The 68714-nt window shown below is 35.3% G+C and overlaps 5 protein-coding genes across 8 annotated transcripts; 1 reads left to right on the forward strand and 4 right to left on the reverse strand.

Moving 5' to 3' along the window:
• Nucleotides 1–8040: 8040 nt before the first annotated feature.
• On the reverse strand, nt 8041–19724 carry LOC132283626 (probable E3 ubiquitin-protein ligase RHB1A). Of its 3 annotated transcripts, none has more exons than XM_059785612.1 (5): nt 19548–19724; nt 17301–17432; nt 9093–9516; nt 8820–8929; nt 8041–8711 (listed from the first exon to the last, which is right to left on the reverse strand). In XM_059785612.1, exons 2-5 carry the CDS (start codon nt 17367–17369, stop codon nt 8676–8678), a joined length of 639 nt encoding a protein of 212 aa, XP_059641595.1. In that variant the 5' UTR covers nt 17370–17432; nt 19548–19724; the 3' UTR covers nt 8041–8675. The 3 variants fall into 3 exon arrangements, with proteins under 3 accessions (XP_059641595.1, XP_059641594.1, XP_059641596.1); XM_059785611.1 differs by having other exon boundaries at nt 19602–19723; XM_059785613.1 differs by lacking the exon at nt 19548–19724 and adding an exon at nt 18949–19087.
• A 2997-nt stretch (nt 19725–22721) lies between these two features.
• LOC132283710 (serine/arginine-rich splicing factor SR45a-like) lies at nt 22722–27832 on the reverse strand. Of its 2 annotated transcripts, none has more exons than XM_059785711.1 (7): nt 27704–27832; nt 26476–26502; nt 26278–26361; nt 25993–26104; nt 24725–24874; nt 23800–23863; nt 22722–23074 (listed from the first exon to the last, which is right to left on the reverse strand). In XM_059785711.1, the coding sequence occupies exons 2-7, from the start codon at nt 26496–26498 to the stop codon at nt 22884–22886; spliced, it is 624 nt and encodes a 207-aa protein (XP_059641694.1). In that variant the 5' UTR covers nt 26499–26502; nt 27704–27832; the 3' UTR covers nt 22722–22883. The 2 variants fall into 2 exon arrangements, with proteins under 2 accessions (XP_059641694.1, XP_059641695.1); XM_059785712.1 differs by having other exon boundaries at nt 26476–26498; nt 27704–27805.
• A 2029-nt stretch (nt 27833–29861) lies between these two features.
• LOC132280770 (beta-adaptin-like protein B) lies at nt 29862–39686 on the reverse strand. Its single transcript, XM_059782506.1, has 15 exons — nt 39520–39686; nt 37367–37564; nt 35544–35657; nt 35126–35376; nt 34036–34171; nt 33715–33894; nt 33508–33600; nt 33212–33423; nt 33009–33072; nt 32740–32919; nt 32395–32487; nt 31528–31946; nt 31047–31236; nt 30766–30969; nt 29862–30416 (listed from the first exon to the last, which is right to left on the reverse strand). Exons 1-15 carry the CDS (start codon nt 39604–39606, stop codon nt 30114–30116), a joined length of 2724 nt encoding a protein of 907 aa, XP_059638489.1. The 5' UTR covers nt 39607–39686; the 3' UTR covers nt 29862–30113.
• A 795-nt stretch (nt 39687–40481) lies between these two features.
• On the forward strand, nt 40482–51406 carry LOC132282427 (general transcription and DNA repair factor IIH helicase subunit XPB1). Its single transcript, XM_059784100.1, has 20 exons — nt 40482–40658; nt 40790–40833; nt 40930–41005; nt 41111–41273; nt 41369–41591; nt 41700–41756; nt 42364–42507; nt 45912–45992; nt 46101–46188; nt 47522–47859; nt 47955–48030; nt 48119–48312; nt 48529–48692; nt 48837–48909; nt 49342–49455; nt 49999–50079; nt 50301–50360; nt 50553–50636; nt 50712–50854; nt 50997–51406. The coding sequence occupies exons 1-20, from the start codon at nt 40649–40651 to the stop codon at nt 51082–51084; spliced, it is 2301 nt and encodes a 766-aa protein (XP_059640083.1). The 5' UTR covers nt 40482–40648; the 3' UTR covers nt 51085–51406.
• A 4878-nt stretch (nt 51407–56284) lies between these two features.
• LOC132281562 (zinc finger protein CO3) lies at nt 56285–57833 on the reverse strand. The gene is made up of 4 exons (XM_059783256.1): nt 57257–57833; nt 56797–56973; nt 56523–56651; nt 56285–56398 (listed from the first exon to the last, which is right to left on the reverse strand). Exons 1-4 carry the CDS (start codon nt 57803–57805, stop codon nt 56285–56287), a joined length of 969 nt encoding a protein of 322 aa, XP_059639239.1. The 5' UTR covers nt 57806–57833.
• Nucleotides 57834–68714: the final 10881 nt, after the last annotated feature.

Genomic DNA, 68714 nt, shown 5'->3' on the forward strand with positions numbered 1-68714 from the left:
TATACTTTGAGTTTAGTTTGGATTTTTTTTTTTTTCTCTTGTAATTTTTAAGAATTATTTTGCAATGTCTTTGAATCTTTAAGTTTACATGTTGATAATTGTTGAGGCTGAAATTCGCGCAATCCGATACGATACAGTTTTCCTGCAAGGAAAAGAGGAGAAGATCGATGAACCTTGACGGAATCGGTGTGGTGCCTGCCAAGAGCTCTCCGACGATCAAATTAGTCACGGAAGTCTAAAAAGAAGGCATGGATTAATAATAGTTTTTACGTCGTCCCTTCTTTAATAGCTTGGTGGCCTATTTATGACTATCGATTGGAATCAAAATCGTTCTGCCGATGTCGATGGTTGATCTTATCTTCCGTTTGTGCGAAATCATATGAGATTTGTTGCCAGATTTGTCGGGGATATGATTTAATCCTTTTGACCTCCTCCAGTTATAATATGATTATTCTTACCTGTTGAACCACGTCAGATTTGATTTCATTATCCTTGATAATGAAATCTAATCACTCTTATCGAAGGTATGGTAGGTTTATATTTTTCCCTATCAGTTGCCCCCCATTCCCAAGCTTGCACGTCTAGTTTTGGGAATGTAATAAATAATAATAATATTTTTTATTTTTTTTTCAACCCCTATGAACAGTACCCGCGGGCACTATTCACATAAATAGTAACTCAGGATTTTTTTTCAACCCCTGTGAACAGTACCCGCGGGTACTATTCCTGTGGGCACTATTCACGTGAATAGTAACTCAGGAATTTTTTTTTTTTTTTTTTACCCGAGGGAACAATACTTTTCCTTTGATAAGGGAATAAATTGTATGAATTTCACTCCTTAATAAGGGAATTGAACTTTACGAGTTTTACCCAACTCGTCCATTTAGTAAAGGAATTGAACTTTACGAATTTTACTCAGCTCACCTCTTTAATAAATGATTTTTATTTACTATCCCTTATTGTGAGGGGATATTAATTACGGGATTCATCCAACCCGGGTCCTTGTAGTACAGGACATTCATTTATTATCCCTTATATTACGGGGATATGGATGACGGGATTCATTCAGCCCGGGTCCTGATAATGCAGGATATTTATCCCCTATAGTCCAGGGATATGGATGACGGAATTCATTCAGCCCGGGTCCTTGTAATACAGGACACTCACTTACTATTCCCTTATAGTACGGGGATACGGATTACGGGATTCACTCAGCCCGGGTCCTTGTAATACAGGACACTCATTTACTATCCCTTATAGTACGGGGATACTGCACGTATAAACTAAAAGGAATTTTATTAAAGATCATCATTGCCTCAAGGCTTATTAAAAACAAAATAACACATGATAGAGTTACCCTCCATTTAAAATGATTAACCAATATGCCCCCAGTCTTTATTGTGAATGACTTGATAAGGCTAATTCCAGCCGTGAGACAATTTCTAGTCGGTATACTCATCTGAGTCATTCTCATGATATGTGCTATCACTCTGGCTAAAGAACGATTTTTTATATTTGGTATTATTTTCATCCCTGGCGAGAGGGGCTGGCCTCTTCTTGTCCTCTCCTTCCTTCCGTGCACTCATGGTGTCTTCAGCGTTGATGTGTTTTTGCGCTCTGACCAGCAACTCTATCATACTAGTGGGAGGTTCTTTTGATAAGGAAAACAAGAATCTAGAGGTTTGGAGTCCTCCTATGAAAGCGGTCAAAGCTACCTTGTCGTCCACCTCTTCTACCTACAACATCTCTGCGTTGAATCGGGTGATGTATTCCCGAATCGACTCTTCCTTTTGTTGCTCTACAGTAAACAAGTAGGTAGCCGGCCTCCTATGCCTCTGACCTGCAATGAAATGGCTCATAAACTGCTTACTCAATTCTTCGAAGGTGTTGATGGTTCCTGGCTTCAACTTGTTGAACTAAACTCTCGCTGATCCCTTAAGTGTAATGGAAAAAGCTCGACACATGATTTCATCTGACATAGCGTGTAAATGCATAAGAGCTTGAAAAGTTTCCAGGTGATCGAGGGAATCTTTGGTCCCATCGAAGCTTTCAAACGAGGGCATCCTGAACTTGCTTGGTAGTGGACATTTCATAACGGCGGGGCTGAAAGGCAGGTTGGTCCTTTGTACCCGGTCATCTACGGCGGCAAGACCTTTCTTTTTCATAGCCTGCATTACATCTTCCATTTTCCCCTTGAGATCCTTAATCTGCAAGTCGAGATGGGTAACTTTCTTTGTCTTTTCCTTAAGACAGAAGGCTATGCTTTCAGGAGGTCAGGAACTCCGTGGGAGAGATGGGTGAATCACCTCTCTATGTCGGGTTCCCACCTGGCTTTGTTCCACTTCAGTCTCATTTTGGGGGGGATGATTATCCTTCTCTTCAAGATTCCCATTACCTCCGTTTGGACTTGAGAGATCTTGTCCTGGAAAGTTTTGTTGAACCGGTGGAACAAGGTGTTGCAAGAGCGTTGCATTTTGCTGGATCAACTGGTTTATACCCTGACTCAGAGTTTGAACCTGCAGTTCCAACACTGCAAGCCGTGCCTGGTCGTTTGGGACGTCCAGGTTTTCACCCGACTCTACCCTTTGACCAGATCCCTGCGACAGTGTTTCTTCGATAACCATACCGGACTGCAAACGTATATACCCAACGAGTAATTAATTGATTCAAAGGAATCGTCGATCCCACAAACGGCGTCAACTGTTGAGGCTAAAATTCGCGCAGTCCGATACGATACCGTTTTCCTGCAAGGAAGAGAGGAGAAGATCAATGAACCTTGACGGCACCGGTATGGTGCCTGCAAAGAGCTATCTGACGATCAAATTAGTCACGGAGGTCTAAAAAGAAGACAGGGATTAATAATAGTTTTTACGTCGTCCCTTCTTTAATGGCTTGGTAGCCTATTTATGGCTGTCGATTGGAATCAAAATCGTTCCGCCGATATCGATGGTTTATCTTATCTTCCGCTTGTGCGAAATCATAGGAGATTTGTTGTCAGATTTGTCGAGGATATGATTTAATCCTTTTGACCTCCTCCAGTTATAATAGGATTATTCTTACCTATTGAACCACGTCAGATTTGATTTCATTATCCTTGATAATGAAATCTAATCAATCTTATCAAAGGTAGGGTAGGTTTATATTTTTCCCTCTCAATAATAAAAACCCTAACTGCTTTGACAATAAAATTACAAAAATAGTGATTTTATTATAAAAGATTATATATAAAAATAATTTGGTAGATAGAATCTTAGTTTATGATTTTATTGGTATATTTTAGGACGAAATGCAGAAAACCCAATGTAATATAAGTTATGTGCACAATGCATTCCTCCTTTTTGAAAAGGTATATTTCAATCCATAAAATTCAAAAAAATATACAACTAAGCCTCTCTAACCACTTTGTGGTCAAAATTGACATAAAGTAAATTTAAAAATCCAAATTTGCCCTTTTCTCATATCACCGAGATCAAAGAATATGTTTTTTTTTATTTTTGTCCTTTTTTTTTTAAATTTATTTTTAGTATGAATCATATTAAATGGAAACATTTATTTCTTTAGGTCAAAGATATGAAACATATTAAATGTAAATATTTATTTTTCTAGGTCACATATTATATGAATAATATACAATTTTGCTTTTAGTATGAATCATATTAAATGTAAATATGTATTTCTTTAGATCTGAAATTATATGAATACTATACATATATAATTTCATATTTTATGTAATGCTTTCAAATTATTTGTTTATTCTTCTTAATAAATTTTGGTAAGGAATTTATAATTTTTCAATTATATATACATATAAAATCATTTACTTTTACTTTTTCAAATATGTTCTTCAATTTTTGTTTTTTGGTCTATGATGAAACAAAATTATATATATATAATATAGCTCTGTTTTTTTTCATAAAAAAACTGGTCCCCACTACTGTTTCACACTACTTTGATTAATAGAAAAAAAAAAAAAAAAAAAAAAAAAAAAATTATGTAAACTTTTTCTAAACATAATTCATAAAAAAACTGATCCCTTCACTTATCAATCTCATCAACAACTCTCACTACTTGGAGTCTGGACGCGATCTGTGCAGCCATGGATTATTGCCACAGAGAGAAGGATATTGCTTACAGTAAAATGATCAATTAGCCCTTAAATTAAAAGACATAGGAGTATTTTTAAGGGTTTATTTGTCACAAAAATGTTAGCTTTGTGGATGAGTTTGAGAATTGTCTAAAATGGTAATTTCACATTGCTTAATTTTTTAAAATATTATTTAATTTTATTGGCAAGAGAATATTATAATCTTTTTATTCGAAAAGAAGGTATTTGCATCAAATTGATAATATAGGGCGATTTTATACCACACATGGACCTTTTTGTACTATATGGATAGTAAAAAGGGTTTTTTGCACTTAATCTTATATTTTGATATAGAATTGTTGTTATGTTTTTATTGAAATAAATTATATATTTACTTCTCCAATTAGATTTCTATTTATTGAATTCTATTATTTTCTACTACTATATTATTATTAGTGGTATTGCTCCTCTAATTAAATTTTATTTTATTGAATTATATAAATAAAATTTTAATATTATATACTTATTTCTCTAATTAGATTTCTTTTTATCAAATTTCAATAATTCAGTTTTTAAATATTATATATTTTTGTCTCTAATTAAATTTCATTCTAATATATTATTATTAGTATTATTAGTATTACTTTTATTTAAATAAAATAATATAAAATATAAAAATGACTTACATTCTTAATAGTAATTATAGATTATATATATTGCTATAAATAGATTAATCTTATTTAATTCGGTCACGACCCGCCAGAGCCTTAAGTGGTCCCTAAAGCCCCAGTGCCCCACCAACAGAAGGCCTCAAAAAATTTTGTTACACCCCTTAACTTTTATTTTCTTATATTATTAGACACACAAGCTTCAAAAAATTTATTCCCTTTGTTACCTTTCAAATTTTATTTCGTTATATTATTATACCCCCAATAGTAGAAACCCCAAATTTATTTATTTTCTTATATTATTTTTTCCATAAAATTTTTACTTTTTTTAAATTATAGATTTATTTTTTTCACATGTACAAATTCACTTTATTCATTTAGAGACTAGAATCTTTACCATTCACTTTGGGAAGTAGAGAAGATACTATTAAGACACAATACCTTCGGTAATTATAGAGTTTATATTTATTGGAATGGTTATATTATATATTTAAAAAAACCTTTATAAAACTTGAATACAATAATGTAATTAATATCTTCGCATCTCAAAAAGCAAGTAGAATGATTTAAATAAATATAATTAACTATTATTTGATGTTAATATATTACATATTAAAACACTACTATTTTATTTTTTTTTTACTAAGATCTCAAATTATATCAAGCCATCCCTAGAGCCAACTGAAGCCACTCAACCATCCAATTTACCTATTAAAATCAAATATATAAAACAATTAGAAAGCCCAAGCCCATCACATCGTTTTGTCATTAAAACAATGATAATAATGAAAAATCATAATCTTAGGTGTTGTATGATAAAACTGAAAATTAAGTATTGAAAATTTTAAAAATTGAATTTTAAGTACTGAAGTCTTTAAGCGGTAATAAAAAAATAAATATTTTTTGATTTTTGATTTTTTAATTTTCAGTGATAAGTGATATCCCCGTCATTTAAAATTTTACCCTATTTTTAATAATTCTTACCGTTTTAAGTGATATTCAAATTGCGTTATCAAATACACTTAATTGAATAAACGCTTACTTCGTTCAGAATTAAGTACAGAATTGAGTTTTTAAACAACACTTTAGTATTAAAATAACATCTTTTTAGGATTTTTATAGTTACATTGACAATCCTCTTCTAAAAAATTATCTTGACATTCCTTTATTTTTTATTTTATAATTTTTTTATGTCGGTTTGTAATAGTTTCCTTTCATTATCTATTAACAAGCTTTAATTTGTCCGTTTATTTATTTATTATTATCGAAGGGTCTTTGGTCTAATGGTAAAATAAATGAACATCCACCATTGGCATCCGTTTGATATACAATTCGGCACCCCTGAAAAAATATAATAATAAAAAAATTAAAATAGAACGTAAAAGAGATTAAGTAATGGTAAAAAAAAAAGAAAAAAAAAAAGCGCTATGATACATCAACATTGGTTGAAATACAAAACCCCTCAAAAAAATAAAAGGTAAAAGAGATTAAAGAAAGGTAAACTGATTTTTATTAAAAAAATAAATAAATAAATAAAAAGATCTATGATACATCAACAGACTCTCATATGTAATATATATATATATATAATTATTATTATACAGAAAGTTAATTATAACTACTGCTTGCCATTTTATCAAACATGAAGCAAAAAAAAAAAAAAAAAATAGGTGGAGTTTAATTTTACATATTAAAGCAAGAGTGCCTTTTTGTTCTCTTTTAAAGAATAGAATAATACAAGTAACAAAGAATGGGAATGCAAGCCCTTTTCCTCCTTGTCTTCATCCACTTTCGAGAGAACAAATCAGCGACTTATGAGCAAAAGGCATCGCTTCTTTCAACCTTTTTCTTTTCCTTTTCCTTTTATTGAATTACGAACGAAACGTTTTGTACTTTTTTGTTATCTCGCAACAAAATTAAATAAATAAACCAAACATGTCCAAAAACATTAATCTTTCCTCCTCCTTTTATTAGTATTATTATTATTATTATTATATTTTTCATTTCCTTCCCAAACGGGGATGGATTAAGGCTATATTTAAAATAATATTATTATTATTATTATATAATTATGAAAGGCTTGAGAAGATGATCCTTCAAGGGGAAAAAAAAAAAAGAGAAAAATTAAAAGAACCAAAAACAGCACTAGAGTTTCTTATTTAATGGCGATCCATATTAATTAAAAATAAAAAATAAAAACATTTAAGCTTTAGAATGGAGAGACAACCATAAGCTTTGATAGCTCAGTCACATTACATGGATTAGTTTGGAGCTAAATTTTTTGTCCAAGTTCTTCAGTTTGCACTTCCTAAGAGTATTCAATTGAAGAAATTGTTGTTTATCAATTAGGTTCAATTTGAAGAATGAATTTCGATTTAATTTAAAGTTGAGACATTTGCTTGCATGAAGTGTTATTTGACCGGGACCACGTATTCCTAGACATTTTCTACCTACGGCCAATGAAAAAATGACACAAATCAAAAATAAAAATAAAAATAACTTATTTGATTAGATGTCCACCGGACCATAAAATAATTTCTCATTCATTTGATCCAACTCCCATAGGCCATAGCTGATTTTCCAATACATTTGTAAATTCAAACACCCACTCTTTTCCAGACCATCAATCCGACCATGGTGGTATATATAGATTTGAAATGAAGGTATATGAGATTTGAATAAAATGATGGATTATTAAAGTTATTTGAGGAATATAAATGTTAGGACAGAAGTTTGAGATCCAAAAAGTTGGTATGGATTTTAAATAATAATATATTTTATATCTTAATATGAAATCCACACAAATAAGACTATCAAAAATTTAAAAATCCAAGTTAAAACTACACGCCAAGGCCTTATGGCTCAATGGTATTTTCTTTACATCTAAAAATGGATGGTGAGTGTTCGAGTCTCAAAATGAGCAAAATGGTTGACCGAAAAAAACAATATTCAAACCACACCCCCTTAAATAATTAAATTTAAATACATTCATTTTTTTAATTCCTATCCCTCAATCCAAATGGAGCCTTATTCTACAATTTAACCATATGGAACACCATTTGAGAATAAACAACAAAAAATTTGGTCACAATTTTTTCACATACAAAAAGCACAAATATATTTGATACACATTCATCACACTAATGCTGGTTGTGCTAGGAAAAGCAACAATTGATAACAAGATTAGGTTAGCAAACACAAATGTGAAACACCGAACTACAGGATCATGTACATCTATGATCCACCTACCTGTAAAGTTTATTGAAGTTCAGATGTTAAAACCGGCAATTTTATACACATGAATCAATCATAACACTTTAAATTTACAGAATTGGTTCGGAGGCAAGATTGTCACAGGAACCGAACTATCACACATCCAAAACTACACACATAAAAAAAGGATCTAACTTGCAGATTCAAAGAAAAGTTACAAGCACACAGGCAGAGAGAGAGAGAGAGAGAGAGAGAGAGAGACTAATCAATCAAATGGAAGCAACATAAGGCAGAGAATGCCAGCCTCACGCTTCTGTTCTTTGACAAAGTAACAAAAAATCCATCCTATTTCCAATCTTTTCTATGCAACTCTCCCAATTGTACTAGTTCTAATATGCTGATCTATACGTTAAGAACGAATATACAGAAAAATAAATGATGACCAAGGATTGTTTTATATCGTGTCAATTTCCATTTTCTTCCTTTTTGTTTCCTTTTCGTTTCTTTTTAACTTTTTGTCAAAATTCAAAAGAAACCAAGACAATTGGCATATAGAAGAAATGCCTCCTTCAAAAACAAAATCACCACAACAGAGCTAAATCTTAGGCAGCCACTGAACACTGGAAAATTGACAACCGTCACGCATCCACAACCACGGATTCGACTTTGATCACAAAAAGCTAAGAAGTTTATTGCAGATTTGAAAATAGCTAGCCAACATCAATGGCGGGGCTGAATATCATTTCCTGCACCAGAAATGAAGCACAATGCTTGCATAACATACATGGTAACCGGTTATCTAATTAAATTAATATGCTAAACACAGCAAAAGTAAAACTAAATTCAAGGCAAACCTGATCGCATACTGGACAAGTATTGCTTCTTTCCATCCATTCAAAAATGCAAGAAAGGTGAAAATGATGTTCACATTTTGTGATAATTTTTGGATTCTCAGCGTCATACTCTGCAGGAAGAACCAGAAAGTCATATATTCAAACTTTTATAGCCCAAATAAAATAGAATATGTTTGAGTAATTTAAATTCCAAAAAATTCAGAAAGATCGCCCAGCACATAAAAATTGATGAGCAGGAAGAATTAGTGGTGACTAATAATGAAATTTCATTACCTTCAAGACAGGTGGGACAAACATCCTCCTCTTCCTCCTGTGCTGAGACAAGAGGCTCACCTGATTTTTTTAGTTCGCCAGACTTCTCTTTTGTTGAGGCCAGTTCAATCTCACTTTGCCCTTTGCAGACAGATCCCTTCAGGTCTTTAGCTTCAAAAGAGTTTCCGGCATCTGTTCGTTCAGCTGGCTCAGTATTTGTTGGCTGCACTGCCGCATCATTCTTGTTGCCTGAATATTCTCGATTGCCTGGTGGAGTACGAGGGTGTCCTAGATTTGCATCACATTGCACAGGTGCTGGAGGTGATCTACAAGTGTCAGGGATTGAAGTTCCTAGGTTTGTATCAACTAATAACCCAGTAGGGAGTACAGAGGCTGTGCCACGTTGAGACGATGGCGGCTCATGCTGCTCTGACACTCTTAAATACTGCAAAATGAAGTGGAAATTCCAGAGACCAGAGAGAATAAACTCATAAAATGACTTCAATAGCAAGAAATTAAACATTCTTGTGGTAAAATTCATCTAAACCATGATAAGCATGTAATTAAATCTACGTCTCAGAACCATATGATAGAGAGAGAGAGTATCCAGATAAAAATGCCAACATTTGAAGTCTTAGCATTTGCTAATTGTTTCACCATATATATGTGGGTGGCTAGGAACTTGTAGAACGTACAAGACGGGTTTATGATTATGTTTACCGGGTCAATGAAAAGCAAAAATAGTTTCAGGCCAGTACTTGAACCAGGCATCTAAGAAGCACTTAGCAGATTATCCTAACAGTGATCCACAGAGAGAGAGAGAGAGAGAGTATTCGGATAAAATTGTCAGCATTTGAAGTCCGATCATTTGCTAAATGTTTCACCATATATATGTGAACACTTGGAACTTGTGGAAGATACAACACGCACTTATGACTATGTTCACCGGGTCAATAAAAGCAAAACTAGTTTCAAGCTAGTTCTTGAAGCAGGCATCTAAGCAACACTTTACAGATTGTTTATATAGTGATCCACAGCAGGTGCATCCATGGAACAGAACTTTGGAAGAGAACAGATTAAATTCTTTTACTTCCATGTGTTATGTTCAGTAAGCAATCAAAGGCCAAATTTATCTTGGATCTGGAACACTATTTAATCAATTATCAAAGAATTTAACTGGTACTAATTAGGGAAAAAAGAAAAGAAAAGTTAACTGGTACTTTCAACATTCCCAAATAAATATCATCATCCAGCAATCTATTATAAAAGTACCGAAGTAGCAAAGGATTCAACCAAGTTTTGGTAATAATTAAGACCGAAAACATAGCCATCATCACCATTTTCCACCCATATTCAGCGTTCATTAGTTGACTTGTCAAAAAGTTAATAACCATATAATAGGCGATTTCAAGATTGAAAAGAATCTGTATATTGCCGTACTTTGAATGGTTTACAATGCTTTAGTTAAATAGGAAATACAAGGGGCTAAAAAAAGGAAACTACAGGCTGACTACATGCTGTAACAGCAAACTACATGCTGTACACTAATAGAAGCTACAGGCTGTACACTAACAAAATTTCCTAATCTTAGTCATTGACTATCTATATTTACACGCCTATCATATTCCCTAAAATCTGGTCTTATTAAAACCGAATATCTCTTTTTCAACACTCCCCCTCAAGCTGGCTTGTAGATGTCTTCCATAGCTAGCTTGCTTCTTAAAACTTCAAACTGTCTCTTGTATAGTCCTTTGGTACGGATGTCTGCAGCTTGTTCAGTAGTAGAGACATAAGGAATGCAAATCATACCACAGTCAAGCTTTTCCTTGATAAAGTGTTTGTCAACTTCCACATGTTTGGTTCTGTCATGGAGGACTGGATTATGAGCAATTGAAATGGTAGCCTGGTTGTCACAGTAGACTCTCATTGGAGGAGAAACAATAACCTTCAAATCTTCAAGGAGTCGTTTTAACCATATAGCTTCGCAAATCCCATGGGCTAGTGCTCTGAACTCGGCTTCTGCACTGCTCCTCGATACTACATTTTGTTTCTTGCTTCGCCACGTGACTAAGTTTCCTCCAACGAAGGTGCAATATCCTGAGGTAGATCGTCTATCAACTATACTGCCTGCCCAATCAGCATCTGTGTACACCTCCACTTGCAAATGACCTTGTTTATTGAACATAAGTTCTTTACCTGGTGAGCCCTTTAAGTATCTTAGAATCCTGCACACTTCTTCAAAGTGTTCCTGTCCAGGAGAGTGCATGAACTGACTCACCATACTGACTGCAAATGCTATATCTGGGCGTGTGTGAGATAAGTAAATTAGTCTTCCCACTAATCTCTGATATCTTTCACGATCAACCATATTCTCGGGTTCGGTAGCTTCTAACTTCAGGTTGACTTCAATTGGAGTGTCAGCAGCTTTACAGCCGAGTAGTCCTGTCTCATTAAGCAAATCAAGTACATATTTTCGTTGACTCACGAAAATTTCTTCTCTTGACCTGGCAAATACCATTCCAAGGAAGTATTTTAATGCTCCCAGATCTTTGACTTCAAAATCTTTAGCAAGTTTCTTCTTCAGTCTGGTCAACTCTTCAATGTCATCACTTGTCAAAATTATATCATCCACATACACAATTAAAACGGCAATTTTCCCTTCCTCACCGTGTTTGTAGAACATGGTATGGTCTGCCTAACTCTAATGATACCCATGACTCTTCACAGCCTTTCCAAAGCATTCAAACCACGCTCTTGGAAACTGTTTCAAACCGTACATGGATTTTTTGAGTTTACAGACTTTGCTCTAACCGTGTTCTCCTTCGAACCTAGGTGGCAAGCTCATAAACACTTCTTCTTCCAAGTCTCTATTTAAAAAGGCATTTTTTATATCCAACTGATGTAATGGCCAGTTAGAATTGACTGCCAACGACAATAAGACTCGGATAGAATTTATTTCTGCTATAGGAGCAAACGTCTCTTAGTAATCAATGCTGTACGTTTGCGTAAAACCTTTCGCCACAAATCTTGCCTTTTACCTTTCCACACTACCATCAGCTTTACACTTACTAGTGAAAACCCATTTACACCCAACAGTTTTCTTTCCTTTGGGTAAGTCAACTATCTCCCACGTTCCACTCCTTTTAAGAGCATTCATCTCCTCTAACACTGCTGATTTCCAATTCGGATCATCTAGTACTTCCTGAATGTTTCTTGGAACAAACAAGTGAGAAATATTTGAAGTAAAGGCCCTATGTTTATGGAAAAGTTTATCATAAGACAAGTATTTGGCAATGAGATACTGGGTATAGGTTCGGATTCCTTTTCAAACAGCTATAGGGATATCAAGGTCTACAGGAACTTGGCTAGGTGACTCTGTACGATCAGAAATAGTAAGGACAACTCTAGACAAGTTAGAATTTAGAGTACCTTGAGTGTTCAGGGAGTCAATGCTCGGGACCTCTGATTAGCCTTGCTCAGGTACAATAGTAGGCTCTCTACTCTTTTGATGAGTCTTTTTCCTGTTATAAACCAAAAGTTCAGGATTCGGTTTTTTTAGAACCGTTGGTAGGATTTCTCCCCCTGTTGGAGATACAGTAAGGCTCGGCAGATTAGGACTAGGAGGCCCCGGGTTTCCTGATTCTAGAACATCATTTTCTTGTTTAAAAAGATCAGCGTTTGGAGTAATAAAGTGTGAGACAATAGTTTTAGGCAAGGGAATATTAGTAGAAATCTCCTAAAAATTGTCTTCACTCTCTTTCTCCCCCTGAAGAAAAGTTTTCTGAAAATAAGGATGATTTTCTAGAAAAAATACATCCATACTGATAAACATTTTTTTTTGTTTTCGGATTGAAGCATTTGTACCCCTTTTTATTCGGGGCATACCCAACAAATACACATTTTTCAGCCCGAAGATCCAATTTAGACCGAAGTCTATTAGGTAAATGGACAAAGACAGTGCACCCAAATACTTTCAAAGGCAGGTTGGAATAAATCCGAGTTTCAAGAAAAGATTTTTTAAGGCTTTCAAGGGGTGTAAAATAGTTAAGAACACAAGTAGGCATCCTGTTAATCAAATATGTTGCTGTTAAAACGGCCTCACCCCACAAATACTTAAGAACATTCATTGAAAACATGATGGCACGAGAAACTTCAAGCAAATGTTTATTCTTTCTTTCAGCAATTTCATTTTGTTGGGTCATGTCAACACAAGTGGATTGGTGAAAAATTCCTTTTTTTGTTAAAAAACTTCTAAAACTTCATTAAAGTATTTGGTGCCGTTATCAGTATGAAGAATGACAAATTTTGTTTAAAATTGATTTTCAATCATCATATAAAAATCCTTGAATAATTTTTCAATCTCGGATTTTTCATTCATTAAATACACCTAACACAAACATGCATGATCATCAATAAAAGTCACAAACCATTTTTTTCCAGAAAGAGTTGTGATCCTAGAAGGGCCCCAAACATCGCTATGGATTAAATAAAATGGTTTTGATGTTTGGTAAGGTTTGGGAGAATACGTAGTACGATGACTCTTTGATAAAAAAATAATTCTCACAATAAAAAGATGAACAATCCAATCCTTTAAACAAAGTAAGAAATAATTTTTTAAGATAAGGGAAACTAGGATGCCCTAGTCTAAAATGCCATAGCATTATTTGTTCTCTAACAGGGATAGAACGAAAACTACTCAAACCTTGGCCTTTTTATTACTTGAAATATCATCTTCAAAATAGTAGAGACCATCTATCATCTTAGCACTGCCAATCGTCTTTCCCAAACTCTGGTCCTGAAATTCACAATAGGATTTAAAAAAGATAACACGACAATTAGAGTCTTTGGACAATTTACTAACTGATAAAAGGTTACAAGCAAGCTTAGGGACATGAAGGACAAACTTAAGATCAATAATTTTTGAAAGTTTTACCAAACCTTTGCCTGCAATAGGAGAATAAGAACCATCGGCTATTCTGATTTTTTCAGAGCTAGAACAAGGTGAATAAGTTTGAAATAAATGAGAAAAACTTGTCATATGGTCAGAAGCCCCTGAATCAATGATCCATGGGGTAACACTGGAATTTGAACGACAAGATAAGGCCTTCGGGTTGTTACCTGTTTGAGCAAGAGAAGCATTAGGAGTGCCAGACGAGGAATTGAATTTCAGCAATTTTAGAAGATGATCCATCTGTTCTTTGCTGAAGAGAAGTGCCTCGGCTTCATTAGCTGATGGGGCTCGGTTGAATCTGCCTTCCTGCTTACTCTTCCAATTCGTTGGTTTACCATGAATTTTCCAGTAGGCTTCACGGGTATGGTGAGGCTTGTTGCAGTGGTCATACCAAAGACGGGGTTTTTCATTATGTTTCCTACCAATATTCGCTTCAGATGCGACCAAGGCAGAGGTCTTAACAGCACCATTTGATAACTTTTTTCCAAGCATGACCAGCCTGCGACTTTCCTCTCTTTGAACCTCGGAGAAGACTTCACCGATTAAAGGCAGGGGTTGTCGTCCAATTATTCTGCCTCTCACTTCATCAAACTCGACATTGAGTCCAATGAGAAACTTGAAGATGCAGTTGCCTTCCACCTTCTTTTTGTAATGGTTGCAATCTTCAGGCGATTTCCACTCATAATCGTTGAACAAATCAAGGTCCTGCCACAAACGTTTTAGAGAGTTGAAATATTTTGTAACACTATTATCTCCTTGACGGATCTCTCCGAGTTTCAGCATTAGTTCATAGACTTGAGACTGATTTCCCAGGTCTAAATACATCTGGTTGACATTGTCTCAGAGTTCTTTTGCTGTGTGGTAACACATATAATTAGAACTAATGTCCTCCTCCATAGAATTCACCAACCAGGCCATCACCATCGAATTCTCTACATCCCAGGTCGAGTAGGATGGATCTTCAGGTTTCGGTTCGTTCTTTTCTCCTGTTAGGCAGCCGATTTTGCCTCTGCCTCGGATGTACATCCGCACGGACTTGGACCAACGAAGGAAGTTTTCACCGTTTAGCCGAATTGTGGTAATCTGGACCGAGTGTGTCTGAGAGTTTTGGACTTGGGACTCAAAGGTCTTGGTCATGGACTCAGGTACGTCACCAGACATGGTGATTAGGGTTGTTTGGAAGAGAGAGAAAAAAAAAAAAAAAAAAAAAAAAAAGACGGCTAAGGGTTTTTTTTCCAGAATAATCGGTAAGATGCTCTGATACCAAATAGGCGATTTCAAGATTGAAAAGAATCTGTATATTGCCATACTTTGAATGGTTTACAATGCTTTAGTTAAATAGGAAATACAATGGGCTAAAAAAGGAAACTACAGGTTGACTACAGACTGTAACAGTAAACTACAGGTTGTACACTAACAGAAGTTACAGGCAGAATTTCCTAATCTTAGTCATTGACTATCTATATTTACACGCCTATCATATCCCCTAAAATCTGGTCTTATTAAAACCGAATGTCTCTTTTTCAACACATATGATAATGGAAAATACTTCGTTAACCAGGTGAAACTTCCTCCAAATCGCCAACTTTGCTGAGATCACACGATTAAATGAAGACGTGCACCGCATGCCACATATTTCCATGAATAGTGAAACAATGGAAACTGAAAGAAGGCGCAAAAGGCTTAAAGACATTTATTTCAGCCCCTTCACTGAAGGGAGACTTCTTTATGGTCATTGATGAGGCCCAATTTTTCCCACTCCCAACCTGATCCCCATCCCAAACACCACTATATTCTTAGTACATGGACTTAGATGACCAAAGCAAGAACATCGAGTTTATGACAATGTCTATTTGCTGCTCTTCAATTGATTAATACTTCTATTTTGTTTTTCAAGTCAGGTATCTCTGAGAAGCCTGAAATCCATCCCCTGGATTCAATAATAAATTGGAACAGAACCACAGATATTTCAGAACTGGTCCACATAATCCATAGCCTATTTGTTTACAATTTTTTTGTAATGTGACATGCTTCATTCAAACTCCATATACAATGCAACAGACATTCATCTTGATACAGGAATTACAGACTGCATTAGTTCATGCACACTGCTCTTTTCATACTTTTCTAAATTTTCCGACAAGATGTCACTCGATATCACATAAAATAAAAAAATAAAAAAATGGACATATTTTTACATCATTTCTGAAACAATCATTTTAATTGTGATTCTGACACTCTAAGTATTGTGTCTATAGCAACAGAATTCAAGAGGAGATCTAAAAGCCGCAGAATGGACCACCCATTCTCAGAGGGGAATTATCTTTTAAACAAAAAAAGAAAAAGAAAAAAAGAAGTAAGAATCCAATAAAAAAAATCACAGGGTTAGAATATACATGAAACTCAGCATGCGAAACTATTTCCACTGTAACCTCACTCTTAGACTAAATATCATTTGATATAAAAGATTAATCTTCTACGATTCTCACGAAGTACAACAGTAAAAGGGTTTTCATCAGATCCATGATTATGCTCAGATGTTTGCAGCTACCTCATGTTTCAATCCAAGAGATTACTTTTTTTATCCAATATCACAAACATGTCTTGCTGTTGTCGCTTTTCAACATACCGCCACGCAATTCTTCACTGACATTTCAACCACTAGAGCTCGTTCCAACTTCATATGCACATATTTGATATGAAAACCACAAAACTTTGACTTTACACTAATAAAAGAAAGAAACATACAATCGATGAAGTAAAAAAAAAAAAACAAAGAGCAAATGCACCAAGTTTTTAGACTTAGGAGCGGACCAATTTGCTTAGCATTCAGTTAAGGACAGCAAAAATCCTTCAGACCTCCATAAAAGATAATGGCAAGAGGCTTATAAAACCAATACATAATCTTCGCACCAAAAGCCTAAATGCCTAATTAACTTAAATCCTAACATGAACATCCTAGTCCTTGAAATCGCTGATTTAAAAAGTAAAATATGACCAAACAGAATCACCTTTGATTCCGGGAATGAATGACATGTGACTTTTAAAATCTAAAAATTAACATATTTTCCGTTGTTTCTTCATGTCATTTTATGAAGTAATGCTAGCACCATCATATAGAGGAAATTGTAAATAGCATAGTGATACCTTAAGAAAATTTAGAACTTAGCACAAAAAATCACTTTCACATTATGAAGACAAACTTCTGCTCAAGCTTGAAAATTAAAGGATCATTTAGATCAGAAAAGAATCAGGTGTGAAGGAGAGATACTACTAACATGATACAATGGCTGTGAACCGTTGAGTTCCACTTCGCTAGAAGAACAACAGCAGCAGCAGCCTCCCATTCCTATTCAGTTATCTTTGTTATCCACCTAAAGTTATCGGCACTTGTTTCATAGTCTCCTTTCCTTTGGCATAAGAAAAGAACACCTTCTTAGATAAAACATAGAAATATCAAAGTCCAAATATAATTGATGACTTCAATAAGCATCGCACAAGGGTAGACACTGAGAAAATTGTTGACGAAAAGCAAGCAAAATGGAACGGCTTACATGAAAACAAAATAAATGAACGAAACAAGGAAGAACTACAAATAGATACAAATAATTAGAACATAGCAAAAACCAGATGATTGGAACACAGGTTACACAGCAACAACCAGATGGCAATAATGTTATATAATCCATGTAGTGAACAACCTAATTTTTAGGTAGTAAATTGGCATAAAAAAACAATATCCTACTATTTTTGAAGAAAAAAGGTATTCCACAAAAGTATATATGAAACAAGGTCAACTGAAATTGGACTATTGGAACAAGTTTTGATTTTTATTTCTTCTCCTCTTGTACAAGAGTGTAACACCGCTGTTCAAGAGCACAAATATATTTGTGTGTTATCTTGGCGATAAAATTCCATAAATCCATGGTGTAACACTGTTGTTTAAGAACAAATATATTTGTGTGTTATCTTGATTGCACTCATGGCGATAAAATTCCATAAATCCATATAGAAGTAAATTTTTACAAACTTGTTGACAGTGATATTACCAAAAAGGAGTTAGTTAGGATACATTGGGTAGCTTAAGTGGCAAATTGTGGCATGATGATGGAATTGTCTTTGGCTGAAGCATATCCATTTTCAACACTGTTTTACTCTATGCAGTGAATTGACTAGACAACAGACTATGAACATGGCTTGGTGAGTGAATGAATTAGAGATAATATATCACACCTAGCGTTGAGAACTCAAAGTTGGAAGATTCTAGAATATTGGAGAGCTTGTAGGTATTTGTAGTGTAGAAATTTTTAGAAGATTAGATAGTTGTGTAGAGATATAAATATACAGGACATTTATGTGGAGAGTTTTAGAAGATAAATAAGATGACTGTATATAGGGAGAAAAACTTAATTGAGCTGGCTGTAGTGATGACATGGTATCACCCTACCATGTAGTGATAGGGCCCACTAAAATAAAGCACTTTTACTGATGTGGATACAACTGGTTTATGACACAGATAACGAAGTATTAAAGGTGCAAGGAAGTTTTTCTTGTATATAGGATGAAAATTTCATTTGTAATAGCAAGGCTCCAAGGGTGAGATCGAACAAACAAGAGTGTATTGTCTATATAGGAAATGCATGATATCCATAAAATCAGCACTTGATTATATTGTGTAAAGTTGTATGTTAAATATTAGTAAGATTATAAAATATAAATAAAAAATAAAATAAAATAACATTTTAACGTTTAATATTAGTAAGATTATATACAACTTACTTTTACTTCTTGGTAGGGAAGAGTAAACATGATTACTATCTAAAAAAATGTCATGGCCACCAACGAATTAGAAATACTACCTCAAAAAATCACACAGCCACCAACACCAAACGAACTGAAACACACCTAAGGAATTAGAAAACCTACCTTTGACTACTACTTTCAGACCAAACCTGCTCCAAATAAAAGAGCATGTAATCATTTATAAACCAGGAAAATACCTAATCCCCTAAAACACAGTAGCCAAATCAACCAAAATAATGACCCGAATATATCAATAATATCAAATCCAATCAACAATAACAGTTCTGAATAAAAACTTAAGGAAGCCTAAACATATAAAGACAATAACTCTTGAACGACAAAGAAAAATTAATCACACAACAGTCCAAAAACCCAAAGCGCAAAACCATTTTAGACCACAAAAAGCAATATGGGCAATAATTATGTAAAAAAATCCTAAACCAAAACCTAATCCGACCAAGCCAATCATGAAACCATATAAACATCAACATCAAATCGATTCAAAACAATATCCAAATATACAATATATTTATAAACCATATAACATAACTGCATATAACTATATATCAGCTATAGAATCAACAACACGAGCGAGAGATAAGGAAACCTACTCTGAAACAACATAAACATGATAGCAAAAGAATGAATCAAACAATCAGAATCCATATATGTATACATAGCTATATGCATGCATACACACAAAATATACATCATATATATACGTTTAGATTGAGTGGAGAGTTTCGAACAGAATTTGTGCGCACATATATATATACCTTCAGTCTTTCGCTTCTACTGTAATTAGAAGAGAGAAGCCAAATTGCTTTCACTCTTCTTTCGGTGTGCTTGTGTGGTTTGTCACTTCCGTGTTCGAAAGACTTTGAAAAAAATTAGGAATTAAAAAAGATATAGTAGTATAAATATTACTCCGTATAAAAAAATGGGGAAAAGATTAAACGACGCGCTAGTGTATAGAAAATTGTGAACTCGCTTAATCCGATGGACAAGTGGAATTGTAATATTCTATGGCAAGCAGCGAGTTGGTGGTGGCTGATGCTGCTAACTTGCCACGTGCCCAGCAGTTAAGGCATACTGGGCCCACTATATGATGAGACAGACAAGTAGGCCTAATTAAGAATTCAGCTCAAATGGCCCAAATTTTATGTGGGCTTGGGCTGTATATCGTTTTGATTGGGCAATCTTTTCAAGTATTAGTGACTAAATTTTGAATTATGAGACATACCTTATACTCCGCTTGATTAGATAAAAATAAGTTAGAGAAGAAAAATAAATGAAAAATGAAAGAAAAGTGAAGTTAATGAAAATAAAAGTTATTTTTTATCAAGAATTTGGTTAGCATGAAAATTTATTCAGAAAAATTGTATGAAAATATTAGTTTGTTAATTTGGATAGCATTAAAATGAAAAGAAAGTAAATGTACATACTAAAATTACCCTTATGATTTCAAATATTAAAAAATAAATAAATAAATTTGTTTTTGATGATGTCTATTTTCATCAAAGTGTTAATAAAATGATGAATTATTTAATTTAATTATTTATATTCTTTTATATTGTTTAAATTAAAACAATACTTCAAGACTTCTTAGGTAGAACCGTAGAAGTATAACTAACTACTCATTTAAGAGAAATAAGGAAGCTTAAAAATAAAAATTAAAAAAAAAAAAAAAATTGGGCTCATGAACTTTCAACTAGAAAACACAAAAAGAGCAAAATATATATTATTCTCTATGTATATATTAGAGGTGTGTATATATATATATATCAGATACAATGTATATATTTGGAACCCAAAAAAAAAATCGTCCAAATAGGGTAAAAGTAAGAGAAAATTTGGTTTCCCATATCTGTTTATTTGTTCGCACAAAACACGTGAAAAAATTATTTTCCCGTGAAATGAGTTCATTTTATTTGACTTTTCTATTTTATCTAACTTGTTTGTATTTGTTGTTGGGTAACTCTTTTTTTTTTTGTGACTTTGTGAGTTTTTGACGAGTATTTTTATGAAACAATATATTTTTTTTTCTTTCAATAAAATAGGACAGGTGCATATTTTTTTAATATAATCCACATAAATAGTGATTAATAACGAAAAAATAAAATATCTAATGAGGAGGTTTAAAAATAAAATATCTAATGCCGAGGTTCAAAAATAAAAGAAAAAAATATTAATATTTTGTTGAGCTACTCTCTAATTATGTGTAATCCAACTTCTAAAAATTAATTGCCTTATTTTGTTATATATATATATTTTTTTTGTCGTCTATTGCACAATATTTATTTTTAAAACTTTAACTGATACAAAGGTAATTTTGGTAAGTATAATCACTTTCTTTTCACTTTCATCCGACCCAAATTAACAAAAGCATATTTTCTCATAACTTTTTTGAAAAACTTTAATAGTAACCAAATACATGGTAAAATAGATCTTGCTTCTAGCCACTCATAATCCGATCCCAAACAGTATTATTGCCTATTCGTCTCTAATTTTTTGTTTTTTATTTTTTATTTTTAATTCGTTTATCTTAATCTAATAATTAGTTTTACCTAGGAAATATTATGAAGTCTTATTTTAAATATAAATAATAGAAATGAATATAAACAATTATATATCTATCATTTTATTTCAAAAGGGTAGTTTTGGTATGCATAATCATTTTCTTTTCACTTTCATGTTATTCAAACTAACAAACTAATATTTTTTTATAATTTTTTTGAATAAATTTTCATACTAACCAAATGCGCGCTAGAAATTTTTTTTTTTTTCATTCACTTTCTATTTCTTTTCTTTTCTAGCTTATTTCTATCTAACCGAACGGAGCCTAGGGTCTGTTTGGTTAGCTAGAAAATGATGATGGAAAGTGAAAGAAAAGAAACTGAAAGAAAAGAAAATTAATTTTCTATTATGCATTTGGTTAGCAAGAATATTTTTGAAGAAACTTGTAAAAAAATATTGTTTAATTAGTTTGGATAGCAAGAGAGTGAAAGGAAAATGATTTTTCATGTCAAAATTACCCTGATGAATTTAATAGTAAAATAATAATAATAATATATATATAATTAAATAGTAATAATAGTAGTAAAATAATATATACAATTAAATTACCCTTATGAATTTAATAATAATAAAAATAATATATACAATTGGATTTATAAATAAATATACATGTTCCACATGCGTACTTAGTATTTGTCTTTATCTATTAGATTAATTTACTTTGTTTTGTATGTGTAGTGAAGAATTTTAATTTGAAGAGTAAGAGAGTTGTAACCAAATTAGGAATATTAATTTGTATAAGAAAACTCTCCTTTTGTTTTCTGAAAATTTTTCTTTTCACGCTAACCAAACCACAAAATTTTTTATAAATTTTCTATTTCTTTTCCCTTCTCGCCAGAGAGGTTGGGCCACTGGCCCATCTCACGAGGACAGCACAAACTGGGCTCAAGCCTGCTACATTGCTACATATACAATGTGCCGAGTAGCTAGTGCTGGCGAATATTTCCTCCCCTTCCAAAATAATAAGTGATGGTTCAAGTATTACATGGTCCGTGGCCAATCACAAATCGACAAAAAAAAATATAACTCACACTTTTGCTTGCTTGTTAATGTAAGCGTGTGAGAGAGTGTTTCTTGACAAACTGAAAATTTAAAATTTTAATTTAATTAAAATGCATACTGGTATTATTTGAAACTAAATAATGTAACCCCCTTCTATTCTCACAAAAACTGAACTAAGCAAACCCTTAAAATTTTTCTACAGGCAATACTGGTGCTACCAATCAAAGACAAATAACAAAACAATAGGATAACAATGCATGAGAGCTGGAATTTGAGAGCAGCCTAGTTTGACACCACACAACTAATAAGACTCTCCAAAACAGAAGACAGAAGCATCTCATAAGAATATAGGTTTCAAGTTAAATAGAGATACAAATAGCAATGGGGGATGAAGGTGACAAGGATCCCACACTTTGAAAGGAAAAACCAATTAAATTTAGTGAACATGTATATACTAGGGATACAGACTCGCAATTGAATTAGTATGCTCTTCGGTAGCCACTACCATCAGCTGATAATGAACGGTCCCTGCGCCTCTTATGTGAATCAGAATGGCTCTCTGTCCTCCTTCCATATGGGGAGCGTGATCTTCCTCGCCGATCCCTTGAATAGGGATCTCTGTCATATCGGCGACGAGGTGAGTAACTACGAGACCGTCTCCGAACATTTCCTGCATAAACACATACACAGACACAAAAGTAATAAAACCAAAAAAAAAACAGGAGATAAAACAGGAAGGATTCATGAATCATCAGTCTCCAAAAATATGCAGTCTACACAGCACTAAACCTCGTACTTGTCCACAATCCAAAATATTGCATCAGCTAAAAAATTTGGAACATCCACAACATTGCAGTATCGCACGGAATGGAAGAAAAGGTTATGGGGATATGAGATGGTCAAGCAGCTGCTGGTGAGCAAACTAGGAAATATTTCTCAGAATCTTGCAGAATCATCTCAAAAGTCAGAGATCTAATGATCCAATCGAGTGAATCAAAGGACTTTAAACAAATTGATGTTGGAAAATGGTTTCATATTAATTACCAATTCAAAAGAAACATAAATTAAATCAGAGGAGTTCAAACTCAGTGATGTTGATTAAAGTTTCTCATTCTATTGCTCATTAGTATCGATAAACTACAGGCTTTTCTTGACCGGATCTTGTCTAACTGAAATTGATGACATGTTAGACCATTGTAATTTACAGGTCACAGGTCTAGAGCAAATCATGGCCCAAACAGAAATTAATGGATAATACTACATTTTCTAAACGTTTCAAACTGGAGTTCAGGTACATAGACTGTTCAAATAATTCAGCCATGATGCCAATTAAACATATCAAATTTCAGTTTATGAAACATATACACCATATAAATGCATGAATATTGCATGTACCTTGTCTATCTCTCAAACCATGATACCTTCCAGGAGTAGGTGTCCTCCCACGCTTCCTTTTTGCCTGCAAATGGAGACAAAAAGCAAGATAACATCACGGAAAATAAATAAGACAGCTATTTTACTCACAGGAATGATGCTGCCTAACACATACTGCTCTTTAGAAAATTAAAACAATAACAAATTTCCAGAAATTGGAAGGAAATCGCCCCCTCCCCAGGATTATGGTCATGATAAAGCACACAAAGATACTCCATGGATTATTTCCATCTTTTTAAGTCGTCCCCAAAGAACTGAAAACGAGCATGTTTACTGACTTTAGGGTTGCCGTAATATAAACTGGAAAAATTAAAGCCATGTTACGTTTTTCTACTAATGAAGACATAGAACAACCATGTCAAATAGCCCCACACCCAATATATATATATATATATATCAATCATACAAAGACTACCTTGAATTTATTTAAAGTTATGAGTAACTTAAGTAAGACACACACCAATTGAATGTTCAGAGTATTGAAGAAGACCAGAACAAACTGAAGCCATGAGATTCTTTAAATCAACATGCCTCCAGGGCTTCTCAAAATATAGAAGAAAATAAATGATATAACCATGGCATACTGTTACTATCAAAGAAAGGTATTAAGGGCGTACAACCCTCTGCAAATTAGTCGAATTTGAATCGGTGAGTTTGAAATGTCGATGCAGAGCTCAAGTCGTGAAGGGGTAGGTTCAACTGTTTAGACTTTAGACCTTAGTGTATTCGGTGGAGCTACAGAGAATCACAGACCAGACCTGCTGCCAAAATTTATCAGGCAACATTTCTGAAGATGAGCAGAATCAACCTAATAAAAAGTTGACTGTGAATAATTATTCTGATTAAACAGTATATTATTCCCAGCCATTGAAAAGAAAATAATTACCTTTTCCACAGAAATTAATCGACCTTCCAGCACAGAACGATGGAGATACTTAATACAACGTTCTGCATCCTCATTTGTTTCCATGGTGACAAAACCAAATCCACGAGATTCTTTAGTGTGAGGATCTGAAACTAGATGGCACTCAAGAACCTGAAAACAAAATTGACATCTGCAAACAATCAATGGAAGAATACCAAAGATGGTTACTTTCTCATGAATTTGGTTAAACAGAAGAGTAGACCAGAGTTTAAAGTGAGTTATTCACATAGTCTAAAAGTTCATCCAAGTCCAATGCTATCATATGAAGAAGGTCATAATTCTTCACAAAAGATACAAGCACATTCTGATATAAGGATACAACTACAGATTGATGATTAGCTGTACCTATTGCCATCCACATTCAATGTTACATCATGCCGATAAGCACTTAATTTGGATTTTCATCCTCAAAAAAAAGCTGGACATTAATCATTAAAATATCCAGTAAATAACATATGCACACAACCAATACCTCTCCTATAAGGAGTGATGAGGAAGAAATAGAGCCTTCAACTTCCAGTTACCAAATACTAATAAGATGAATACTGAGGAACACATTGAAACCTCTCACTTCCAAATAGTTTTTCATTCATCATACATTAGAAGAATTACTTTCCTAACCTCTGTTGCCATGAGAATCTCACCATTTTAGCGAGCACATGTATGATCCAACGAGCGTAACAGGAGGTTGTTTCTGAACAGCTAACTAAATCCCCTGTTAACTTCTTGTTGACGATTACCCTATTATAACAGTTCTCCTACCAGCCCATATGGGCTAGCTCAACTGGTAAGGCCCGGTTTGAAACTCACCAAAGGTGAGGCCTGTAATTAAATGATGCTCATGGTTTGCGAGTGCATCAAGAGTTTGCAAACCATCCAAGGGTCCAAAGTGGCAAGTGGGTGGGTTAATTCTTCGCTCCTTGCCCCTCCAAAAAAAAAAGAAGGTTCTCCTATCATATACAAATACATTGTTTCAACATTCCTTTTTCTCATTTCCTATTTGAACTTCTATACACATATATAATTTCCTTCGGTTTGGGATACATTTAGTAGTGTAATCACACAACAAAGGCAAAATCTATATATCAAAAATACCACAATCAAGCTCAACTATGATCATTCTCAATCAGCATTACAAGCACTTGACAACATATATTTCTTAAGGTTGGTTAAAGAGAAATTCTGTATGACATATGGAAATTATAAAACAAAATTGAAAAGGTTCATACCTTTCCTTCACTGCTAAAGAACTTCTCAAGATCGCTGGTAGAAACCCTAGTAGATAAACCCGTTACATAAAGATTATTCCCAGGATTAACTACATCAACGGAATCTTGGCTCCTGGAGCAATACAAACTGTCATATGAAAGAAAATTTCTGGCAAAGAATAAACATACTTAATAATGTATACTCACTATGTATAAGTGTGTGCGCGACTAGAAATTACTCAAGCAGGAATTTAATCGAATGGAATGACTACTAAACTGCAACTTCCACTGTCATTATTACCATACCTGGAACGACTCCTCCTAGACCTTGACAATGATCTTGAGCGATGGCCCCTACCAGGTGACCTGGAGTTGTTCGGTGAAGCAGACCTAAAAGCATATTAACAGGGAAAATATCCATAAGATATTTATAACTGACAATAACATGGCTCTAAATTTAAATGGACAAAGTTGTAAATGGAAAGCCCAATAAAGGGACCTCACCTTCTTTCTCTTGAGTATGTCATCTACCTAAACACAAGTATCAATAAATTAAATGCACAAATATTCACGAATAAACGCAACAAATACCACAGCAGAGATATATATATATATATATATATATATATATATATATAGTGTTTATACACACACACACAGGTATTTTATGAACACTTCTAATATAGACTCATTTCGAATGGTGTGGTAAGTCGAGCAAAAATTAAGTAATTTTGATTTTGAAATGATATGAGAAACTGAAGTGTCACTTAATTTGAGATGTGAATTCCTAATATCATTGCCAATAAAACCAACTCCAAAACTAATAATTTCTTTTGGCATACAAAATGCACCTTTCCAAGAAATAATAATTTAATCCAATTTAGCATAAATATATCATTTTTCGTGATACTGAAATGGAACAAATACAATTTAGAGGGGTGGGAAAACACAACAAAAAAATTAGAAAGAGGCAAAAACAATCGAACATATCTCGATAAGCAGCTTGAAAATCATATATTAGTCAATTCAGAAGAACAAAATAGCAGCTATTCTTTGTTATAAATTATTGCAGGGAAAAAGAAAAAAAAAAAAAAAAAAAACTACTTTGAAACATTTTTTATATCAAAGCTACATGGAGACTCTTTGAAAAAAATTATCCAAGCTTTAAAAAGTTTCATATATGGACGCTCAGACATTAAAAATAATTTTTTTTGATTTAAGCTCGAAAATAAACAATATTTGAAGGTAGAAAATGCATGAAAAAGAAAAAAAAAAGAACTACTTTGAAACATTTTTTATATCAAAGCTACATGAAGACTCTTGACAAAAATTATTGAAGCTTTAAAAAGTTTTTCATGGACGCTCGGACATTAAAAATAAAAAATAAATTAAACCAAATAAAAATTCAAACAAACGCAGCCAAAACAAAATTTGATTTAAGCTCTAAAATAAACAATATTTGAAGGTAGAAAATGCATGAAAAAAAAAATATATCAAGTAGTAATTACTTCTGGATTGAAAGAAGATTGTTTTTATTGAACAATTTTGAGTTTTATCAGAAATGAATATTTAATAACATAGATCTATTCTACTAATCAAACAAAATCGAACAAAAAACAGAAAATTTCATGGAAGATGTCTCAAGTATAGATTGGTATACGTGTATATATATATGTGTGTGTGTGTGTGTGCGCGCATGCATATTAAGAATACGCAGTGGATCGAAGCTTACTTTGCCTTTGATTGGAGTAGTAAGAAGCCCTAGGTAACGATTTCAAAATTAACGGAGAGTGCGAGAGTGATATTGTATGCACTATAGACTCGAATTGGATGCGATGAGAAATTGCACGGTATCTCGTGAGTGCACTGGGGCCCACTACTTTTTCTTCGGCCGGAATTTGATGGTGGAAAGTGAAGAAAAAAAAGTGATGGAAAGAAAAAGAAAATTTAGTTTTTATTATATTTTTTTATTAATATAATTTTTTTTTGAAAATATTGTTTTTTAGAATAAAAGAAGAATGAAAAAATAATAATTTTATATACCAAAATTGTCTTTACTAATTCAATATAAAGTAATATACATAGTATAAATTATATATATATATATATATATATATATATATATGTATTTTGCAGATGTCTCCGTAACTTGATTAGGACTCTACTACTATATTAGATTAATTCCCTTCTTTTGTGAGTGTGGAGAAAAGTCATAATTTAAAAAATCACAAAGTTACAGTTTAATAACATAATTTTAATACATCGATTAAGAAAAGGAACAACAATAAACAACTAATAAGGGCATAATAGGAAATCAAAATATAATGATACAATTTTTTAGGAAAAATTATAATTTTCTTGTGTTTTTTGGAGGTAACATTTTTGGAAAAATCAATGAGTTGAGATAATATTATTTTTCTGAATTTTTTTTTTTTTTTTTCACACTAGCCAAATTATTAAAATATTTAAAAATTTCCTATTTGTTTTACTTTCTTGCTTAGTTCAAGTTAGCCAAACTAACCCTTCCTTTCTTTCCCTCACCAAAACTGAAATCAACTTAGCGTGGGAGAGGAATAAGATGCCCTACCCATTTTAAGATTATTCAAAATTCTCTCAAACCAACTAAGGTAAATTGTATTTTTAATTTAAACTTAAAGTTTAGTCAATATCCACGTCAGTAAAATGTTTGACAGAGGGAAAAAGAGAAAAATGTAAGACCCACAAAAAGTAATGAAAAAGTAAAAAACGTATTCCAAAAAGAGTAATGATAAGGAGATCAAAAATAAATTCCATAATTAACATCGAATTTGACTTAATTGGTTATACTTATCATTGTTAAACAATTATTTTTTAAAAATTATTTAAGTAGATGAAATAAACAAAAACACGTCAGATTCAGGATTTAATCGGGAAATCATTCGGTGACCTTATCATTTTCCTTCCAAAAATTACATGAGTAATAAGGGGTGGAGTCTGTCATCTACTCCCCACTCACACTAATATCATTATTAAATGTGCCCAATGTGTCAACATCGGTTACTCAACAGATTTGTTACTCAGTATCAAGGTGTTTATTATTTTACGTGTCAATGTTGTTATTTTGTTATTATATGTAAACACATCGTTATTCAATTTTTGATCTAGTATCACGCCAAGTCTCCGGATTGAGTAGGTAATTTGATTACGTAATAAACATTGCGAATTCGAGTGGAAGACAATGTTAATAGTGTCCCGGCTGAAATTAGTATATGAATTGGGGTGGCTTAAGCTTTTGAACAGCTATTAAATTACATACTAGTGTGAACACACGACCATAAGGTGCATAACCATCCAAATATATGAGCTGCCAAAAAAAAAAAAAAAAAATTTAATATGATCTTCCGGAAATATGGGAACTCGCAACGGTTTATACAAATCGTTTTCCCCATCAAATATTATTGAAGTTAAAAATTACATTTGAGAGAATAGAATGAACCAAATATCAATTCACATACCAATTTCATCCTAACAATCATATTTAGCTTGCAAACAAAATCTTAATCATATACTCATGGATGTAGAGCTTACCATACTTTTTTAAGTAGATCCCATTCATCTAGGGACCTACATGAATTTAATCACAAACGAAATGACAAACCATAATGGATTGACCACAACTAGTTGGGTTCAGAATCTCAAATAGATAGCCAACTGAGGACCTGTTGTTTTAACAATGACGATACAGAACACATGCATTAACAGATGTCATATAAAAGTGATATCAAAGTTAGAACACTATTGGTGATCATGGATGTAAAAGGAATGGAATTGAAATCTCGAGACCTAAACACAAAGCATATGTACAGATCCACATCCATTGTAATAAGCAGTTAAGACTACAAAATGGGAAGTTTGTGCAACAAAATCTCAATTTTATCAAAATTAAATTCAATCACAAAAACTCATTTTTATCAATACAATTCAATCACAGGCCTGGACAGGTATTAAATGGACTAGAAGCGGGAAAAACCAACCAGATTTTGAGTATCCTAAATATTATACAGCTGCAAATATCAGCCCCAACCCCAAAACCCAAAGGAAAAATGTAAACAAAAAGAAATTGAGAAATGAAAAGTGTAGGGGAAAAAGGACGGGAAATATAATCAACTACTCTTGAGGAGAATCTCAAGGGCTTCAAAGAAATGAGGGGCCATTTCCGGGTTTGGAGTTTTGATCGCACATTTGAGCCCAGGGTTTTCAACAACTGCTGTGAGCTCAATCAAGAAGGGGATTCCTCGAGGGATCTTAGCAGAAAGATACAACACGTCCTGATTTGCGTTCTTACGCTTGGCGATGAAGAACATATTTGATGCAGCCAGCTGGTCTAAGGTTGTTTCCACACTATTCAACACAATACTGGGAAAGTCCTTAGAAACCTCATTTGAATCAGGTAAGGACTTCCATGTCTGCAATTTGAGAGAAATGTAAAAGAATTACAATCCATTTGCTACAATCAAACTACATAATGGAACATCTCTGCCTAAATGATGGCAGAATACTTTGTTCTCCCAGATAGAGCATGATTTGTGTTCATAAACTCCAGCCAAAATGAAGCAAATGATATCTTCACACATATTGGATATTTCCTGAGTTGTCCAATATTCTAAAATATTTTTTCCCAGAAGGCACTGCTTCAGAATTTTTCCATACCGACGGTCAATATAATAAAGAGGAAGACTGGAGCAATCATCATGAGTTCATCAACCGAGGCACATGATGCCATTGAAAATTTAGATCTAACAATATATTATTTACCTCAAGAAAGGAAGAACGTTCCATTCTACCATCCTCAGTGAAGAATGCCAGCAATGAGAACTTATCATTGAAGTACCACACAGGCTGTTGATTATTTTTCACAGCAACCTGCAAAAGTGTGCTCGGAGGACCAGGAGCTATATTCTGGAACAAAACCATCGGCAGAAGAGTCCTTGCTGATGTCCCAGGTAGCAATTGTGGGACCTGATTAACAATAAAACATCAATTTAGAACTCAACCTTGTAAAAATCTGTTCCATGATTAATGTAAGCAATACCTACTTGAAGTGGTCCAGCAGCAGCAAGACCAAATGTATTCTTGTTGAACTGAATCATAAACCCATCAAGGGGAGTCTGTGAGTTGTTCTCAAACAATAAACTGTAAAATATTTGACCATCTCTTCGTATCAGCTGTGCACTGATTTGAAACCCTTGACCAGTTGATGCCGGTAACAGAATGGGTAAAGGTGGGCTGCAATCAAAGCCAGAAATCTAAGAGTTGTGCATTCATAGGTGCACGAACAAACACTGAGTTTTCAGAAAGCACATCCTACCAAGTTCTAAAAACTCAAAACCATTGATGAAAACTAGAAAGTTATCATTAGTAGTACAGATAATTCCCCGGTATGGAATACCCATTAAAACAATTCCAAAAAATTCAACATTTGAATTTCTAACTTGAATTGCAAAAAAATTCCATATCTGATCACTATGCATCACAACAATCTATTATAAAAATAATTATGAATTCCACCTTACTTACCCAACAGGTGCTGCAGGCTGATCTGAAGATACAATAGCATTATTCTCATTGTTGCTATTATCCAGGCCTATAAGATCACCGAGTAAATCTGGCACAGGAGCCGGAGCTGCAGGTGCAACTGGTGCAGGTGCTGGTTGCCTTGCTGCGGCATACGGACTTGACGTAGCAGGTGGTGATGCACCACTATCAAGTGCATGGGAAGGTGTATCAGAATACCCAGTTTCACTCCCATCAGGATAGTCATCTTCTTCTGTTTTCTGGGCAGTCTTTACACGGGTCACAAATGCATCCGGAGGTTTGTGATACACAGAGGCCAAAGTAGCTATATTTGCAAGAAGCTCATCAAGTAGAGAAGGATCGAGTTGGTTTGAATCGTCAGCGATCACGGGCTTCTCAGCTAACACGACATCTTTAGCTGCCTGAGAAGGAGAGGGAAGGAAAAAAAAGTACATAATGAATTAACAATTGTATATGGCTCTAACATTGCCCATTTCAATGCACAGTTGCACCAGGAGTCCAGATTGACAATTAAAACTACAACTGGCACATCTCTACTCTCACACAAATTTGGAAGTGGCTTTGTTCACGGAGAAAACTTTCAGAACGGCACAAGCAAAAGTTCAACTACGATTCATGAAGGTAAGAAGACGCTTAAACCAAAGAGAATGAGATGAGGTTTTATATGCCTTCTGCAAAGGTGGCCCTAGAAGTTGTGCAAGCATGACATATGACAAGGACTCCAAAAGAAAATCTTATGGCATCATACCCCAGTAAGCATTTCTAGTATTAGTGTAGCAGTGGTAACCATACAGGGCATTAAAGAATGGGTAGAAAGAGATACTACAATTGATTTTACGTAATACACACCTCAGGATCAGTTGATAGAAGACGCCAATATATGTAGGCCCGATCACGCAAATCAGGATTGTCAGTTTCCACAGTGGCATTATTCAACACGACCTAAAAGAGGATGATACATTATAAGAATCAACTTGAAAACATGCAAATCAAAATTTCTAAGCCAAGTTAACTACTAGCCATTGAGATTATAGTGCTCTGACCAAATCAGAGCCAAAGGGCGCAAGCAGTATTTCAAAAGGCCAATTTTGATTTCAAAGGCAATGGAGGGAAGGGGGAATGGGGACATCTTTGATTTTTAAAAAATAAAATAAATGAGAATCTGATAAACACAATCAAACTCAAAGCACGTGCCTGAATCATCTGCTGTGGGCCTTCAGTTGGCTTCTTAAGAAAGAGTTTGACTGTTGCTGTCAGCAACTGCAACTGGACTAGTGCAGGTTCCTCAGGAAAACTCTCCAAAAAGCTTTCAAGGAGCTCATCAGCATTGTCAATTCTTTCCGCATATTCACCAATTATCCAGATCATTGATGCCTGTGAAAAGAAATAAGAACTTGTGGAATGGGAATTGTGGGAAACACAAGCAATCATAAGGCCAAAGCCTTGCAATTGTTTCAAAGTACCTTTGCCTCAGGCTCATCTAAAGTGTCCAAGCTCTCACAAAGCGTAGCAATGATGGACTCATAGCTGCGAATCAAGAACAAGTTTGGAAAGACATGAATCACTCCGCGACAATGTCAAAGCAATAATATGGCCACTAAAAGAACAAAAAAAAAAAAAAAAAAAACAAAACAAAACAAAACAAAACAGTGGACAAAAGATTTACGTGTTAGGATATCTCCTAAAAATGTCTTTGATGACTATAATAGCTTCTTGGACAACATAGTTTACTTTAATCTTGATAAGCTCAAGCAAAACACTAATGCACCGCTCAGCTGCTCTCTCTAATTTGATGGCACAGCGCCCAATTGCACGGACAGCCTTTCTCACAAAATCTACATCTACTTCGGTAGCATACTCTTTGAACTCCAACAAAACCTGCAAACCACATCAAAGGAATATAATAACCAAACCAAATCTGAGAGAGAATAAGATGAACAAGTCATATCAAAATTTGCTTACTTGGTCTATATTTCGGTCTGAAGCAAGCTTTATCATGATCTCTAACTTTTCCATCTTCACATAAATAGGGTCATTGTACTTGCAGAAAAAAACCTAGCAACAGAAAATGACTTCAACAGCTACACCCGCATTACATGAAATATTACTACAAGAAGAAAAAAGTGAACCTAAAAAACAGTTTCTGCAGCTACATCAAGCATAAATCACCTTTATTTCATGGGCAAGGATTGTTGGGCGCCTTTGTACAATAAGGTTGATGTTCCGCAATGCAACATATTGAATCTCAGGTTCTGCGGAAAGTAAAGTCACAAGAGGAGGAGCCATTTTCTTGCAAAGATTTCGAACCACATCGGTACTGGTGATGAGTTCCATTTGTTGGAGGATCATCTGCAAGACAAGAACAAAAAAGTCGATAAAGAAATAAAAAGTGGAAAAGATTTTTAATAATGAATATTCACCAATAAATGATAAGTGAGGAATTACTAATGGCATTAATCAACCAAGTTAATCAAAAGAAACGAATGTCACCTTAACAGCTGAAAGCACAACTGCACAATTTGCATGCTGTAGTCTTGGAGTAACACGCTCCACTATATTTTCAGCTTCACGAGCATCTGCTGCCTTATACTTGGAAAGAGAATCCAATATGAAAACTTGACCCCACCTGAACTCGTTCATAATTAGCATTCAATTAGCAAAGCAGAAGGTTATTATTGACAAGGTCTTACAATTTGAACTCATGACCACAATAAAGGGATTAAACCAATCATTATTTTCAAGGATAACATGTAGGTTTAGTAAAATTTACATTGCAATAGTGGTAGACAATAAAGCTAGGATCAGCCACAAACCCATTGTGAGCATTGTTTCTAATGAATACAACAGACCATCTAATTACTGATATAATCCAGGCGAGTTAGACCTATTCCTATCCCAAAGTGATTTCTTTCCTTATTCAATTGTCATCCCTTGTGTAGTTAACAGCAACCTCAAGTTAATGGCACAGGAATGTTCAAGAGAGACATTCCTTCAACTCGAGAACAAGAGAACTGAGAACGGGGAAAATCGAACAGAGAACAGATCTCATTTAGAACATCACTCCAGATCTTATTATGAAAAGTTGCCGGTTTGAACCATATTAAAAGAAAACAGCTAAAGTTGCATAACAATAGCTCCAAGACCACAAAATATCTACATTATGTACTTCATACAAATGAGCAACAAAAAAATTATTTTAACCAACCTGCCCTATCTGAATTTGAAAAAGTAACAAATATTCCATTAAGAGGGGAAAAAAAACTGAGACATACACAAAAAATGGCACCCTACCAATTGTGAAAACAAAAGCAATTTCTAGATTACCAATACCCAAACATGTCAGCTGAAGTAAAACTTGGGGTCTGCAAAGACCAACACAAAGCACTTTGACATGGAATATCTACAAACAGTGAAGTAGAGTAAATAAGATAGCATCTCTTTAGCCTTTATCCAGATTCGCTAATAGAACAACTAATTAAACAAATAACACTGACTGGAAAGCAATATATTAAAACGTCAAACTATAGCAAATATTCTCAAATTACCAAGAAGCTAACATATTTTGGAATCATAAACTCACTCTGTGCATTCATTTAGAGCAGTAAGGAGCTTTGCAAGTGTGTTGCTAGTGATCTCAAAAATGGGTTTGCTACTGTTATCCTGAATCTCTGCAAGAGCTGCCACAGCATTTGCTACAACCATGGGATTATTATCAGATATCAAATCCTTGAGAGCTTCCAGAAACCCCCTATCCTCAACTAGCTCAGCATTTATGTCATAAAGTTTAGCAACACATATAGCTGCCGTCTTACGAACATATGGATCATCATCCTGACAAAAAATTAAAGAAAAAGATATCGTGATTGATGAGATAATAAAGTTTCACAAGACATTAGTTCTAATATATGGACAACATGTGCAATTGTGTAATTGAAGATAGTGTAATAGTAAAACTTAATACCAATCATAACAAGGGAAAAAAATGATAAAAAGCAGACCTTGAGACACCTCTGAAGGGGATCGCATAGATATTCTGTAATTTTATCAACACGAATGCATCCCATTGTGCGTACAGCCAAAGCACGAATCAAGGGATTTGGATCCTGTGAATCCTGCAAAAAAAAAAAAAAAAAAATTTGCTCAAATCTTTAAAATACCACTGAAAGACTCAAAGAAGTCAATTCAGCAATGTGAAAAAAAAAAAAAAAAAAAAAAAAAACCAATAAATCAACATATTCAAAGACATTTGGTCTTGAAAAAAAAAACATTACAAAAAACATAACTTTGTTCCTTAAAATAATAACCAGGCATCTCTTATTCATGCATAATCCAACCATAAAACCTAAGGAATAAAAGAAATTCATTCAAAAAACGGAGGTGGCCAAGATTACATAACTGTCCCTTACAAAAAGAAAATAAAAGAAGAAAATGAGTCAAAAAATAATTTTGATATTACAAATTTGTTCAAAATATAGCTAAGCCCCTAAAACCCGCCCCATTTATCCGCACTCAAGTCCCAAAAATGGATCCTTCTGTATGTTTTCCGTACAGAGGTAATTTGGTCCGTAGTGAAGGCCATAATGGTCACAAATCACAATATGGCAAACTTATGAGCATGTGAGGTGCACATGACCATTTTCCATCCATTTTCTAGAATTTTGAAGGGTTTTACATGAGTGTAGGGAATTATTTGCCAAGTTGATAATCACTTAGCGTTATTTGCAAATGCAAGAAAGTTCAAGAGGCTTTTTTGCATTTTACCCTAATAATAACAATTCCGATCCGTAGTTTAAGCCATAATTAGAAATTCACTTGTCTAGTTTTCCACAATTTGTTATTGGTTTACACTTCTTCCAAGTCCTTAAATCACATCAACATATCGAATTGGTATTTTTTTTTGTAATGTTTCTCACATTATATCCCTATTGATCCTATAAAGCATAAGTTGTTTTTATTTTTTTATTTTTTATTTGTTTTTATTTTTTTATTTGCTTGAGATGTAAAATAACTTTATAGGTGGATTTCCCTGACACAAACCAAATTAAGTTTCGATATCGTTGTCTCATGTCTTAATCTTTGCTACATCGAACTCTTAAGATTTTATTTTATGACTCAAATGTCTAAAACTACAAAAGTTGCTGCTATATTAAATAACAACTTTAAGCTTACAAATAGCTACTAGAGTGCTTCTTACTCTGTTTATCAACTGCATTCTTAGAATTTAAAATCTTGTAAAACAAATTAATCAACCAAACTACTGAGTCATCATAACCCAAAAGTTTTTAAATGTTTCAATAAAATTCCACCAACAATAAATGTCTCAAGCCTCTAATGCATAACTAAAAGAACACATTAATAACTGACACTAATCATGTGCAGACTAAAGAACATAAAGTTTCCACACTTTGGGGTGGAGGATCCTCTAACCCCACAACAGGAATATGGCCATGTCACATAAATAGACCAGGATGGTTTTCTTTATTTTAAAAAGTGGCAACTTATATAAATATAAAAAGAAAGACCAACATAATCTCTCCCTAGGAAATATGCATATTCATTGTTTAGGAGGTTTCTTCAAGTATACAGGTATAAAATATTACATGGTAAGAAATTGCCTTTTTAGAGCAACTGTCGGATGAGCACTAAGGAAGCAGTTGTTTGGTCAGTCAAGGAAATGAATAGTGATATAAAAAGTTAACTACAACATACATTCAACAGAAAAAGTCACTGACAAAACCATCTATATTAGCATTATTTTCTAAAAGACCGTCACATTGTTAAAATGCAAGAGAACAAAATTATACCACATCATGGTTCTAACCTTCACAAATGTATTTACTGCAAGTATAGCTAGGTCAGGTTGGCTTTTAGCATAATTTATGAGATATAGATAAACAAGCTTTTTGAGCTCCAAATTTTCTGTTTGCATGCAGTTAACAACGTCTGTGAACAGTGATGAAACATCCTTGCCGACAGTCATTGCAGCAATGACCTTTTTTACAGCATCTTTTCTCTTATCCTGCATGACATAGAAAAGAAGAACAGGTATCACATAATTACTCAGAAAGTATATAGAAAAGGTTATCATGAGCTCAATTTAACATACTATGCAGTCAGGAGCATCAATTTAAATGGATTTATATTCACTTGCCTGGATTCTTTTTATTTTTATTTTTGTCATTTTAAGTTAAATTTATTGATTAAATGATGGTTAGAATAGAATATTTAAAACACGAATTATTATATTTTATTTTTGGAATTTTAGATTTTTATTGTTGCCGGCTCCCAAAGATTTTTGCCCACGCCTCTCTGTGAGAGAGAGAGCCGGCTCCATAGAATTAGGGAGCCAACTCCCTTGGTCACAGAGCCAACTCCCAAGGTTAGGGAGCGAGCTCAAGCTTAGGTGGAGACTCTAAGGAAGGACTAGGCGGAATACTAGAAAGTGGTGGAAGAGACTCTAATCTAGATTTCCATGGAGGAAAATCTGTGATAGGAGTGGAGTTGAGCAAAGAATTCACTTCAGCTATTCAAAACAGAAAAGAACAGGGGCATGACACAGAATTTTTTTGAATGGGCAGTGTTGAGAAACAAATTGAATCCCTTTGCTTTGAGGGTGGTTTTTGGCAACTTGTGTCCACTGTAGCTATGGTGGGCTACATGTGGGACTAACAGGTTCTTGGACTAAATGTCTCAATCCATATTCTATTTAGTTTGGACTCAGATCAAATCGGATTCCAATCAAAAGTCCCTTGCGCGGAGAAATCTTAAGAAAGACAAGGTCTCCTACCTCAAAAGATAAGGATCGCCCATACCAATCGCTTTCTGAAGATGTTCCTGAGCCACACAAAAGACAGTTGCCATAGCGTCACACCAGAGGTATTCCTAAACCCACCACTGGATGGCGTGTGTGTATTGATTACCAGAAACTCAACTCTGCTACTATAAAAGATCATTTCCCACACCCTTGTTTGGATCCTTCAAGCTCTCACAACTCACCAAATACTTTAAAATGAATGTATAACACCAATATTCAAGCTTAAACAAATGATAAGAGTGGTTGTGTAGCTCAAACCAACAATCTACAACCTCTATAACCTTTTTCTACATAAACTAGGGTTTGAGGACCGAAGAGAGACAACGGCGTCCTCCAAAGTCTGTATACGCTCTCCTAGGCCAGGTGTCGGAACTGGAGCGTCAGGGATGACTGGGTTAGGAGACTGATACCTCAAAAGCTAGTTGTAATGCTCAAACAAACTATTGGTCAATTTAACATATTTTTATCACTCTTGTAAGCTTCATAAAAAAAACCCAATTAGCAATACAGATATTTCTTAGTTTTTGTCCCCTCATTTTTGTCAAGAAATTTCGTACATTTCAGTATCAATCAATTATTCGTGATGCAATGATAAGCGTACTAATAGAGAATGCATATTTGATTGAGAGCAGTTACTTTTATGCAAAATAATACCAAATGTTATCTGGCTCCAATCTACCCTCCCAGCACCCCAATTAAGGTGGGACTGAGTAATGGCCTTCTAGAGACCATTGCTTGAGTGAGGAAACCAAAGGAAGTTTACTTTCTATAATTAAGTAAGGAAACCGCACTGCATATGTATTAGATGGAGAGAGAGAACGAATATTTTGCAGTCAAAGGTCAATCAGCGCAAATCTCAACCACCAAAATCAATCCAGAAATCTTGAAAATGTGGAATGAAATTCAACAGAATATTGCGTCGATCTAAATGATAAATCAAAAACAGAAAAAACAAGAAACAATAGATCTGATACAAACTATGTGAATTAATAGCGAAAACGCGTGAAATCGATAGCGTCAATTAAGCAGATCAAATACACATCCAGAAAATGGTGTGAATCCAAGCTCGAAATATCAAATCAAAATATACGTACGTGCTATATATAAACAGATGCACATATACATACACAGATAATGAAAATAGAGAGAGGGGGATGAACCTTGTACTGAGAATTGAGCTCTTCTTTGAGTTCAGGAATTTCACCCTTCTTGGTGGTGGAGAAGTATTTGGAGTCGTGTCCGCTCATCTCTGACTCGCTGAGTCTACAACTCGGCGGAGCAGTCTGTGTGAGAGAGCAATTGTCGATGAAAGAGAAATGTACCCTTTATACAGAATGCCAAACCAAATAAACGAGCATTTCTATGACCGAACCGTGTTGAGTCACTTGTCCGACCGGTTTACACTATAATCAGACCGGATCGAGAGATTTTACAGGCCCACCCCCCCCCCCCCCCCAAAAAAAAAAAAAATTCTAAAATTTGTTTTATTTTCTTATGAAACCGTGTTGAGTTTGTTTTATATCTAATATTTTCAATGGAATTGTTATCAATTATGTAATATTAATTCGTCAATGGACCATAGAGTACTTATATTTATTTTAAGAATACAAGATATACAAAATAAAGGCAAATTAGAATTCATTGTCATATTTTGGTGATGATGAAAATACTAGATTTATTACCTTCAAAGGTATATATAAATTAGATTTATTTATTTGATAGTTATGTTTACTTATGAACACGGGAGGAAAAAATCATAAACAATTATTTTTATTAAAAAAATATCAATAAGCAAGAGTGTAATACCCCAACCAATGAATTTACCTACCTTTAATTTTAAAATTACTATTACATTCATTTTATTAATACCCTAAGAGATATTTACAATTAAATTATACCTCCCAATTTCAAGATTATTATTACATTTATTTTATTAATACCCTGAGATATACTTAAAATTAAATTGAGTAGCATAATTTCGTAGTGTGAGAATTTGTGGAATTTTAAAGTATGTCAATGTAATTTATTTATTTGATTTATTTTTATCTATTTGTTCACCAAATTATGGTGTGCGTTTTTTCCTCCAATAAGCTATAAATATAAAACAGTGTTATCTGAAATCATTTCTTCTAACAAGTTCCAAGCGGGTTCCTTTATTCTACAAGGACACCGATCCCTTCTCTCTATCTTCTCTATCTCCCTGTATATATACACACAATTGAACAAACAGAACCCTAACAACGTACACATTAAAAATCGGACAAGTTGATCATCATCTGTATCGTAATAATGGGTCACGGTATTACATCTATTCCTCATCATCTATCTGTAGAAAAACCTAATTTATAAGATTAAACTGTACCTACATGTTTACATGTGTTTAGATTTAGATATATGTATATATTATATAATTCAATCTTGCCATTCCAGGTGACAAAGGCCGACCTAGCAAAAAGCATAAATCTTCAAACAAGGTTCTTCAAATCCCCTAATTGTTTCTTTTTTGAAATTTATGATGTGTATATATCATTTCACTGAATTATTCTATGTTTGGGTGGCATTATATGTAGGACGAAAATAGGGCCACAGTAATAGATGATGAAGACGCTTACTATGGGGAAGATTTATATGATGAGAATCGAGATGGTATATCTATGTCCTCTATTTTAAAATTTCAAGTTGTTATCGTTTTTATCGTTTTGATTTGAATTAACTTGGGTGAATTGAGTGACTGAGTTATATTGAGTGTAGGTGAAGGAAAGAAGAGAGATTTCACTATGCTAGAACTTAAACCTGATCATGAGGATCGGCCTTTATGGGCTTGCGCTGATGGTCGAATCTTCCTCGAAACTTTCTCTAATCTATACAAACAAGCTTATGATTTCCTTATTGCCATTGCTGAACCTGTTTGCAGGTCTCATTTTATAAGATTTTGTACATGGGTTCTTCTGTAAATTTGATTTTGCAATGCATTATTGGACACTTATATGTATGAATTTTGACGTATAGGCCTGAGTCCATGCACGAATACAACCTGACTCCTCACTCATTGTACGCGGCGGTGTCAATTGGTCTTGAAACTAAAACCATTGTAGGTGTTTTGAATATGTTGTCAAAGACCAAGGTCCCGAAAGAGATGATTGATTTCATACATGCTTCTACAGCGAATTATGGGAAAGTTAAGCTTGTACTTAAGAAGAACCGGTACTTCGTTGAATCCCCATTCCCAGAGGCAAGACGATTTGGCCTTAATTGTTTTTTTTTGGGTGGTTTGGGGTGGGGGGTTATTGAGATTAATAGAAATATTGGGCTGTAAGTGGATGCCAATGGTTATTGACAGGTACTGAAGAAATTACTCAAGGATGAAGCTATATCTCGAGCTAGGATTGCTCCTGAGGTCTGTGCTTAGTATTAAGTTTGATAGTTGCAGTGTGTATATCATCATGACAATGTTCACATTTTATAATTCCATTTTTGTGCATTAATTTGATAGTGGTTCAATTTCTTATTAATGTTTTGATTAGAATTGGTTTGAAGTTATTTTTTCCCTTTTCGGTGAACAGTTTTGTCGATGCAGTCAGTGAAGAATGTACTTTGTTAATTTGCATTTTCTGTTGTATGACTCCGGGCATGCTATAGATTGGTACAATATATTTATGTCTTCTCATGCGTGTATATTTGTGTGAGCATGTGTGCATTTCTATGTTTTGAATTTCAAGACCTGTCTGTTTTGTAAGATTTTTCTAGTCTTCACTTCTTCCATCACTGTTGATGAGCATTCGTATGGTAGATTTCAAATTGCTCCTTTTTTATTTATTAAACATTTGCCTTTAAGGCTTTAACATCACAACTCTTCCTTTTTTGTTTCTTAAACATTTTCCTTCAACATCACAACTTCATTTTTCTGTGGGAACAAAACAATTTTATTCCTACTCTTCTTTTTTCTTCAAATCACGTTTCCCGACTTATTTTTTTGAATGCATTTGTTTATGGGTCTTGTCCAGGGGCTACATGGAAGTGATGGTTTCACAATTAGCAAATCACTAGGTGAAATTGAAGGTGGGCACGATGAGTTGCTAAAAGAAGCAGAATTGGCCGCTGCAGCTGAAGAAAAAGAAATTCATTCATTTGAAGTTGACCCTAATCAGGTAAATTTTGTGCAATCCTTCTAAACGGACCAACTTGTAGTATACATAGGCTGTGTGACTTCAATCCTTTAAGGGAACTTTTTTAGTTCAAAATGCATAAGTTATATTTTTTATTATTTTAATTTTTTTTTTGATAATTAAACAATTTTTATAATTTTGCACCGCGATTATAAAATCCACATCATTAGCTTGAAAAGCTCGGTCCATGTCAGTTTTATTGGAGTCCAATTATAGGCTGTTTACTGGTATATTTTAGTTATTTCAGTTGTAGATTGTTCAAACCGTCCAGCTTAACATGAGAAATTAGTTATATTTTTGGACCAAACAAGAACCCGAGAGAGAGGAGGGGGGGGGGGGTGTTGCATGTTACTCCTCTTTTAAAGGAGGATACTTTTGAGATATCCTAATTCCTAATTTGACTCCAAAGTAAATTACTGTTTAACTTTAACCTTGAATCCTCAGTATCTTGATATTTTTGGTTGCCTAAGTAGCGTGTGACAAACACTAAATCTTATTTATCATTGACACTTATGAGTTATGTGAACTTATGATCATGTTTGATTTAGACTTGACCTATGTAGATGTCTTGATGGGTTACAACCCTTGTTGTATTTCTGTCATATGAAGACGTCTTACTCTGATTCTAATGCAATAGATTTTAACTTATTTTTATTAAGTCTTGTCTTTAAATGCATATGTAAGATTGAAGCTTTTGAGAACTTCTTTGGAAGATTATAAGCTACATATGTATTACATATTTATGCACCATCAATTGATTACTTGCTAAAGGCATGAATACTTGTATTGATTGAATATACAAGATAGTTAATAAAAAGCTAAAAACCTGAGTCATTACTCTTAATCAAAATCATACATGACAAACTAATAATTATACGGAAATTAAATTTGTAATGTGCATGAAACAGTTTAGTATAGGATTTAAATAAAAGACACATAAGGTTAAAGGTTAGAGAAATGCAAACCAACTAACACCATAGCTTTTAACATGGTTCGGTACCGTCATTGTCACTAACGTCCATGCCTTGAGAAAACCTCCCAAGGATTCCATTAATGCTTTCACGTGAAAGATGAAAGCAAGCCTTTGCACTTCACATTAGGCCGAAGGCGAGCTCCCCTTTTTACGAGCTAAAGAGTAACTCACTCCTTTGCAGATCTTCCCAAGTTCAAGAGCACAACCCTCCTAGTTTTTAAGATGTCCAGGGTCATATCCTCTTTCAGGGTTCAGAAGTAACCCACTACAAATGCTTCCACGAGCAGCCCATTTACCAAGTGAACCACTTGGACTTCTACTCTCAGGCTAGAGAGAACAATAAGAATGTCCCTTAATAGACATATACATGATAAGCTCACAACCTAGAGTCATGGAGGTAGTAGATCATGGTAAAAGCTGGACACTGGTAAATGCAGGATGAGCCATATGACATGAAGTGTATGGGTGTTTGAATGTGGTTAATCTGACGAGAGACCTTGTTTGCACAGGATTGGATCTGAAAACTATCCTATTTGAACTTCACTGTGGCGTGCCTCGATCATCAGCATTCTCTCAATCACTCGCTCACCTATTGGAGTATTTGAATCAGTACCTAATGTCTCACTCACAAAAGTACTGGTCTAAGTACTTTAATTTCACTTAACTCAACTACACGAGGCTGGTCTCTGCACTCGATTTCGCATCTCATGAGTACTGGGAAATGTACTTTCACTCACACTCAAAACTCATAAGAGCACATAAAAAGGCGCGCTCACTATAACTCAAAACTCACAAGAGTACTAAAAATGCATACTCAAAACGCTTACGCTCAACTCACTTGATTACTGGTGGGTGTACTCGGATTTCACTCTACACTCACATTATTGAAAAATGGAGGACAGCACACTACTGCTCTCAAGTTCTTAGGTTGAGGATGAAGTGATATTTATAGCCCTTTTGAAAGTTATTACCGTTGGAACAGGTCGTGGTGTGTTTAAACAGAAATAATCAACGCAAAGTCAAGACGTCTTTGGGGTCGTCTTGAGGACAGGTGTTAGTCATAGAGCTTGACTACTTTTTCAGACCTTGCTGATGTCATCAAACAGATTCAAAATAATTCAAACTAGTTCAAACTAATTCAAATTTTGGGAATTTGAACTGAGGAGTGTGCTATGTACTAGCCAGCCAAGGCTATAAGTTGATTTGGTTTTGATATTTATGGGACTACCATTGGATATGATTCGGCAGCTGAATCAACCAAACCTAATAAGATTTGATTTGGAAGATATCTCCTACACGAGGACTTATGGTATTGTGGCTGGGATAAATATCTACTCCACTTGACATGTCATTGTGCATAATTAAGACTAGACTTAGGAACTTGCTCATCTCTTTAGGTGTCTTGGCTTCTAGTGCAAGTGAGCCTAGAGCCCTATATACTGGAATATACAGCAGTACATCCAATATTTAATTAAGTCATAGATAGCAGGACAAACAGTCCCTTGGCTTGACTTTCTAAAGACTTAAACTATATGTAGCAGGACAAGCAGTCCTTGGCTTGACTCTCTAAAGACTTAAACTAATATGGATGAGATGAAGACAGTGGATGAGCATTTAACATGTAGTTACTAAATTACGACTTTATATTAAATCTAATCACTCACTGAGAACTAATCTATCCAAGTCTTGATTAATCGGATAGGCATATTTTGATTGATCATCTCAATTCTTGAGTAGCTCTGGCTTCACTCTCTTGTCATGCATAAGTCTCTGAAGTTTGAGGAGATAGTTTTAGCGAGCTTTTGCTCCATGGATCAGATGGACTGATATCTCTCCGGCCTGTGTAGATGGAGGCGGAGCCGACACAGCTCGATCATTATGGACCGCGGTGCCATTCCTTTCTTTATTCAGGCAATCATTATGGAAAGAGCATCTTGATCCTTCCTATGAACCTGAGTTTATGTGCTTAACTGATATACACACACTCAAGCAAATAGTTAAATACTTGCACTAATATATTACAATCATCAAAATTACCAAGTTAAGCTCGGTTAGAGAGCCTTTAGGCTGACAGTTCTGTTTTATCTGCGGAGGGGTCTTACTCTAGGAGTTCCACTGACCTCTCCCATGTTGTATCTATGCACGATCCACTCTTGTGCTTTCTTTCCATATTTTTTGGCAATTTCGTTTATATGTGTACTTGTTCTGTTTTTAAATCCGGAGATTAATTTAGTATATAGGCTTACTTGTATTACTCTTATAGAAATAAAACAGAATCATCCACTTATGGAAAATTTGAGTTGTTGCGCACCAGAAGTATGATAACATGGTGTAAAATTAGTCATTATAAAATTATGTTTTTGTGTTCTCTTATGGAAAGATCATATTCTTGAACTATGTTCTATATTGACAGGTTGAAAATGTAAAGCAACGTTGCTTGCCCAATGCTCTAAACTATCCCATGTTGGAGGAGTATGACTTCAGAAATGATAATGTGAGTTATTTTTCAACTTTTGCCCCTGCTTTAGGAACTACAAGATGACTGTTTAGTCAATCTTGTAATTTTGTGTTTTTTGCTGTATTAATCGCTCATTTCCACCAGGTTAATCCTGACCTAGACATGGAGCTGAAGCCTCAAGCACAACCTCGGCCATATCAAGAAAAGAGTCTTAGCAAGATGTTTGGAAATGGTAATGTTGTGGTTACGCGCCCATCTCTTAAAAAATGATCTTCCAATTACATGCTTGCATTATTAGTTGCATGTGCATAAGTGCCACCTTTTAGAGTTGAAGATAAACAAACGGTCACCCTTCTTTGCACAAAACAGGTTTTTTTTTTTTTTTTTTTTTTTTTTTTTTTTTTTTTTTCCATTTTCTTTGTGAATTCTTGCACACATCATCAATGCTTTCTTATTCTAATTTCTTAAACAACTCTATCCTATAAACATTCTTAAAAGAGGACAATTATTCACTCTTCTCTGCATCTATGCTCAGACTTGGGCCTCTCTCTCTCTCTTTCTCTCTCTCTAAACCCACTAAGTTAAGGTGAGATAATATAGGACTTTTGTATCGTCGACCATGCATTTTGATGCCGATTGTTTGGATCCATAAAACATATTCCTATAGTGTTTCTGTAATTGAAATGAGGATTTTGAGACAGATGAGAGGCAATGCAAGAGAGGATAAAATAAGAAATGAATACGCTTTTGAAATATTGAAGGTATGGCAGCAATTGAGGATAAGAAAATTTTTTTCCAAGGATCATACTTGTTAGGATGTGTGTTTTGTTTTAGCTGTAGACAGAGGTATCACCGGGACAAGAGCGAGGCTAAAAAAGACACTGGCTGGGGTAATACTGCAGATAAGTGGTGCCTGATTCAACGGCGGGTATGGTTTTGTAGATATGATAACGAACTTATCTCCCATAGTGAAAAGTTGAGGGTTCAAGTGGCTGTGTGTTATTTCCCAAAAGAAAAGAAAAAAATATTGTAGGCATAGTTGAATAGCAAGGGAAATAAAGAATTTATGTTGACAATTCCAAGTTGTCAGTAAATATGGGTCTTTTCATTCGGCTAAATTTTACTCTACGAGTGGGGGCAGCACAGGCAGCACCTCTGCATCAATCGCAATATTAATTGTCTATGTTACTTGATTTCTAGAAAATTAGTTCCATTACTAATGATAACAATTGGAAGGATGAATTCTTTTTTTGTATCTTGCAACATTGTGATTTCGGAACCATCAGCATTCTCATAACATTTATCTACTTTTATAGAACACTTTGAGATGAAGAATTTGTTCCTATCTTTGCAGACACCTGTATTGTCTTGTTGTATATTTATGCTGTTCATTGTTGAGCAATTAGCAAAAAAATTTTTTTTTTGTTTTCATGTGGCAAATATTGTAAATTGGCGTCATGTTATGCATTTAAATTATTGTTGCTTCTCAGTGAAGGGATCATCTTTATGCTGTTGTCAAACTCTGTTATTTGCAATTTAATAAATTTTTTTGTTTGACATTACAGGTAGGGCGAGATCTGGCATTATTGTATTGCCCTGTGGTGCAGGAAAATCTCTAGTGGGCGTCTCTGCAGCCTGCCGAGTACGAAAGAGCTGCCTTTGTTTGGCAACAAATGCTGTTTCTGTGGATCAGTGGGCGTTTCAGTTCAAGTTGTGGTCAACTATACGAGATGAGCAAATATGTCGTTTCACATCGGATAGCAAAGAAAGATTTCGTGGTAATGCTGGGGTAGTTGTGACAACATATAACATGGTTGCTTTTGGTGGTAAACGGTCCGAAGAATCCGAAAAGATTATTGAGGAAATAAGGAACAGAGAATGGGGATTGCTCCTCATGGATGAGGTAATTCTTACATTACAGTCGATGTTTACTTTTTAAGCAGTACACGTATAAATGCTTCTAATTTTTATGGATATGGTATGCATTTTTTTGTTCAGGTGCATGTGGTTCCTGCTCACATGTTTAGAAAGGTCATCAGCATTACGAAATCTCATTGCAAACTTGGGCTAACTGGTATGTGTTTGGCAAATATAGAGATGTGTCTCCAATAATTTGCTTTCACCCTTTACTGAAAAGTAAAAAATTGACTTACTGACTGCAGCAACACTCGTGAGAGAGGATGAAAGGATAACAGATCTGAACTTCCTTATTGGTCCCAAATTGTATGAAGCAAATTGGATAGATTTAGTGAAAGGAGGATTTATTGCAAATGTACAGTGTGCTGAAGTGTGGTGTCCAATGACAAAGGAGTTTTTTGCCGAATATCTGAAGAAAGAAAATTCTAAGAAAAAACAGGTTTGTCAACCTGTTATTATTAATTTTTCAATAGATATATGGCAAGTTGTTTCTGCAGTTTTATGATTTTATATTTGAACTTCCGTTGCGCAAATATGAGAAACCTCAGTGTCCCATTGGCTGGCTGTCAATTTTATGCCTGCTTGTCAGACTTTCTTTGAGCTTGTTCTTCCTTGGAAAAGGTTCACACGTTGTGATTTATCTCTTTATTTTCAGGCACTCTATGTGATGAATCCTAATAAGTTCAGGGCTTGCGAGTTTCTTATCCGGTTTCATGAACAGCAACGCGGTGATAAGATAATTGTTTTTGCTGACAATCTTTTTGCACTCACAGAGTATGCAATGAAGCTCCGGAAACCTATGATTTATGGTGCTACCAGGTCTTGCGGATTTTATCTGTTTTCTTTGTTAAACATTTCAAGGATTTCTATTCCTTTTAGAGAGTTTTTGCTTTGCTGTTTCACATCCGTTAAAAACGATTGTTTATTTATTTATTTATTTTTAGTTTTTTGTGCAATGTGCAGCCACATTGAAAGGACAAAAATTCTTGAGGCTTTCAAAAGAACTCGTGAAGTTAATACTATTTTCCTTTCAAAGGTAATTTGCATAATTAGTATTTAATTATTTTGCTTTGCAGCATTTTCAAATAAGTTCAATTTTGTGTTCTGAGTTCCAATGATCTTCCATTAAAAGTACATTGTTTTGAAATAGATCATGATGCATAGACAGATTGTGCGATGATGTGCATGGACAAGCTTGCTTATTGTGGTCAATGAATTTAGTTGTAGGGTTAATGTGGGAACCTGCTTCTTTCAAGATATTTTGTGGGAAGTTTTAAATTCTTTTTTGATACAAGAACTGAATTTTGTTGTTGTTATTAGTCGACTTTTTATCCATTTTTCTAATCTTATTTGTATATATAATGATATGCATATATACATAAATACATTATATATTTCATAGTATACTCATTTGGAAAGTCAGGCTTATTATCCCAAGTGGTTGATATTATTGCTTTGTTATTCGCAGGTGGGTGATAATTCAATAGATATCCCCGAGGCAAATGTGATCATTCAAATTTCGTCACATGCGGGTTCAAGACGTCAAGAAGCCCAACGGCTTGGTCGTATTCTTAGGGCTAAGGTTATTTATTATTTCATTATTTTTGTTCTTGGATATTGTGGTTGTGTGTCAGTCCTATCTCCTCTTCAGATTCTATCCGCATAAATAAGCCAAGTGGGATCTTTTCTGTGAGGTGAGGAAATGAACTTGATCCCATCTTAAGAAGTACTAAATTCAGAACTACTTTGTCACTTAAACATGCTTACAGAGCACTGTCCCAAAATGTGATTATACCTTTAAACTATTGGAGCTGTAATCCAGAATATCTATTGAGTATATATCTATGTCGAAAGAGGAGGGAGGAGGGTGGCACTCAAAGGCAAGACATACCATTTACCCCATGATAATTTTGGCCGTCTTAAATGAGGAAGAAGTTTGTAATTGAACCTGAAGCAATTCTTTGATAAATTATTTAAGCTGAGGCAGCCCCATAGAGATGTGGCTGATGGTTTCAACAATTTGACCCACCGTGTGGATCTATACAATGATACAAGGCTGTCCAGTTAAGTTTATTTTTTAACATGGTTAGTGTTGTTGATGTCAAATTTGTTACTGGGTTGACAGGGTCGTCTTCAGGATCGGCTGGCAGGTGGCAAAGAGGAGTATAATGCATTTTTCTATTCCCTTGTGTCTACAGATACACAGGTATGCATTCTTTTCTATTGCCAAACTATTTTCTATATATATATATATTTTAAACTCAATACAACAGAGCTTTTCTCAACTATTTGTAACCGGCTACATAAATCCTATTTTGCTTTTCCACTATGTCTTAGGGCGGAACTCTAGGAGAACTTTTCACCAATGATGCACGTGATTCTCTCTTGAGTAATCATATACTAAATTTTATCTTATGTTGGCTGCAGGAGATGTACTACTCTACCAAAAGGCAGCAGTTTTTGATTGATCAAGGTTATAGCTTTAAGGTACAAAGCCTTCTATCATGTTGTGTGTGTATGAGTTGTGTGATGTTCTCTCTCTTCTGTTTGAGGTTACAACCAATGTACCTATTGTTTGTTTGCTTGATTGCTTCTATTTTTATTTTTTTAAAATTTTTTTTATCAACTATAAATTTCTTCTGCATCCCATGAATAGATCCTAATCAGAACTACTGACAGGTAATTACAAGCTTGCCGCCACCTGATTCTGGAGCTGATTTGAGCTACAATAGTCGCGATGAGCAACTTGCACTTCTCACAAAGGTTTTCCTCTTAGCTTTCCCTTGTCGCCTGAGACATGATTGACCAGCCAAATTCACTGAATCTGTTACATAACAGGTACTGAGTGCTGGTGATGATGCGGTTGGTTTAGAGCAGTTAGAAGATGATGCGGATGACATAGCCCTTCAGAAAGCACGTCGTTCTGCGGGATCTATGAGTGCCATGTCAGGAGCACATGGGATGGTTTACATGGAGTACAAGTATGGTTACCTCATTCTATACCCTTGGATAATTTCATCTTCGCTTTCCTACAATTATGGTTTCTGGATCTTTTAATTGCCTTTTTAAGTACACAGATTTTTCCACTACATTACTTAATATATCTTTTTATCTTATTTGTAGCACTGGACGGAAACATTCTGGGCAGATGAAAGCAAAGCCCAAGGATCCAGCTAAGAGACATGTTCTATTCAAGAAACGATATGTTTAAGATCATCCAAGAGATATTTTCTATCTAAATGTTATGGCTAAGCAAACTTTCGAACCGTGCAGAATGGTGATTTTTTTATTTTTCACTTTGATGTCATATGAGTAGGGTAATTGTAAATTTCTCGACAGATTACCTGTTTGGTTTACCTTGAAATAAACAGACTACTGGTATATGTATATTTGAAATGGGGACTCTGGTGTACCTCTGTTCTTGGCTGAAGAACACACCGTTGCCCAATTTTCTACTTTTGTAGGGTTAGGTGCCTCCTGCTTTGGGTGTACTTAATTGTTAAGAAAAAAATGAAGCAGTTTGTGATGTGCAATCCGTGTGTGTGTGGGTTGAACATTTGAAAGAAAATGAAAAATGAAGAGGGAGAGAATCGATGAGGTTCAGCTTATCTTAAATTCTTAAATGCAAGTCATTTCCTTGGAAAAGATGTTATACGGAATTATAATCCTTTGATGAAGTGTGGGTTTGGATTTTGGAAACAGGCCATGTTTGGTTCAGTTTAGAAAGTGGAAAGTGAGAAACAGTTTTTTGTTTTCCAAAAATTGTGTTCTGAAAATTCAGCTAGAAAAATGAGTTTATGAATTCTTGAGAATTGTTTTTAGAAAATTAAACTAAACAGACACACCATTTTTATTAGCTTGAACAGAATTGGTATATAATTGCTTGTTTCAAGGCAGTAAATTGTGGCAATGGGGTGTGAATTTTCACTCGGACATTGGTCAATGTTTACCCTTTCTCATGGATTGTAAAAAAAAAAATCACCTCTTCATGCAGAGGTCACTCTGAACCCCGCAATAACCGTAGATATTCTCTTTTTGAGAAATAAAATAAAATTGACTATGGATGATCACTTCCATTTTTCGTTTGGTAATGATATGTATGCCTTTGGAAAGAGAATAAAAATGATGAAGTAACCTTGTCACCATCTTTGAAGTTGGTGAGAAACCCCACAAACTAGCACACTTTGAAGAAGTTATATATATATATATATATATATAGAGAGAGAGAGAGAGAGAGAGAGAGTGAGTTGATGGTTGCCTTTGTGTATATTAGATTCTTCACACGTTGGAGGAACTTTCTAGCCTGTATAGACATAGGGTGGTGACTTTATAGCATTTGACTGCTTTTGGGACATTCCTTGTGCTCAAACGTATTGCAGTTGATTATGAACACCCCATCCACGCCATGGGAAGTCACTTCAACTATTTTTAAGAAGAAAGAACCCAACAAGGCAAAGATTCACTTCATCACACCATCAAAATACAACCCCTCTCTCTTTACACACGCTCTTTCATGTAAGAATATAAAGCAAATTAGAAAAGAAAACACTTTTTCTTCACAAGGACCACAGTACGCCTCCAAATCCTAAGTAGTGGCAACAAGAAGAAATAAAAAATTATTTGCAGCAAAGGAGGACTAAGTGGGCAAATCATAAGAAAGAATTTAATAGAATAACCGTACGAATCATTTGAAGAGAACCATTTCGAGGTTTAGTCAACAAGAAGCCATTTGAGAGCTTTAAATAAAATCTTCGAAGAGTATATCATGTTTTGTCTAGTTCGAAATGTACTTTACCAAAAAAGTTGGAAATGTATCTCGATCTGAACAAAACATATTCTATTGTTCCACCGGAAAGAATTCGAAATTCGTATGTAAAACATTACACTTGTGTTGTACAACAAATGATTTGTGTTTTATATTGTAAGTTTGTAACCATAAACTTTATATTTATGCAATTTTGGTACTACTATACATAATTTTATTGGCTGGATGGTAATGAATGACTTCAATTAATCCTAGTCCACATAACCAAAACCAAATAACAAAGCTGCTATATGTTGAATGACCACCTAACATGATTCCTTGCCAAATGTAAAAACACTTCCAAAGTTCAAAATTGTTTTGTGTTTCATGGTAACCCTTTTCATGATTCTGTTTGGCTTTGATCAAAAGTTTCATCATACTGACATATGGATACTTTCTTGTCTGTTTTGTGGACAGAATTAAAAAAAACATAAATCAAGTCCACTGTTTTACTCACTAGTTTTATACCACCCGTGCGCATGGTAATGACTAATGAGATTAACTCTATTATAATTGAAACATTGATCAATACAATTGGTGCAAAAAAATAAAAAATAAAAATAAAAAATCAATACAATATGTTGAAGAAAATTGAATTTTTTCAATAGCCCAACAAAGACTACCCTTTTTCTTGGACTGGAAAAAAGGACAGTAGAGTAGTAGAGTAGACAACTTTATCAATCTCTATTTTAATGCAAACTCTTTGGCATCTTTGGAATAAATTTAAGCACCAATCATATCATAACCTATAGCAGTGCAATGATAGGATATTGAAGTTGTCTTGAATATTAATTCTTCACATATTGGCCTGGTCAAAAGTGTGTTATTGGAATCATTTTCAGTTGGGGTGCTGATAATCAATTTAATAAGCATTCTTTTGTTTCTGCTCTCCCCATTAAGTTGGTTGTCCCTCCCCCCCCCCTCTCTCTCTCTCTCTCACACACACACACACACACACACTCATTCACTCACACTCATATGCATATACATAAAACTGATGGTTTGATTGAAAGTAAAAACCTGTTCATGATGGAAAGCTGTGAATGGATGAGATTCGGTCCAATTGTTAGTCTTTTTTCCCCTAACTTTCATAAGATGCTTTAATGTTTCTTTGTTTGGGGGTTTCAGTGGCATTTTGTGAATTTTCTATCAAAGCTAGGTGTCAGTCTAAGCAAGAAAACTAGGGTCTTTGTGGTTTCTTTTAAGAGAAAAATGATCATGTTTAATATAGAACCTTGGTCAACTTATGGCATTTGTTGATTGAAGATGCTAAGCTTATGGCAATTCTTGATTGAAGATGCTAAGCTTGATGAGGGTTATGACTAGAAAGATATTTATTGGTGAGATTTTGAACTTTACAAGCTACAGATGAGAGCATCTGTCCTTGTATTCCTAGATATAATTAATGTACATGAATATATGCTTCAAGGCCACTCTGGACATGATTCAAGAAAAGAAAAGATTAAAATGGTCCTGAAATCTCAACTTTGGCTTCCAAATCTCCAAGATGTCTCTTATTTGTATATTCAATTTGAAGTGTGATCACATTTTGCATATATAGCATCCTATGGTGTGAAATTAAGTAATGTGTCCCTTGGAGGGGCAATGCTAACAAGCTGTGACAGTTCAACAGCGCGAATCTCGCTATCTAATTGCATTGCTTGAATCTCCCATCTGAACTAGTTCATATATTAAATATAGCATAGTAATCTAAGTATTGCTTGGAAAGCATCTTGGAATTAGATTCTTTCTTTGAAGGTTACATAGCAAAAAAAAAAAAGAAAAATTCTGTACTAATTTTTGCTCTCAAAAGCAATGGTACTTCTGAAGTACTTTTACAAACAGTGTACCTTAATTTTTATTTACATGTTCAGTCTCAACAACTTCTATTTCCCTTCTTTTCTACCTTATTTTGGAGGGAGAAAGAGAGGGCTTGTTTGGTAGCTAATTTTCCCGGGAAAACAGGAGGGAAATGGATAACTGTGGATTTGACAACACCAAAAAGGGTTGAAACAGCAGTAGAAATAAAGTATGCTTCAATCTTGGGAAATGACTTGAGGGCCTTGACTGATCTTGATTGGAGAACCTGCCACTTAAAGAATTGGGAAAATAATTAATTTGGTTTTTATTGCTGATTTTTCTTTGCCTAATTTGATTCCATAGGCTGTCTAATCAAATGGTACAAAATTGTTAAACAAAGAATACTTTTCATAACAATTCAAGAAGATGCAAGGCATAATAATGATAAAGAACCCAATCAGATAATCTCCTTAGTGCAGCATAAATTTGTTGCCATGTCGGATTTTCTCTGGTCTTAAATGATTGCGGCAATGACCATGAGAACCGCAGGTGTGACTACCCCAGGAGGGTTCAAACACATTGTGGTTTTGTATCACTCATCTCAGTCATCTCTTTTTAGACAAAGCAATTAATGGTTTTGTATCACTCATCTCAGTCATCTCTTTGTGTCTGTGTGGCTTCAAATTAGGAGCTGAAACATTAGCAGTTTATTTCATGTTGCAGATGCAACTTGCAATATTAGAATGAGTTCAACTTGAAGATAAGGAATTACCTATACTGTGATTGAAACAACCTGTGATCCAAAGCTGCACATTTAAAGTTTTGTGGATCAACTGTTAATCCACTTTGTAAAGGTAAAACACACTCAAGTGTTTTATATATATATATATATATGTAGTTTAATAAAGTTCTACTAAGCTAGCAAGTTGTTCAAATACATACTCAAACTCATTTTTTAATTTCCCATATGGCCTTAAACTTCAACTAAACTATATGACTTATTAGTAAGTAGTGTGTTTACTAGACCGACCCCATTCATATGGAATTAAGACGAGGATTTACTATCTTAGTATACCTAGAGAAGCATGTTAATTAAGGACATGCCTGAACTTTTTTGGAATCCCACCTACCTTTCAATGTGCAATTCCCTTGATTCTGCACTTGCCGTCATGTTAACACCTGCTACCCTTTATGTTTTTAAAGTAAGAAAAGAACTTTCAAAGTGCTACCAAAGATGTCATTGCAATACATTTTATATCAATTGACTGAAGATACTCAAACTTTAATTAAAGCAACTTTACATAGGTGGTACACAAAGTTGCAACAAAATAAGCAAATGGTACTCATGGTTGCGGCTTGATTTTCATTATCAGGGCGTTTCTTGATGCAACAATAAATGCTCGGGCTGACAAGTGTGAAGATATGCAAACTCCAGTGCAGAAACAAGAAATTTTGCAATGGTTTTGATGTAAACCACACAGTACTCCGACAATCTTAGAAGCCAAATAAAAAAATATTGTTGCAAACATGACTACAATAAAATGGAGCTTTTATTGATCAATATATACATATTAAAATGCACATAGTGCCATGACTAAATTTTGAAGTGGAAACATCCAAACTAGCTAGCCTACAAGTATCAGAATAAAAATCTAACCTCAGCAATACAACCACCACCTTATTTAACTAAGCCTTCTGAGATTTTTTTTTTTATTTTCTCAGAAAGGCTTAATGATTATGTGGTCCGGACCTAAACATCCTAAAAAAAGCTCCTGCAGATTAGCTTCAATTATCAATAGCTATGGTACTAAAAGTGGGTTACATCTAAACTGCTGAAAAATGGTCCTCCTCCCACGAAACCGCTGTAAAATGGTCCTCTTCCCTCTGTTACTTCGTTGTCTTCTAAATTGAATCCATCAACCTACAAATCACATACACTTGAATTAAGTTCATAAATTAAAATCAAAACTATCATTTTGTTACATTGCTTAGTTTGTTCATTTTAAAGGAAAATGACTTTTGTCAACAAAAACAGTGAGAATTACCCAATGATCATCTTCTTCTTCGTATTGATTAAAAGCTGCAACCTTTGGAAGCTCCACCATTTCGTCGTTGCGTGCAAATCTGCCACGCACCCTAGGCCGGTTGTCGGCTAATGTCTTCCGGCATGCATACTTGTACCAATACAAGAACAAAATACCCACACACAATCAGATTAATCGTATACATTATTCCTTACAAAAGTTGATTTTTAGTAATTAATTAGTCAACTCTTCTGAAACAGTAAAAAATGGAAATAGTCTTTAATTGTACTATTACCTTAATTGTCTTGTTAAAGTTTCTCTGTGTGCGCTTTGCTCTGTATTTGTGAATCCTCTCCTTCCTCTCTTCTGCACTGTAACGTCCCACTTTGTAATTTGCTTCCTCCATGAATGAGCTCTCTGCAGCTAATGGACTCGAAGACATCCTATGGTTTGTTTGGTTTGCTTTCACTATCTGAACAAGATACAATGAACACAATTTGATTAAATATTGAAAATAAATAAAAAGAATAAAACAAAAACAGAGGAAAGAAAGCTATATTTATACTACAAATCTATCAATATATAATGTATGTATATGAGGATGGGAGGTTCAAACTGGAAACCACCTCTCCATACAGAGGTAGCCTCCTCAAAAGCCACAATGGCCAGAGCCTCATGCAACTGTGCTAGCTCTTTTATATTTATGTATGTATTTAAATGTGTATATGTAGCTCAAGAAGAAGAGTAGAACTCACTTGTAAATCTCCTGTACTGCAAACCCTTCTCATTTGTCCGGGGGAGAAGCTGTTTTGAGGTGGGCTCATGATTTGGGGCTGAAAATTTGGAGATTCCATGAGACCATCAAAGCAAGATTGAAACAAAAATTCATGTTTTCCATTGAAAGAGTTGTTCCTCTGCATCATCTTCATTGCATTTTCAGTACCACCATAACTGTGAGGCCCAAAGGACTGATAGCTATTAGGAAGGTGAAAAGCCAATTGACATTCCTCTGTTTTCACCTCCAAAGTAGAGTAGTCTCCATATGGGTTTGCGGAATTTGAATCATTCTGCAAATGAGTTGCTTGGTAGAGAGAAAGATTTTCAAGTTGGTGACTTGGGGGTGAAGAAGACAGAAAGTTAGGGGCAATTCTGTCAAAAGAATTGGTTTCATCAAGAGTGTTGTTGTGAAGAACTGTGTGTTGGTTGTCTGGAATTGCTTGAAGGATATCAATGGATGTGTCAGAGAAAGGAGAGAAGGGGTCATTAAAGAAAGAGTCATCAAATACAAAGAGATCAGAAGACATTGAAACCCACAGGTGGAATTGAACACAAAACCAATAAATATATGATTGTAGCTAATAAATATATATATATATATATATATATATATATATATATATATATATGTTGGTTTGAAGAAGAGACAAAACACAGGTGATGACTGATGACACTTTAGTTGGTTTGTTTAATAGAAATGCTTCACACAACAGAGGAACATGACAAGAAAGCCATTTCTGCTCTCTCTCTGTATGTGTATATGCTCTCTCTATATCTATATGCTCTCTCTCTCCCTACAAACACACACAGACAATATCTCTCCAGTAGAGAGCCATTTATAGAAGGCCTCCCTCTCAGACCTCAAACAAACACAACGGGAGCAGAGCTGGTGTTGCTGCTGATATAAAAAGAAGGGAATCTTGCAATGATGCCCCAAAGTTTCTCTTATTTCTTGAAAGGACCCGTTGGTTAATTGTATTCCGAACTTCTAACAATTAAACAAATTTTTTTCATATTGTACCCCAGCCAAAAAAATAAATAAATAAATAACACTAGCCTGAAAGTCAGCATTATTACAGACAGGTAGATGTTAAGTTTGACGCGTGACACTATGACGCGTAGGAAAGTAACGTAACGGTTGCGTCAAACATCTTCCACTTTCTAAAATTACATGTTTACCTATTTAATTTTTATCTATAATATGTGAATTGACTAATTTACTTCCAAAATAATTTTCAAAGCTGTCAGAACTACCAATACCCAAATCCAAATTCCACAACAATTTTGCTTAAACTGGACAAAGACAATAAGGGCCTGTTTGGGGGATGCTCCATCTTGTTCTATGCCCTTCCCTACAGTGCAAATGGACACTATTGAGAACACTAACTTGTTTGGTATGGACTGTATTGTGTCCAACAGTGTTAGAACAATTTCTGTTTTTGTGCCAATTTCCGGAACAAAAAAATCATGTTCCAAAGTGTTCCCAAATTTCAGCCGGCCCACTATTCACTGTAGAAAGGAGAACAACAGCCCAAAGTGCAGGAATTCTTAGATATTTAAGAATTCTTAGAACAACAGCCTAATTATGAACTTGCCTCCATCTCTATTCTCGTTCTCAATTGTGAACTTGCCCTAATTTCTGAAAAAACACTCTGACTTGCCCTCTCTCTCTCCAATTGCAAGCTACAAAATCTAAAAGAATCAGAAGTTCGAGACCCACCTCCATCTCTATTCTCGTTCTCAATTCTGAAGTTGCCCCCTCTCTCTCTGCAATTGCAAACTACAAAATCTAGCAAATCTGTGAACTTGCCCCCCTTTCTCTTTTAAGAACAATCTCAGCTTTGCGTTTTCCGACGAACCCCACCTTTGTGTTTTCCGGTGAACCCAAAGCTTCGGCGCGTAGATCTGTCACTCCGGCGAGCTCTTGTGCGCTCTCGTCTGCCAATTCCGACGAACCCCACGTCTGCGTTTTTTTAACTGAATTTTTGTTTGATCCAAATTCTCAAATCTCTTGCACTTTTTTCAAATCTCTTGCGTAGACCATGATTATCAAATTAACTCCTAATAAAACATGAAATGGAAATGGAAATGGAAATGGAAATGGAAAAGGAAAATGAACTGTGCATATCTCACTCTAAAATAACGAATTCTCTCCATTTTCGTAAAAACTCCATCCAGCTAATTTCTGTCCTCTTGCATACTTTAATGCACAAAAGACAATTATATATATATATATATATATATATTATCTTAAATTTTTAAAAAAATGTTAGATAATATAGTATATGACTTATTATTATATAATATAATATATAATAAAATTTGTTTTTCTATATATATATATATATATATCAAAATAGCTTGAACCCTCATTTTTTATATTTGTCCATCTGAAATTTAAAAAATTTAAATTTAAATGGAGAAAGAAAATAATTGTGACTTATTATTAGATAATATAATATATGATTAAATTTGTTTTTCTATTTTTAGTAAAAAGGTACTGAAGAAGCAAATTTTTTATTTACAGGTTTTTATTGGTAATTTTTTAATTAAAAAAATCCAACACTCGTACTAATTTCATGCAATGAAATTTATTGGTAATATTTACAAGTTTTTATTGGTAATTTTTTAACAAAGGAAACCCAACAATTTTTTTTGGTAACTTATAGTTTTGGAATTTGTCACTTAAAAAATATATATATTTCATGATTGTTTTTTTTAGTGATTTTGGTTATACTTTTATTCTTCCAAACATGTTTTGTTCTTATATTTCTTAGAACAATATACAACACCAAACATGTTCTACCATGTTTTTGTTTCAAAATTCTCAGAACAAATATGGAACACCAAACATGTTTTGTTCTCGTTTCAGAACATCACACTACAAAACACTTGTTCTGTTCTAAGCTAGAGCAGTACACTACATCACACTACACTTCCCAAACGGGGCCTAAGCTACTTCACCATTGGGAAAAAAGGGATGATGGTGTATAATTATTCTAGAAATTCACGTTTAATCATTTTATAAATAAAGAGCGGTGATGTAGAAAAGGCGGGTGGAGAGAGACTGATGGTATAAGGCTTACAAGGGATAAAAAAAAAAAATAAGTACTATACATTTTAATAGTAAATACTTTTAAGCCATAGAAAATTTTTTTAATGTGTCTTTGAATTTTTAAGTGTTACGCATTTAATGTTAATTGAAATCACCTGTAACGACCCAAGCTGATGCCAAAATTTTAAAAAAAATTCGGTATAACCTCCCTTAAATATGGCCCTTTAACAACCTGTCCTAATACACAAAACACATAATATACTCCAGCATCCCATTCATCCGTTCATTATACCTCAACATAGTTTCTCTCATGGTGGAACATCCATACACCAATTAATCTAAATTATCATAATTACAGTCCCGAAATACATGTTTAAGATTTAAAGTCCCTGTCTTACAACGTTATATGATACAATTGCATAGAAATATATACCATAATTCAATTAGTTTCATTTACATCAAACAAAAAATAAATTCGTTCTTAAGTTACAAGGCCATGAATACTAACTTAGTTACATTTCCACAACTATAAATATACATAGCATGGTCAAAATACAAAATAGCAAACAACCTTCTAACAACTTTCAAACTTGAGGTGGATTGTCGTCCACCGGTTTATTTCCAAGACCTGAAAAAAAATAATATAAATAGTAGGGTGAGCATAAAGCTCAGTAGGTGACACTTAAGACACACATCTTGTGTCTTTGTGAATCTAAACAAAGCATAGGCCAATGGGAAATGGGGATCATACAATGTCAGGAAATAATACAGCATAACGATTTAATCTCAAGTATATCTAATGCAATGCAATGAGATGCAATGCATGCTAGTGTCGCTCCCCATTTTCATAATCCAAAACATCGTTTCTAAACTGTTAATACAGCCCGCTCTTTGGTATCCTCGCCGCGACACGAGAGGAGGATTGGCTAGTGTCCCTGACCCTTGGTAACCCCGCGGCGTCATTATGGGGCCCAGCTAGCTGAACCACGCAAGGACGACTCCTTAGTCCCCTCTAGGTTATATTAACCTCCGGCCCGTTGGTAATCCCGCAGCGACCGGGTTTCACATAAAACCATCTCATCAAAAATACTTCCCTGAAATTCCCCATATTTATTTCAAGAACAATTTCTCCCATTTCATGCAAACCCAATAGTATATGCATGTATATATGTTCCATACATTCAATGTCATGGCATTTAAAATTCTACACCATAAAATTAAACATTCAACATGTTCAACATCTCCCAAGTAATTATTAACACATTAAGATACAACAAAGTATATTTAAGTATGCTTTACACATAAAACAACTCACATTCATACACATGACTCTTCTGTCGGCTCTGAGCTGTAAGTTACCTCTGTCTTATTAACTTAAGCTTCTCTGCATCATCTGTTGCCTTAATAGGCAAAAAGTGAGCCGTCTTGGTCAATCTGTCAATGATGACCCATACGGCCTCATTGCCCCTCCGTGACCTTGGAAGTCCTGCCACAAAATCCATAGCTACATGTTCCCATTTCCACTGCGCTACAGGCAATGGTTGCAATAAATTGACTGGTCTCTGATGATCGGCCTTCACCTGCTGACAGGTAAGGCATCTAGTCACAAACTGTGCAACATCTTTCTTCATCCCGTTCCACCAATACTGACGTTTCAAATTATGATACATCTTGGTACCATCTGGATGAACTGCAAAGCGGGAAGTGTGAAACTCCCGTAAGACGTCCTCACGATAAACCGTAGGAACTACCAACAAACCCCTGAACCGTAGACCCCCATCTGCATGCAAGGCCCAATCTTTCACTGTCTTACCATTGGAGATCAAAGCGTGAATGGCATCTAAATCCGAGTCCTGTCTCTGTGACTCAATCACTCGTACAACAAGAGTAGGCTGAGCCACAAGACTTAACAAGAATGCTGGCTCACTGTCAACATCGTCATCAAAACAATACAATCCCATCTCTGCCAAATCCTTAAGCATCTTTCATTTCCGAATAGCTAGACTAGCCAAAGTTCCACGGGATTTCCGGCTTAAGGCATCTGCTACCACATTTGCCTTGCCTGGATGATACTGTAAGTCAAAATTGTAGTCCTCCAAGAATTCAACCCATCTTCTCTGTCTATTGTTCAAGTCCTTTTGGGAGAAAAGGTACTTGAGACTTTTATGATCCGAGTATACCTCGAATCTTTCACCATACAAGTAATGTCTCTAACACTTCAAGGCAAATACAGCTGCCGCTAGCTCCAAATCATGAGTATGGTAGTTAAGCTCGCTAGTCTTCAATTGCCGAGACCCATAAGCCACTACTCTACCATCCTGCATCAACACACACCCTAAACCATCACGGGAAGCGTCACAATATAACACATAACCCAAGCCACGCTCAGGTAACCAACACTGGAGCTGTAGTCAATCTTGTCTTCAACTCCTGAAAAGATAACTCACAGGCTTCATTTCACGTAAACTTGATCCCTTTCCGAGTCAAACGAGTCATAGGAGCTGCCAAACGGGAGAAATCCTTTATAAATCTCCGATAATAACCCGCTAGGCTAAAGAAACTATGGATCTCAAACACATTCTTGGGTTGCTCCCAATTCAAAACTGCTTCAACCTTTGATGGATCTACTGACGCTCCACCTTCTGAAACAACATGCCCCAAAAATTTCACCTCCTGTAGCCAAAATTCACATTTCTCATATTTAGCATAGAATCGGTGCTCTTGCAAAATCTGTAAAACAATACTCAAATGGACCTCGTGCTCCACCCGAGATCGTGAATACACAAGAATGTCATCCACGAAAACTACCACAAACTGGTCCAAGTAATCGTGAAAGAATGGTTCATTAAGTCCATGAATGCCGCTGGCACATTAGTCAAGCCAAAAGGCATAACAAGGAACTCATAGTGTCTATACCGTGTACGGAATGCTGTCTTCGGGATATCCTCATCCCTGACCCGCAACTGATAATAACCAAACCTCAAGTCAATCTTCGAGAAACAACTGGCTCCCCTCAACTGATCAAATAAATCATCTATCCTTGGCAAAGGATACTTATTCTTGATAGTGGCACGATTCAACTTCCGATAATCAATGCACAACCTCAAAGAACCATCTTTCTTCTTAGCAAATAAGACCGGTGCGCCCCATGGTGACATACTCGGTCAAATGAAACCCTTCATCCTCAAATCATCAAGCTGCCTTTTTAATTCTTCCAATTCAACTGGTGCCATACGATACGGTACCATAAAAATCGGCGCGGTACCTGGCATTAACTCAATAAAGAATTCCACTTCTCGGTGTGGAGGCAACTCTGTTAAATCCTCCGGAAACACATCCAGAAAATCATGAACAACTGCAGGATAATCCTCTTTCACAACATCATCTTCTTCAGCTATAAGGCTAGCCAAAAAGTAATCACCATGACTCCGTCCACGAATTCTATAAAACGATGAAATGTGGGAATCACTCCGATCTCCCACGAAAAAGAAACAGTCTCCCTCGAGAGTACAAACTGTAACCTTTCCTCTGAAATAGTCGATCGTGGCATGAAAGGAAGCTAACCAATTCATCCCGAGAATGACATCAAAGCTAGTCATCTCCAAGAGGATAAGGTCAAACCCGGCTATCATAATGGAATAGTGCCTCACGACTCGGCTCAAAGATTCTGAAACTCCAACTGGCGTATCAACACACAACGCCCGATCCATAAAACTGACCTCTAACCCCGATGCAAGTGCAAATGATGATGAAATAAAAGAATGAGATGCACCAGAATCAAACAAAACACGGGCCCAAGAACCAAACACTGGAAATATACCTCGGAGAACAGAAGATCCAGGAGATGCATCAGTCGGTGCAAGGGCAAAGACATGCCCCTGTGGTGCCTGTGCCTGTGAACTACTAATCTGAACACCAGATTATTGTGCTGACACAGTAGGAGTATCCCTCCTAGCTGGTCGTGAACCCTGAGAAGACAAGGCAGGCTATGGTGGTGGCGGTGGTCTGAAACCTGATTGAACTGTAGCCGACTGTGACGGCCTCTGCCGTGACCCTCTGCTACTAGCGGTGCTTGCTCCCTGACTCGGACAGTCCCGAATCAATTAGCCCTACTGGCCACACCCATACAAGCCTTCGGAGCTGAAGAAACTGAAGTCAATCTCTTGGGACAATTGGACTTGTAATGTCCAGGCTGCTGGCACTGAAAGTAAACAACTGCATTCCTATCAGACCCAGCTGGCAACGGAATGGTGAAGCAGATCGTGCAGACTGCTGCCCCTGAAACCAAAATGAACCACTCTTGTTCCTCTTCCAAAAAGATCCCTCTGAAGCTGGTCCTACACCCCTCTTTTGCTTCAACTGTTCTCTTCTTGTATCCTTCTCTTTATTATCAGCCTCCAGCATCAAAGCCCTTTCCACTGCTTTAGAATAAACCTTAATGAACTGTGTCGTGATCAACAGCCTTATCTGATCATTAAGACCAGAAACAAACTTCCGAGTCTTGTTAATTTCATCTCTCACCATTTCTGGAGCAAAGCGAGAAAGTGAAGTGAACTTATTCTCATATTCCGGCACTGACATGCTCCCTTGAATAAGGTTATGAAACTGGTCTTATAACTCTCATCTTTTGGAAAGCGAAAAGTACTTTTCATAAAACAATTCCTTGAACTTATCCTAACTCATTTCCTCCACCTTGTACCGGCTCGTAACTGACTTCCACCATAATTTGGCATCCTTAGTAAACTTATAAGTAGCTAGGATGATCTTCAAATGATCCTCCGTCACATCCATTGAAATCAATTGAGTTTCAACTTGCTCCATGTAGTCATCTGCTATCATTGGATCCGCACCGCCCTCAAACATAACCGGCATCAGCTGAGAAAACCTTTTAATAATCTTAAGACACTTCTGAGCTGGCGTCTCCTCAACTTGAACTATAGATTGTGGTGCCGACCGCGACTGAACAACAATCGTTGCCCTCAAGGCATTTTGCAGTAAACAATTCAACTCCGGTGCCACAGAACCTTCACCCACTTCTACAGGTGCTTCAACATTATCCCTCCTTGTGGGGACAACTCTCGGGGGAATCAAGTCCCTAAGAAGTGTGTCCTCATCATTTAGCTCCTCTGGGTTGGAGCTGGAGCTCTCACCAACATCACCCTAGTCGGCCTGGAGCCAACTTCCCTTTGTTCCTCACGCAGTAACATCGTGCTACAAAACGAGAAAAAGGTTCAATAACATAACACTAAAGTCCACTATAGACAACTCAACGTGAAATGATGTCGTAATGACACTTAGCATGCAAAACCATGCAAGAAACATTTTACCATAGACATTTAAGCACGTAAGCACATAAGCAGTTAAGCATTCTTGTTCAAGTAATAAGCAAGTAGCAAATAATCAATACACAATGAAATCAACATCCCACGCAATCCTATATAGGCATCTACCCGTCGTCCTAATGGTTTGAACCATGACTTTGATACCAAATTTGTAACGACCCAAGCAGATGTCAAAATTTTTAAAAAAATTCGGCATAACCTCCCCTAAAAATGGTCCTTCAACAACCTGTCCCAATACACAAAACACATAATATACTCCAGCATCCCATTCATCCGTTCATTATACCTCAACATAGTTTCTCTCATGGTGGAACATCCATACACCAATTAATATAAATTATCATAATTACAGTCCCAAAATACATGGTTAAGATTTAAAGTCCCTGTCTTACAACGTTATATGATATAATTGCATGGAAATATATATCATAATTCCATTAGTTTCATTTACATCAAACAAAAGATAAGTTCGTTCTTAAGTTATAAGGCCATGAATACTAACTTAGTAACATTTCCACAACTATGAATATACATAGCATGGTCAAATACAAAATAACAAACAACCTTCTAACAACTTTCAAACTTGAGGTGGATAGTCGTCCACCGGTTCATTTCCAAGACATGAAAAAAAATAATATAAATAGTAGGGTGAGCATAAAGCTCAGCAGGTGACACTTAAGACACACATCTTGTGTCCTTGTAAATCCAAACAAAGCATAGGCCAATGAGAAATGAGATCATACAATGTCGGAAAATAATACTGCATAACGATTTAATCTCAAGTATATCCAATGCAATGCAATGAGATGCAATGCATGCTAGTGTCGCTCCCCATTTTCATAATCCAAAACATTGTTTCTAAACTGTTAATACAGCTCGCCCTTTGGTAACCCCGCCGCTATATGAGAGGAGGATTGGCTAGTGTCCCTGACCCTTGATAACCCCGCGGCGTCATTATGGGGCCCAGCTAGCTCAACCACGCTAGGACGACTCCCTAGTCCCCTCTAGGCTGTATTAACCTCCGGCCCGTTGGTAACCCCGCAGCGACTGGGTTTCACATAAAACCATTTCATCAAAAACACTTCCCTGAAATTCCTCATATTTATTTCAAGAACAATTTCTCCCATTTCATGCAAACCCAATGGTATGTGCATGTATATATGTTCCATACATTCAATATCATGGCATTTAAAATTCTACACCATAAAATTAAATATTCAACATGTTCAACATCTCCCAAGTAATTATTAACACATTAAGATACAACAAAATATATTTAAGCATGCTTTACACATAAAACAACTCGCATTCATACACATGAATTTCTCTAGACAACATTTAAAACAATCATTGATACAATTAACTTCTAATTAAGCATGCTTGGCACAACAAAGGAGTATAACTCATAATGGAACAAGAAGGTAGTGGATTAAGGTGTCCCTACCTCAAATTTGCACAATACCCTTAAAATGGGTCTTGAATTTTGAACTCCAAGGAGGGCACCAAATCTGGAATTGTTCTTATGGATGCGTAGAGCTCGTAGTGGGCTTCGTTTTGCCTCAAACAGCACCTTAATCCACCAAGAATTGAAAGAGAAATCAAGATTTGAAATTGTAAAAGAAAAAGAAAAAAGAAAATGCAGAGGCAGCGAGAAAGAGTGACTAAAGCTGGCCGAGGGAGAGCAGATTGAAAAATAAATGGGTCTGTAATGACCCTTATATCACAGGTGTGCCCACAGTGGAAAAAAGTCATTGTTTACTAATTATATATATATTGATAAACATTACATTTTCCCCAACTTAAAAAGATCTCGTCCCCGAAATCAAGACATACCTGAGGAAGAAAACAACGCTGGGTACTTGGAGCGAACCTCCTGTTCAAGCTCCCAAGTAGCCTCTTCGACTCCATGGTGTCTCCAAAGAACTTTCACCATTATTATCGTCTTGTTCCTCAACGCCTTCTGTTGTGTGTCAAGAATCTGAACTGGTCTTTCCTTGTAGGAAACATCCTCATCAATGTCTACATCAACCCAACTCAAAATATGAGATGGATCTGGCTCGTACTTCCGTAACATCGATACATGGAAAACGTTGTGGACCCTGTCCAACTGTGGCTGCAAAGCAAGTCTGTAGGCCACCTCTCCTACACGGTCCAAAATCTCAAACGGTCCAATGAATCGTGGCGACAACTTGCCACTTTTCCCAAATCTCATCAATCCTTTCGGTGGAGAAACTCGTAGAAAAACATTATCTCCCACCTCAAAGGATAAAGGCCATCTCCGCTTATCCGCATAACTCTTCTGTCGGCTCTGAGCTGTAAGTAACCTCTGTCTTATTAACTTAATCTTCTCAGTAGTCTCGAGTACAATGTCGGGTCCTAAAGCGGTTGTCTCGTCTACCTCAGTCCAACAAACAGGAGACCTACAAGGTCTACTATACAAAGCCTCAAATAGAGCCATCTGAATGCTCGCCTGATAACTGTTGTTGTAGGCAAATTTAATAAGTGGAAGGTGATCCTCCTAACTACCACCCAAATCAAGCACACATGCCCGAAGCATATCCTTCAAAATCTGGACAGTACGCTCCGACTGACCGTCAGTCTGTGGATGGAATGCCGTACTCTGATGCAACGCTGAGCCAAAAGCTGCTTGAAGTCATTCCCAAAACTTCGAAGTGAACTTAGCATCCCTATTCGACACAATGGTTACAGGAACTCCATGTAACCTTACAATCTCCTTCACATAAAGAACACCAAGCTTCTCTGTATCATCTGTTGCCTTAATAGGCAAAAAGTGAGTCATCTTGGTCAATCTGTCAATGATGACCCATACGGCCTCATTACCCCTCCGTGACCTTGGAAGTCCTGTCACAAAATCCATAGCGATATGTTCCCATTTCCACTGCGCTACAAGCAATGGTTGCAATAAATCGGCTGGTCTCTGATGCTCGGCCTTCACCTGCTGACAGGTAAGGCGTCTAGCCATAAACTGTGCAACATCTTTCTTCATCCCTTTCTACCAATACTGACGTCTCAAATTGT

Source organism: Cornus florida, unplaced genomic scaffold (assembly GCF_030987335.1).
Source record: "Cornus florida cultivar Cherokee Brave unplaced genomic scaffold, ASM3098733v1 CherokeeBrave_3.0.0_Hap2_Chr11, whole genome shotgun sequence".
NCBI classification, from domain to species: Eukaryota; Viridiplantae; Streptophyta; class Magnoliopsida; order Cornales; family Cornaceae; genus Cornus; species Cornus florida.

What these genes read in the sequence shown, in the direction of transcription:
- LOC132283710 (XM_059785711.1), bottom strand. Translation starts at nt 26,498, where the DNA reads ATGACATACTCAAGAGAAAGAAG. An exon ending in TCTAGGAGGAGTCGTTCCAG is followed by an intron (nt 26,105 to 26,277) that starts GTATGGTAATAA and finishes GTATTGCTCCAG; the next exon opens with GAGCCAAGATTCCGTTGATG. An exon ending in GATTAATTTCTGTGGAAAAG is followed by an intron (nt 23,864 to 24,724) that starts GTAATTATTTTC and finishes CTCCATTTGCAG; the next exon opens with GCAAAAAGGAAGCGTGGGAG.
- LOC132283626 (XM_059785612.1), bottom strand. Translation starts at nt 17,369, where the DNA reads ATGGGAGGCTGCTGCTGCTGTTGTTCTTCTAGCGAAGTGGAACTCAAC. An exon ending in GTTCACAGCCATTGTATCAT is followed by an intron (nt 9,517 to 17,300) that starts GTTAGTAGTATC and finishes TTCATTTTGCAG; the next exon opens with TATTTAAGAGTGTCAGAGCA. An exon ending in CTTGTCCAGTATGCGATCAG is followed by an intron (nt 8,712 to 8,819) that starts GTTTGCCTTGAA and finishes TTTCTGGTGCAG; the next exon opens with GAAATGATATTCAGCCCCGC.
- LOC132280770 (XM_059782506.1), bottom strand. Translation starts at nt 39,606, where the DNA reads ATGAGCGGACACGACTCCAAATACTTCTCCACCACCAAGAAGGGTGAA. An exon ending in CAGTAAATACATTTGTGAAG is followed by an intron (nt 35,658 to 37,366) that starts GTTAGAACCATG and finishes TTTTTTTTGCAG; the next exon opens with GATTCACAGGATCCAAATCC. An exon ending in AACGTTCTTCCTTTCTTGAG is followed by an intron (nt 30,417 to 30,765) that starts GTAAATAATATA and finishes CTCAAATTGCAG; the next exon opens with ACATGGAAGTCCTTACCTGA.
- LOC132282427 (XM_059784100.1), top strand. An exon ending in GAGCTAGGATTGCTCCTGAG is followed by an intron (nt 41,757 to 42,363) that starts GTCTGTGCTTAG and finishes GGTCTTGTCCAG; the next exon opens with GGGCTACATGGAAGTGATGG. An exon ending in ATGACTTCAGAAATGATAAT is followed by an intron (nt 45,993 to 46,100) that starts GTGAGTTATTTT and finishes CATTTCCACCAG; the next exon opens with GTTAATCCTGACCTAGACAT.
- LOC132281562 (XM_059783256.1), bottom strand. Translation starts at nt 57,805, where the DNA reads ATGTCTTCTGATCTCTTTGTATTTGATGACTCTTTCTTTAATGACCCC. An exon ending in GCAGTACAGGAGATTTACAA is followed by an intron (nt 56,974 to 57,256) that starts GTGAGTTCTACT and finishes TATCTTGTTCAG; the next exon opens with ATAGTGAAAGCAAACCAAAC. An exon ending in ACTTTAACAAGACAATTAAG is followed by an intron (nt 56,652 to 56,796) that starts GTAATAGTACAA and finishes TATTGGTACAAG; the next exon opens with TATGCATGCCGGAAGACATT.